Here is a 72089-nt window from a genome sequence, read left to right as displayed (position 1 = left end):
CTATATAGTGTGGCTGAGCGAGGTACACAGAGTGGCAGTAAACAGAATGCTATATAGTGTGGCTGAGCGAGCGGTGTACCACTATTCCCAGCAGACACAGAACAGTGAACAGAATGCTATATAGTGTGGCTGAGCGAGCGGTGTACCACTATTCCCAGCAGACACAGAACAGTGAACAGAATGCTATATAGTGTGGATGAGCGAGCGGTGTACCACTATTCCCAGCAGACACAGAACAGTAAACAGAATGCTATATAGTGTGGCTGAGCGAGCGGTGTACCACTATTCCCAGCAGACACAGAACAGTGAACAGAATGCTATATAGTGTGGCTGAGCGAGCGGTGTACCACTATTCCCAGCAGACACAGAACAGTGAACAGAATGCTATATAGTGTGGCTGAGCGAGCGGTGTACTACTGTTCCCAGCAGACACAGAACAGTACACAGAATGCTATATAGTGTGGCTGAACGAGCGGTGTACTACTGTTCCCAGCAGACACAGAACAGTACACAGAATGCTATATAGTGTGGCTGAACGAGCGGTGTACCACTATTCCAAGCAGACACAGAACAGTGAACAGAATGCTATATAGTGTGGCTGAGCGAGCGGTGTACCACTATTCCCAGCAGACACAGAGTGGCAGTAAACAGAATGCTATATAGTGTGGCTGAGCGAGGTACACAGAGTGGCAGTAAACAGAATGCTATATAGTGTGGCTGTGCAAGCGGTGTACTACTATTCCCAGCAGACACAGAGTGGCAGTAAACAGAATGCTATATAGTGTGGCTGAGCGAGGTACACAGAGTGGCAGTAAACAGAATGCTGAGCGAGCGGTGTACTACTATTCCCAGCAGCGACACACAATGACTGGGGGGGACCCTGGCTAGCGTGGCTGGAGCGCGAACTACCCTGCCTGCCTACCCAAAGCTAAACCCACAGACAAATGGCGGAGATATGACGTGGTTCGGGTATTTATTTACCCGAACCACGTGACAGTTCGGCCAATCAGAGCGCGTTCGGGTCCGAACCACGTGACCCGTTCGGCCAATCACAGCGCTAGCCGAACGTTCGGGGAACGTTCGGCCATGCGCTCTTAGTTCGGCCATATGGCCGAACGGTTTGGCCGAGCACCGTCAGGTGTTCGGCCGAACTCGAACATCACCCGAACAGGGTGATGTTCTGCAGAACCCGAACAGTGGCGAACACTGTTCGCCCAACACTACCCATAATACAGTAATGATATTGGTGTATGGACAGAGCAGTACATACATGGCTTTCCCCATAGAGAGTACCTGTAATGCCAACACTGTTACATTGCTTTACATTACATGTGGCCAATAACAGAAGCTATATCTATAACCGGTGGTGCTGCCCTACTTGGGTTCTGCATCCATAATACAGTAATGATATTGGTGTATGGACAGAGCAGTACATACAAGGCTTTCCCCATAGAGAGTACCTGTAATACCAACACTGTTACATTGCTTTACATTACATGTGTCCAATAACAGAAGCTATATCTATAACCAGTGGTGCTGCCCTACTTGGGTTCTGCATCCATAATACAGTAATGATATTGGTGTATGGACAGCACTACATACAAGGCTTTCCCCATAGAGAGTACCTGTAATACCAACACTGTTACATTGCTTTACATTACATGTGGCCAATAACAGAAGCTATATCTATAACCAGTGGTGCTGCCCTACTTGGGTTCTGCATCCATAATACAGTAATGATATTGGTGTATGGACAGCACTACATACAAGGCTTTCCCCATAGAGAGTACCTGTAATACCAGCACTGTTACATTGCTTTACATTACATGTGGCCAATAACAGAAGCTATATCTATAACCAGTGGTGCTGCCCTACTTGGGTTCTGCATCCATAATACAGTAATGATATTGGTGTATGGACAGCACTACATACAAGGCTTTCCCCATAGAGAGTACCTGTAATACCAGCACTGTTACATTGCTTTACATTACATGTGGCCAATAACAGAAGCTATATCTATAACCAGTGGTGCTGCCCTACTTGGGTTCTGCATCCATAATACAGTAATGATATTGGTGTATGGACAGAGCACTACATACAAGGCTTTCCCCATAGAGAGTACCTGTAATACCAGCACTGTTACATTGCTTTACATTACATGTGGCCAATAACAGAAGCTATATCTATAACCAGTGGTGCTGCCCTACTTGGGTTCTGCATCCATAATACAGTAATGATATTGGTGTATGGACAGAGCAGTACATACAAGGCTTTCCCCATAGAGAGTACCTGTAATGCCAACACTGTTACATTGCTTTACATTACATGTGGCCAATAACAGAAGCTATATCTATAACCAGTGGAGCTGCCCTACTTGGGTTCTGCATCCATAATACAGTAATGATATTGGTGTATGGGCAGCACTACATACAAGGCTTTCCCCATAGAGAGTACCTGTAATGCCAACACTGTTACACTGCTTTACATTACATGTGGCCAATAACAGAAGCTATATCTATAACCAGTGGTGCTGCCCTACTTGGGTTCTGCATCCATAATACAGTAATGATATTGGTGTATGGACAGAGCACTACATACAAGGCTTTCCCCATAGAGAGTACCTGTAATGCCAACACTGTTACATTGCTTTACATTACATGTGGCCAATAACAGAAGCTATATCTATAACCAGTGGTGCTGCCCTACTTGGGTTCTGCATCCATAATACAGTAATGATATTGGTGTATGGACAGAGCACTACATACAAGGCTTTCCCCATAGAGAGTACCTGTAATACCAGCACTGTTACATTGCTTTACATTACATGTGGCCAATAACAGAAGCTATATCTATAACCAGTGGTGCTGCCCTACTTGGATTCTGCACCCATAATACAGTAATGATATTGGTGTATGGACAGCACTACATACAAGGCTTTCCCCATAGAGAGTACCTGTAATGCCAGCACTGTTACATTGCTTTACATTACATGTGGCCAATAACAGAAGCTATATCTATAACCAGTGGTGCTGCCCTACTTGGGTTCTGCATCCATAATACAGTAATGATATTGGTGTATGGACAGAGCAGTACATACAAGGCTTTCCCCATAGAGAGTACCTGTAATGCCAACACTGTTACATTGCCTTACATTACATGTGGCCAATAACAGAAGCTATATCTATAACCAGTGGTGCTGCCCTACTTGGGTTCTGCATCCATAATACAGTAATGATATTGGTGTATGGACAGCACTACATACAAGGCTTTCCCCATAGAGAGTACCTGTAATACCAGCACTGTTACATTGCTTTACATTACATGTGACCAATAACAGAAGCTATATCTATAACCAGTGGTGCTGCCCTACTTGGGTTCTGCATCCATAATACAGTAATGATATTGGTGTATGGACAGAGCAGTACATACAAGGCTTTCCCCATAGAGAGTACCTGTAATGCCAACACTGTTACATTGCTTTACATTACATGTGGCCAATAACAGAAGCTATATCTATAACCAGTGGTGCCGCCCTACTTGGGTTCTGCATCCATAATACAGTAATGATATTGGTGTATGGACAGAGCAGTACATACAAGGCTTTCCCCATAGAGAGTACCTGTAATACCAACACTGTTACATTGCTTTACATTACATGTGGCCAATAACAGAAGCTATATCTATAACCAGTGATGCTGCCCTACTTGGGTTCTGCATCCATAATACAGTAATGATATTGGTGTATGGACAGCACTACATACAAGGCTTTCCCCATAGAGAGTACCTGTAATACCAACACTGTTACATTGCTTTACATTACATGTGGCCAATAACAGAAGCTATATCTATAACCAGTGGTGCTGCCCTACTTGGATTCTGCACCCATAATACAGTAATGATATTGGTGTATGGACAGCACTACATACAAGGCTTTCCCCATAGAGAGTACCTGTAATACCAACACTGTTACATTGCTTTACATTACATGTGGCCAATAACAGAAGCTATATCTATAACCAGTGGTGCTGCCCTACTTGGGTTCTGCACCCATAATACAGTAATGATATTGGTGTATGGACAGAGCAGTACATACAGGCTTTCCCCATAGAGTACCTGTAATACCAGCACTGTTACATTGCTTTACATTACATGTGGCCAATAACAGAAGCTATATCTATAACCAGTGGTGCTGCCCTACTTGGATTCTGCATCCATAATACAGTAATGATATTGGTGTATGGACAGAGCACTACATACAAGGCTTTCCCCATAGAGAGTACCTGTAATGCCAGCACTGTTACATTGCTTTACATTACATGTGGCCAATAACAGAAGCTATATCTATAACCGGTGGTGCTGCCCTACTTGGGTTCTGCATCCATAATACAGTAATGATATTGGTGTATGGACAGAGCACTACATACAAGGCTTTCCCCATAGAGAGTACCTGTAATACCAGCACTGTTACATTGCTTTACATTACATGTGGCCAATAACAGAAGCTATATCTATAACCGGTGGTGCTGCCCTACTTGGGTTCTGCATCCATAATACAGTAATGATATTGGTGTATGGACAGCACTACATACAAGGCTTTCCCCATAGAGAGTACCTGTAATGCCAGCACTGTTACATTGCTTTACATTACATGTGGCCAATAACAGAAGCTATATCTATAACCAGTGGTGCTGCCCTACTTGGGTTCTGCACCCATAATACAGTAATGATATTGGTGTATGGACAGCACTACATACAAGGCTTTCCCCATAGAGAGTACCTGTAATACCAACACTGTTACATTGCTTTACATTACATGTGGCCAATAACAGAAGCTATATCTATAACCAGTGGTGCTGCCCTACTTGGGTTCTGCATCCATAATACAGTAATGATATTGGTGTATGGACAGCACTACATACAAGGCTTTCCCCATAGAGAGTACCTGTAATACCAGCACTGTTACATTGCTTTACATTACATGTGGCCAATAACAGAAGCTATATCTATAACCAGTGGTGCTGCCCTACTTGGGTTCTGCATCCATAATACAGTAATGATATTGGTGTATGGACAGCACTACATACAAGGCTTTCCCATAGAGAGTACCTGTAATACCAACACTGTTACATTGCTTTACATTACATGTGGCCAATAACAGAAGCTATATCTATAACCGGTGGTGCTGCCCTACTTGGGTTCTGCATCCATAATACAGTAATGATTTTGGTGTATGGACAGAGCAGTACATACAAGGCTTTCCCCATAGAGAGAGTACCTGTAATACCAGCACTGTTACATTGCTTTACATTACGTGTGGCCAATAACAGAAGCTATATCTATAACCAGTGGTGCTGCCCTACTTGGATTCTGCATCCATAATACAGTAATGATATTGGTGTATGGACAGAGCAGTACATACAAGGCTTTCCCCATAGAGAGAGTACCTGTAATACCAGCACTGTTACATTGCTTTACATTACGTGTGGCCAATAACAGAAGCTATATCTATAACCAGTGGTGCTGCCCTACTTGGATTCTGCATCCATAATACAGTAATGATATTGGTGTATGGACAGCACTACATACAAGGCTTTCCCCATAGAGAGTACCTGTAATGCCAACACTGTTACATTGCTTTACATTACATGTGGCCAATAACAGAAGCTATATCTATAACCAGTGGTGCTGCCCTACTTGGGTTCTGCATCCATAATACAGTAATGATATTGGTGTATGGACAGAGCACTACATACAAGGCTTTCCCCATAGAGAGTACCTGTAATACCAACACTGTTACATTGCTTTACATTACATGTGGCCAATAACAGAAGCTATATCTATAACCAGTGCTGCTGCCCTACTTGGGTTCTGCATCCATAATACAGTAATGATATTGGTGTATGGACAGCACTACATACAAGGCTTTCCCCATAGAGAGTACCTGTAATGCCAACACTGTTACATTGCTTTACATTACATGTGGCCAATAACAGAAGCTATATCTATAACCAGTGCTGCTGCCCTACTTGGGTTCTGCATCCATAATACAGTAATGATATTGGTGTATGGACAGCACTACATACAAGGCTTTCCCCATAGAGAGTACCTGTAATGCCAACACTGTTACATTGCTTTACATTACATGTGGCCAATAACAGAAGCTATATCTATAACCAGTGATGCTGCCCTACTTGGGTTCTGCATCCATAATACAGTAATGATATTGGTGTATGGACAGCACTACATACAAGGCTTTCCCCATAGAGAGTACCTGTAATACCAGCACTGTTACATTGCTTTACATTACATGTGGCCAATAACAGAAGCTATATCTATAACCAGTGGTGCTGCCCTACTTGGGTTCTGCATCCATAATACAGTAATGATATTGGTGTATGGACAGCACTACATACAAGGCTTTCCCCATAGAGAGTACCTGTAATACCAGCACTGTTACATTGCTTTACATTACATGTGGCCAATAACAGAAGCTATATCTATAACCAGTGGTGCTGCCCTACTTGGATTCTGCATCCATAATACAGTAATGATATTGGTGTATGGACAGAGCAGTACATACAAGGCTTTCCCCATAGAGAGTACCTGTAATACCAACACTGTTACATTGCTTTACATTACATGTGGCCAATAACAGAAGCTATATCTATAACCGGTGGTGCTGCCCTACTTGGATTCTGCATCCATAATACAGTAATGATATTGGTGTATGGACACAGCAGTACACACAAGGCTTTCCCCATAGAGAGTACCTGTAATACCAGCACTGTTACATTGCTTTACATTACATGTGGCCAATAACAGAAGCTATATCTATAACCAGTGGTGCTGCCCTACTTGGGTTCTGCATCCATAATACAGTAATGATATTGGTGTATGGACAGCACTACATACAAGGCTTTCCCCATAGAGAGTACCTGTAATACCAGCACTGTTACATTGCTTTACATTACATGTGTCCAATAACAGAAGCTATATCTATAACCAGTGGTGCTGCCCTACTTGGGTTCTGCATCCATAATACAGTAATGCTATTGGTGTATGGACAGCACTACATACAAGGCTTTCCCCATAGAGAGTACCTGTAATACCAACACTGTTACATTGCTTTACATTACATGTGGCCAATAACAGAAGCTATATCTATAACCAGTGGTGCTGCCCTACTTGGGTTCTGCATCCATAATACAGTAATGATATTGGTGTATGGACAGCACTACATACAAGGCTTTCCCCATAGAGAGTACCTGTAATACCAGCACTGTTACATTGCTTTACATTACATGTGGCCAATAACAGAAGCTATATCTATAACCAGTGGTGCTGCCCTACTTGGATTCTGCATCCATAATACAGTAATGATATTGGTGTATGGACAGCACTACATACAAGGCTTTCCCCATAGAGAGTACCTGTAATACCAGCACTGTTACATTGCTTTACATTACATGTGGCCAATAACAGAAGCTATATCTATAACCAGTGGTGCTGCCCTACTTGGGTTCTGCATCCATAATACAGTAATGATATTGGTGTATGGACACAGCAGTACACACAAGGCTTTCCCCATAGAGAGTACCTGTAATGCCAGCACTGTTACATTGCTTTACATTACATGTGGCCAATAACAGAAGCTATATCTATAACCGGTGGTGCTGCCCTACTTGGGTTCTGCATCCATAATACAGTAATGATATTGGTGTATGGACAGAGCAGTACACACAAGGCTTTCCCCATAGAGAGTACCTGTAATGCCAGCACTGTTACATTGCTTTACATTACATGTGGCCAATAACAGAAGCTATATCTATAACCAGTGGTGCTGCCCTACTTGGATTCTGCATCCATAATACAGTAATGATATTGGTGTATGGACAGAGCAGTACATACAAGGCTTTCCCCATAGAGAGTACCTGTAATGCCAGCACTGTTACATTGCTTTACATTACATGTGGCCAATAACAGAAGCTATATCTATAACCGGTGGTGCTGCCCTACTTGGGTTCTGCACCCATAATACAGTAATGATATTGGTGTATGGACAGAGCAGTACACACAAGGCTTTCCCCATAGAGAGTACCTGTAATACCAGCACTGTTACATTGCTTTACATTACATGTGGCCAATAACAGAAGCTATATCTATAACCAGTGGTGCTGCCCTACTTGGGTTCTGCATCCATAATACAGTAATGATATTGGTGTATGGACAGAGCAGTACATACAAGGCTTTCCCCATAGAGAGTACCTGTAATACCAGCACTGTTACATTGCTTTACATTACATGTGGCCAATAACAGAAGCTATATCTATAACCAGTGGTGCTGCCCTACTTGGGTTCTGCACCCATAATACAGTAATGATATTGGTGTATGGACAGCACTACATACAAGGCTTTCCCCATAGAGAGTACCTGTAATACCAACACTGTTACATTGCTTTACATTACATGTGGCCAATAACAGAAGCTATATCTATAACCGGTGGTGCTGCCCTACTTGGGTTCTGCACCCATAATACAGTAATGATATTGGTGTATGGACAGAGCAGTACATACAAGGCTTTCCCCATAGAGAGTACCTGTAATACCAACACTGTTACATTGCTTTACATTACATGTGGCCAATAACAGAAGCTATATCTATAACCAGTGGTGCTGCCCTACTTGGGTTCTGCACCCATAATACAGTAATGATATTGGTGTATGGACAGCACTACATACAAGGCTTTCCCCATAGAGAGTACCTGTAATACCAACACTGTTACATTGCTTTACATTACATGTGGCCAATAACAGAAGCTATATCTATAACCGGTGGTGCTGCCCTACTTGGGTTCTGCACCCATAATACAGTAATGATATTGGTGTATGGACAGAGCAGTACATACAAGGCTTTCCCCATAGAGAGTACCTGTAATACCAGCACTGTTACATTGCTTTACATTACATGTGGCCAATAACAGAAGCTATATCTATAACCAGTGGTGCCGCCCTACTTGGGTTCTGCATCCATAATACAGTAATGATATTGGTGTATGGACAGAGCAGTACATACAAGGCTTTCCCCATAGAGAGTACCTGTAATGCCAACACTGTTACATTGCTTTACATTACATGTGGCCAATAACAGAAGCTATATCTATACCCAGTGGTGCTGCCCTACTTGGGTTCTGCATCCATAATACAGTAATGATATTGGTGTATGGACAGCACTACATACAAGGCTTTCCCCATAGAGAGTACCTGTAATACCAACACTGTTACATTGCTTTACATTACATGTGGCCAATAACAGAAGCTATATCTATAACCAGTGGTGCTGCCCTACTTGGATTCTGCATCCATAATACAGTAATGATATTGGTGTATGGACAGAGCACTACATACAAGGCTTTCCCCATAGAGAGTACCTGTAATACCAGCACTGTTACATTGCTTTACATTACATGTGGCCAATAACAGAAGCTATATCTATAACCAGTGGTGCTGCCCTACTTGGGTTCTGCACCCATAATACAGTAATGATATTGGTGTATGGACAGCACTACATACAAGGCTTTCCCCATAGAGAGTACCTGTAATGCCAGCACTGTTACATTGCTTTACATTACATGTGGCCAATAACAGAAGCTATATCTATAACCAGTGGTGCTGCCCTACTTGGGTTCTGCATCCATAATACAGTAATGATATTGGTGTATGGACAGAGCACTACATACAAGGCTTTCCCCATAGAGAGTACCTGTAATACCAGCACTGTTACATTGCTTTACATTACATGTGGCCAATAACAGAAGCTATATCTATAACCAGTGGTGCTGCCCTACTTGGATTCTGCACCATAATACAGTAATGATATTGGTGTATGGACAGCACTACATACAAGGCTTTCCCCATAGAGAGTACCTGTAATACCAGCACTGTTACATTGCTTTACATTACATGTGGCCAATAACAGAAGCTATATCTATAACCAGTGGTGCTGCCCTACTTGGGTTCTGCACCCATAATACAGTAATGATATTGGTGTATGGACAGAGCAACTACATACAGGCTTTCCCCATAGAGAGTACCTGTAATACCAGCACTGTTACATTGCTTTACATTACATGTGGCCAATAACAGAAGCTATATCTATAACCAGTGGTGCTGCCCTACTTGGATTCTGCATCCATAATACAGTAATGATATTGGTGTATGGACAGCACTACATACAAGGCTTTCCCCATAGAGAGTACCTGTAATACCAGCACTGTTACATTGCTTTACATTACATGTGGCCAATAACAGAAGCTATATCTATAACCAGTGGTGCTGCCCTACTTGGGTTCTGCATCATAATACAGTAATGATATTGGTGTATGGACAGCACTACATACAAGGCTTTCCCCATAGAGAGTACCTGTAATACCAACACTGTTACATTGCTTTACATTACATGTGGCCAATAACAGAAGCTATATCTATAACCAGTGGTGCTGCCCTACTTGGGTTCTGCATCCATAATACAGTAATGATATTGGTGTATTGGACAGCACTACATACAAGGCTTTCCCCATAGAGAGAGTACCTGTAATACCAACACTGTTACATTGCTTTACATTACATGTGGCCAATAACAGAAGCTATATCTATAACCAGTGGTGCCGGCCCTACTTGGGTTCTGCATCCATAATACAGTAATGATATGGTGTATGGACAGCACTACATACAAGGCTTTCCCCATAGAGAGTACCTGTAATGCCAGCACTGTTTACATTGCTTTACATTACATGTGGCCAATAACAGAAGCTATATCTATAACCGGTGGTGCTGCCCTACTTGGATTCTGCATCCATAATACAGTAATGATATTGGTGTATGGACAGAGCAGTACATACAAGGCTTTCCCCATAGAGAGTACCTGTAATACCAGCACTGTTACATTGCTTTACATTACATGTGGCCAATAACAGAAGCTATATCTATAACCAGTGGTGCTGCCCTACTTGGGTTCTGCATCCATAATACAGTAATGATATTGGTGTATGGACAGAGCAGTACATACAAGGCTTTCCCCATAGAGAGTACCTGTAATACCAACACTGTTACATTGCGTTACATTACATGTGGCCAATAACAGAAGCTATATCTATAACCAGTGGTGCTGCCCTACTTGGGTTCTGCATCCATAATACAGTAATGATATTGGTGTATGGACAGCACTACATACAAGGCTTTCCCCATAGAGAGTACCTGTAATACCAACACTGTTACATTGCATTACATTACATGTGGCCAATAACAGAAGCTATATCTATAACCAGTGGTGCTGCCCTACTTGGGTTCTGCATCCATAATACAGTAATGATATTGGTGTATGGACAGCACTACATACAAGGCTTTCCATAGAGAGTACCTGTAATACCAACACTGTTACATTGCTTTACATTACATGTGGCCAATAACAGAAGCTATATCTATAACCCGGTGGTGCTGCCTACTTCGGGTTCTGCATCCATAATACAGTAATGATATTGGTGTATGGACAGCACTACATACAAGGCTTTCCCCATAGAGAGTACCTGTAATACCAGCACTGTTACATTGCTTTACATTACATAGTGGCCAATAACAGAAAGCTATATCTATAACACAGTGGTGCTGCCCTACTTGGATTCTGCATCCATAATACAGTAATGATATTGGTGTATGGACAGCACTACATACAAGGCTTTCCCCATAGAGAGTACCTGTAATCCAACACTGTTACATTGCTTTACATTACATGTGGCCAATAACAGAAGCTATATCTATAACCAGTGGTGCTGCCCTACTTGGGTTCTGCATCCATAATACAGTAATGATATTGGTGTATGGACAGCACTACATACAAGGCTTTCCCCATAGAGAGTACCTGTAATACCAGCACTGTTACATTGCTTTACATTACATGTGCCCAATAACAGAAGCTATATCTATAACCGGTGGTGCTGCCCTACTTGGGTTCTGCATCCATAATACAGTAATGATATTGGTGTATGGACAGAGCAGTACATACAAGTCTTTCCCCATAGAGAGTACCTGTAATGCCAACACTGTTACATTGCTTTACATTACATGTGGCCAATAACAGAAGCTATATCTATAACCAGTGGTGCTGCCCTACTTGGGTTCTGCATCCATAATACAGTAATGATATTGGTGTATGGACAGCACTACATACAAGGCTTTCCCCATAGAGAGTACCTGTAATACCAGCACTGTTACATTGCTTTACATTACATGTGGCCAATACAGAAGCTATATCTATAACCAGTGGTGCTGCCCTACTTGGGTTCTGCATCCATAATACAGTAATGATATTGGTGTATGGACAGAGCACTACATACAAGGCTTTCCCCATAGAGAGTACCTGTAATGCCAGCACTGTTACATTGCATTACATTACATGTGGCCAATAACAGAAGCTATATCTATAACCAGTGTGCTGCCCTACTTGGATTCTGCATCCATAATACAGTAATGATATTGGTGTATGGACAGCACTACACACAAGGCTTTCCCCATAGAGAGTACCAGTAATACCAGCACTGTTACATTGCTTACATTACATGTGGCCAATAACAGAAGCTATATCTATAACCAGTGGTGCTGCCCTACTTGGGTTCTGCATCCATAATACAGTAATGATATTGGTGTATGGACAGAGCACTACATACAAGGCTTTCCCCATAGAGAGTACCTGTAATACCAGCACTGTTACATTGCTTTACATTACATGTGGCCAATAACAGAAGCTATATCTATAACCAGTGGTGCTGCCCTACTTGGATTCTGCACCCATAATACAGTAATGATATTGGTGTATGGACAGCACTACATACAAGGCTTTCCCCATAGAGAGTACCTGTAATACCAACACTGTTACATTGCGTTACATTACATGTGGCCAATAACAGAAGCTATATCTATAACCAGTGGTGCTGCCCTACTTGGGTTCTGCATCCATAATACAGTAATGATATTGGTGTATGGACAGTGCACTACATACAAGGCTTTCCCCATAGAGAGTACCTGTAATACCAACACTGTTACATTGCTTTACATTACATGTGGCCAATAACAGAAGCTATATCTATAACCGGTGGTGCTGCCCTACTTGGGTTCTGCATCCATAATACAGTAATGATATTGGTGTATGGACAGCACTACATACAAGGCTTTCCCCATAGAGAGTACCTGTAATACCAGCACTGTTACATTGCTTTACATTACATGTGGCCAATAACAGAAGCTATATCTATAACCAGTGGTGCTGCCCTACTTGGGTTCTGCATCCATAATACAGTAATGATATTGGTGTATGGACAGCACTACATACAAGGCTTTCCCCATAGAGAGTACCTGTAATACCAACACTGTTACATTGCGTTACATTACATGTGGCCAATAACAGAAGCTATATCTATAACCAGTGGTGCTGCCCTACTTGGGTTCTGCATCCATAATACAGTAATGATATTGGTGTATGGACAGTGCACTACATACAAGGCTTTCCCCATAGAGAGTACCTGTAATACCAGCACTGTTACATTGCTTTACATTACATGTGGCCAATAACAGAAGCTATATCTATAACCAGTGCTGCCCTACTTGGGTTCTGCATCCATAATACAGTAATGATATTGGTGTATGGACAGCACTACATACAAGGCTTTCCCCATAGAGAGTACCTGTAATACCAACACTGTTACATTGCTTTACATTACATGTGGCCAATAACAGAAGCTATATCTATAACCAGTGGTGCTGCCCTACTTGGGTTCTGCATCCATAATACAGTAATGATATTGGTGTATGGACAGCACTACACACAAGGCTTTCCCCATAGAGAGTACCTGTAATACCAGCACTGTTACATTGCTTTACATTACATGTGGCCAATAACAGAAGCTATATCTATAACCAGTGGTGCTGCCCTACTTGGATTCTGCACCCATAATACAGTAATGATATTGGTGTATGGACAGAGCACTACATACAAGGCTTTCCCCATAGAGAGTACCTGTAATACCAACACTGTTACATTGCTTTACATTACATGTGGCCAATAACAGAAGCTATATCTATAACCAGTGGTGCTGCCCTACTTGGGTTCTGCATCCATAATACAGTAATGATATTGGTGTATGGACAGCACTACACACAAGGCTTTCCCCATAGAGAGTACCTGTAATACCAGCACTGTTACATTGCTTTACATTACATGTGGCCAATAACAGAAGCTTTATCTATAACCAGTGGTGCTGCCCTACTTGGGTTCTGCATCCATAATACAGTAATGATATTGGTGTATGGACAGAGCACTACATACAAGGCTTTCCCCATAGAGAGTACCTGTAATGCCAGCACTGTTACATTGCATTACATTACATGTGGCCAATAACAGAAGCTATATCTATAACCAGTGGTGCTGCCCTACTTGGGTTCTGCATCCATAATACAGTAATGATATTGGTGTATGGACAGCACTACACACAAGGCTTTCCCCATAGAGAGTACCTGTAATACCAGCACTGTTACATTGCTTTACATTACATGTGGCCAATAACAGAAGCTATATCTATAACCAGTGGTGCTGCCCTACTTGGGTTCTGCATCCATAATACAGTAATGATATTGGTGTATGGACAGCAGTACATACAAGGCTTTCCCCATAGAGAGTACCTGTAATACCAGCACTGTTACATTGCTTTACATTACATGTGGCCAATAACAGAAGCTATATCTATAACCAGTGGTGCTGCCCTACTTGGGTTCTGCATCCATAATACAGTAATGATATTGGTGTATGGACAGCACTACATACAAGGCTTTCCCCATAGAGAGTACCTGTAATGCCAGCACTGTTACATTGCTTTACATTACATGTGGCCAATAACAGAAGCTATATCTATAACCAGTGGTGCTGCCCTACTTGGGTTCTGCATCCATAATACAGTAATGATATTGGTGTATGGACAGAGCAGTACATACAAGGCTTTCCCCATAGAGAGTACCTGTAATGCCAACACTGTTACATTGCTTTACATTACATGTGGCCAATAACAGAAGCTATATCTATAACCAGTGGTGCTGCCCTACTTGGGTTCTGCATCCATAATACAGTAATGATATTGGTGTATGGAGAGCAGTACATACAAGGCTTTCCCCATAGAGAGTACCTGTAATACCAGCACTGTTACATTGCTTTACATTACATGTGGCCAATAACAGAAGCTATATCTATAACCAGTGGTGCTGCCCTACTTGGGTTCTGCATCCATAATACAGTAATGATATTGGTGTATGGACAGAGCAGTACACACAAGGCTTTCCCCATAGAGAGTACCTGTAATACCAACACTGTTACATTACATTACATGTGGCCAATAACAGAAGCTATATCTATAACCAGTGGTGCTGCCCTACTTGGGTTCTGCATCCATAATACAGTAATGATATTGGTGTATGGACAGAGCACTACATACAAGGCTTTCCCCATAGAGAGTACCTGTAATGCCAGCACTGTTACATTGCATTACATTACATGTGGCCAATAACAGAAGCTATATCTATAACCAGTGGTGCTGCCCTACTTGGGTTCTGCATCCATAATACAGTAATGATATTGGTGTATGGACAGCACTACACACAAGGCTTTCCCCATAGAGAGTACCTGTAATACCAGCACTGTTACATTGCTTTACATTACATGTGGCCAATAACAGAAGCTATATCTATAACCAGTGGTGCTGCCCTACTTGGGTTCTGCATCCATAATACAGTAATGATATTGGTGTATGGACAGAGCACTACATACAAGGCTTTCCCCATAGAGAGTACCTGTAATGCCAGCACTGTTACATTGCTTTACATTACATGTGGCCAATAACAGAAGCTATATCTATAACCGGTGGTGCTGCCCTACTTGGGTTCTGCATCCATAATACAGTAATGATATTGGTGTATGGACAGCAGTACATACAAGGCTTTCCCCATAGAGAGTACCTGTAATGCCAACACTGTTACATTGCTTTACATTACATGTGGCCAATAACAGAAGCTATATCTATAACCAGTGGTGCTGCCCTACTTGGATTCTGCATCCATAATACAGTAATGATATTGGTGTATGGACAGCACTACATACAAGGCTTTCCCCATAGAGAGTACCTGTAATGCCAACACTGTTACATTGCTTTACATTACATGTGGCCAATAACAGAAGCTATATCTATAACCAGTGGTGCTGCCCTACTTGGGTTCTGCATCCATAATACAGTAATGATATTGGTGTATGGACAGCACTACATACAAGGCTTTCCCCATAGAGAGAGTACCTGTAATACCAGCACTGTTACATTGCTTTACATTACATGTGGCCAATAACAGAAGCTATATCTATAACCAGTGGTGCTGCCCTACTTGGATTCTGCATCCATAATACAGTAATGATATTGGTGTATGGACAGCACTACATACAAGGCTTTCCCCATAGAGAGAGTACCTGTAATACCAGCACTGTTACATTGCTTTACATTACATGTGGCCAATAACAGAAGCTATATCTATAACCAGTGGTGCTGCCCTACTTGGGTTCTGCACCCATAATACAGTAATGATATTGGTGTATGGACAGAGCAGTACATACAAGGCTTTCCCCATAGAGAGTACCTGTAATACCAGCACTGTTACATTACATTACATGTGGCCAATAACAGAAGCTATATCTATAACCAGTGGTGCTGCCCTACTTGGGTTCTGCACCCATAATACAGTAATGATATTGGTGTATGGACAGAGCAGTACATACAAGGCTTTCCCCATAGAGAGTACCTGTAATACCAGCACTGTTACATTGCTTTACATTACATGTGGCCAATAACAGAAGCTATATCTATAACCGGTGGTGCTGCCCTACTTGGATTCTGCATCCATAATACAGTAATGATATTGGTGTATGGACAGCAGTACATACAAGGCTTTCCCCATAGAGAGTACCTGTAATACCAGCACTGTTACATTGCTTTACATTACATGTGGCCAATAACAGAAGCTATATCTATAACCAGTGGTGCTGCCCTACTTGGGTTCTGCATCCATAATACAGTAATGATATTGGTGTATGGACAGAGCACTACATACAAGGCTTTCCCCATAGAGAGTACCTGTAATACCAGCACTGTTACATTGCTTTACATTACATGTGGCCAATAACAGAAGCTATATCTATAACCAGTGGTGCTGCCCTACTTGGGTTCTGCATCCATAATACAGTAATGATATTGGTGTATGGACAGCACTACATACAAGGCTTTCCCCATAGAGAGTACCTGTAATGCCAACACTGTTACATTGCTTTACATTACATGTGGCCAATAACAGAAGCTATATCTATAACCAGTGGTGCTGCCCTACTTGGGTTCTGCATCCATAATACAGTAATGATATTGGTGTATGGACAGCAGTACATACAAGGCTTTCCCCATAGAGAGTACCTGTAATACCAGCACTGTTACATTGCTTTACATTACATGTGGCCAATAACAGAAGCTATATCTATAACCAGTGGTGCTGCCCTACTTGGATTCTGCACCCATAATACAGTAATGATATTGGTGTATGGACAGCACTACATACAAGGCTTTCCCCATAGAGAGTACCTGTAATGCCAGCACTGTTACATTGCTTTACATTACATGTGGCCAATAACAGAAGCTATATCTATAACCAGTGCTGCTGCCCTACTTGGGTTCTGCATCCATAATACAGTAATGATATTGGTGTATGGACAGAGCACTACATACAAGGCTTTCCCCATAGAGAGTACCTGTAATGCCAACACTGTTACATTGCTTTACATTACATGTGACCAATAACAGAAGCTATATCTATAACCAGTGGTGCTGCCCTACTTGGGTTCTGCATCCATAATACAGTAATGATATTGGTGTATGGACAGAGCAGTACATACAAGGCTTTCCCCATAGAGAGAGTACCTGTAATGCCAACACTGTTACATTGCTTTACATTACATGTGGCCAATAACAGAAGCTATATCTATAACCAGTGGTGCTGCCCTACTTGGGTTCTGCACCCATAATACAGTAATGATATTGGTGTATGGACAGCACTACATACAAGGCTTTCCCCATAGAGAGTACCTGTAATACCAGCACTGTTACATTGCTTTACATTACATGTGGCCAATAACAGAAGCTATATCTATAACCAGTGGTGCTGCCCTACTTGGGTTCTGCATCCATAATACAGTAATGATATTGGTGTATGGACAGCACTACATACAAGGCTTTCCCCATAGAGAGTACCTGTAATGCCAACACTGTTACATTGCTTTACATTACATGTGGCCAATAACAGAAGCTATATCTATAACCAGTGGTGCTGCCCTACTTGGGTTCTGCATCCATAATACAGTAATGATATTGGTGTATGGTCAGCACTACATACAAGGCTTTCCCCATAGAGAGTACCTGTAATGCCAGCACTGTTACATTGCTTTACATTACATGTGGGCAATAACAGAAGCTATATCTATAACCAGTGGTGCTGCCCTACTTGGGTTCTGCACCCATAATACAGTAATGATATTGGTGTATGGACAGCACTACATACAAGGCTTTCCCCATAGAGAGTACCTGTAATGCCAGCACTGTTACATTGCTTTACATTACATGTGGGCAATAACAGAAGCTATATCTATAACCAGTGGTGCTGCCCTACTTGGGTTCTGCATCCATAATACAGTAATGATATTGGTGTATGGACACAGCAGTACACACAAGGCTTTCCCCATAGAGAGTACCTGTAATACCAGCACTGTTACATTGCTTTACATTACATGTGGCCAATAACAGAAGCTATATCTATAACCAGTGGTGCTGCCCTACTTGGGTTCTGCATCCATAATACAGTAATGATATTGGTGTATGGACAGAGCACTACATACAAGGCTTTCCCCATAGAGAGTACCTGTAATGCCAACACTGTTACATTGCTTTACATTACATGTGGCCAATAACAGAAGCTATATCTATAACCGGTGGTGCTGCCCTACTTGGGTTCTGCATCCATAATACAGTAATGATATTGGTGTATGGACAGAGCAGTACATACAAGGCTTTCCCCATAGAGAGTACCTGTAATGCCAGCACTGTTACATTGCTTTACATTACATGTGGCCAATAACAGAAGCTATATCTATAACCGGTGGTGCTGCCCTACTTGGGTTCTGCATCCATAATACAGTAATGATATTGGTGTATGGACAGAGCACTACATACAAGGCTTTCCCCATAGAGAGTACCTGTAATACCAGCACTGTTACATTGCTTTACATTACATGTGGCCAATAACAGAAGCTATATCTATAACCGGTGGTGCTGCCCTACTTGGGTTCTGCATCCATAATACAGTAATGATATTGGTGTATGGACAGAGCACTACATACAAGGCTTTCCCCATAGAGAGTACCTGTAATGCCAGCACTGTTACATTGCTTTACATTACATGTGGCCAATAACAGAAGCTATATCTATAACCGGTGGTGCTGCCCTACTTGGGTTCTGCATCCATAATACAGTAATGATATTGGTGTATGGACAGAGCACTACATACAAGGCTTTCCCCATAGAGAGTACCTGTAATACCAGCACTGTTACATTGCTTTACATTACATGTGGCCAATAACAGAAGCTATATCTATAACCGGTGGTGCTGCCCTACTTGGGTTCTGCATCCATAATACAGTAATGATATTGGTGTATGGACAGAGCACTACATACAAGGCTTTCCCCATAGAGAGTACCTGTAATACCAGCACTGTTACATTGCTTTACATTACATGTGGCCAATAACAGAAGCTATATCTATAACCAGTGGTGCTGCCCTACTTGGGTTCTGCATCCATAATACAGTAATGATATTGGTGTATGGACAGAGCAGTACACACAAGGCTTTCCCCATAGAGAGTACCTGTAATGCCAACACTGTTACATTGCTTTACATTACATGTGGCCAATAACAGAAGCTATATCTATAACCAGTGGTGCTGCCCTACTTGGGTTCTGCATCCATAATACAGTAATGATATTGGTGTATGGACAGAGCAGTACATACAAGGCTTTCCCCATAGAGAGTACCTGTAATACCAGCACTGTTACATTGCTTTACATTACATATGGCCAATAACAGAAGCTATATCTATAACCAGTGGTGCTGCCCTACTTGGATTCTGCATCCATAATACAGTAATGATATTGGTGTATGGACAGAGCAGTACATACAAGGCTTTCCCCATAGAGAGTACCTGTAATACCAGCACTGTTACATTGCTTTACATTACATGTGGCCAATAACAGAAGCTATATCTATAACCAGTGGTGCTGCCCTACTTGGGTTCTGCACCCATAATACAGTAATGATATTGGTGTATGGACAGAGCAGTACATACAAGGCTTTCCCCATAGAGAGTACCTGTAATACCAACACTGTTACATTGCTTTACATTACATGTGGCCAATAACAGAAGCTATATCTATAACCGGTGGTGCTGCCCTACTTGGGTTCTGCATCCATAATACAGTAATGATATTGGTGTATGGACAGAGCACTACATACAAGGCTTTCCCCATAGAGAGTACCTGTAATGCCAGCACTGTTACATTGCTTTACATTACATGTGGCCAATAACAGAAGCTATATCTATAACCAGTGGTGCTGCCCTACTTGGGTTCTGCACCCATAATACAGTAATGATATTGGTGTATGGGCAGCACTACATACAAGGCTTTCCCCATAGAGAGTACCTGTAATGCCAGCACTGTTACATTGCTTTACATTACATGTGGCCAATAACAGAAGCTATATCTATAACCAGTGGTGCTGCCCTACTTGGATTCTGCATCCATAATACAGTAATGATATTGGTATATGGACAGCACTACATACAAGGCTTTCCCCATAGAGAGTACCTGTAATACCAACACTGTTACATTGCTTTACATTACATGTGGCCAATAACAGAAGCTATATCTATAACCGGTGGTGCTGCCCTACTTGGGTTCTGCATCCATAATACAGTAATGATATTGGTGTATGGACAGCACTACATACAAGGCTTTCCCCATAGAGAGTACCTGTAATACCAGCACTGTTACATTGCTTTACATTACATGTGGCCAATAACAGAAGCTATATCTATAACCAGTGGTGCTGCCCTACTTGGGTTCTGCATCCATAATACAGTAATGATATTGGTGTATGGACAGAGCAGTACATACAAGGCTTTCCCCATAGAGAGAGTACCTGTAATGCCAACACTGTTACATTGCTTTACATTACATGTGGCCAATAACAGAAGCTATATCTATAACCAGTGGTGCTGCCCTACTTGGATTCTGCATCCATAATACAGTAATGATATTGGTGTATGGACAGCGCAGTACATACAAGGCTTTCCCCATAGAGAGTACCTGTAATGCCAGCACTGTTACATTGCTTTACATTACATGTGGCCAATAACAGAAGCTATATCTATAACCAGTGGTGCTGCCCTACTTGGGTTCTGCATCCATAATACAGTAATGATATTGGTGTATGGACAGAGCAGTACATACAAGGCTTTCCCCATAGAGAGTACCTGTAATACCAGCACTGTTACATTGCTTTACATTACATGTGGCCAATAACAGAAGCTATATCTATAACCAGTGGTGCTGCCCTACTTGGGTTCTGCATCCATAATACAGTAATGATATTGGTGTATGGACAGAGCACTACATACAAGGCTTTCCCCATAGAGAGTACCTGTAATACCAACACTGTTACATTGCTTTACATTACATGTGGCCAATAACAGAAGCTATATCTATAACCAGTGGTGCTGCCCTACTTGGATTCTGCATCCATAATACAGTAATGATATTGGTGTATGGACAGAGCAGTACATACAAGGCTTTCCCCATAGAGAGTACCTGTAATACCAACACTGTTACATTGCGTTACATTACATGTGGCCAATAACAGAAGCTATATCTATAACCAGTGGTGCTGCCCTACTTGGGTTCTGCATCCATAATACAGTAATGATATTGGTGTATGGACAGAGCAGTACATACAAGGCTTTCCCCATAGAGAGTACCTGTAATACCAGCACTGTTACATTGCTTTACATTACATGTGGCCAATAACAGAAGCTATATCTATAACCGGTGGTGCTGCCCTACTTGGATTCTGCATCCATAATACAGTAATGATATTGGTGTATGGACAGAGCAGTACATACATGGCTTTCCCCATAGAGAGTACCTGTAATACCAGCACTGTTACATTGCTTTACATTACATGTGGCCAATAACAGAAGCTATATCTATAACCGGTGGTGCTGCCCTACTTGGGTTCTGCATCCATAATACAGTAATGATATTGGTGTATGGACAGAGCACTACATACAAGGCTTTCCCCATAGAGAGAGTACCTGTAATACCAGCACTGTTACATTGCTTTACATTACATGTGGCCAATAACAGAAGCTATATCTATAACCAGTGGTGCTGCCCTACTTGGATTCTGCATCCATAATACAGTAATGATATTGGTGTATGGACAGAGCTACATACAAGGCTTTCCCCATAGAGTACCTGTAATACCAGCACTGTTACATTGCTTTACATTACATGTGGCCAATAACAGAAGCTATATCTATAACCAGTGGTGCTGCCCTACTTGGGTTCTGCACCCATAATACAGTAATGATATTGGTGTATGGACAGCACTACATACAAGGCTTTCCCCATAGAGAGTACCTGTAATACCAGCACTGTTACATTGCTTTACATTACATGTGGCCAATAACAGAAGCTATATCTATAACCAGTGGTGCTGCCCTACTTGGGTTCTGCATCCATAATACAGTAATGATATTGGTGTATGGACAGCACTACATACAAGGCTTTCCCCATAGAGGAGTACCTGTAATACCAACACTGTTACATTGCTTTACATTACATGTGGCCAATAACAGAAGCTATATCTATAACCAGTGGTGCTGCCCTACTTGGGTTCTGCATCCATAATTAGGGTTGCTCGGAATTGCAAATCCGTGTACCGCGGTAAATTCCGCATACCGCCGCTCCGGAATTCCGTTACCGGGTCATTCCGCGGTATTCCGGATGGTTTCCGCGGTATTCCGGAGGGTTTCCACGGTATTCCGGCTATATTCCGGAATTTTCCGAGTGTATGTTTCCGTATTTTTATTACGGACTTCCGTAAATTACGTTAGCGTTGTTCATTCCGTCTTTTTGCTCATTGAATAAAGTTTTTGTGTATGGTTTACATTTGTGATAACAGCGTGCTTTCGTCAGTTTCCGCCCATTTTTCCGGAATTCCGTTTTTTTTTCCCAATGATACACTGGGGGGCGGATCCCTGGAGGAATTCCGTGGTTTGCTCACTTCCAGGAACTTGTTGTGGAGTCTGGTGAGGCAGAGAGACCTGGAGGAGCAGATTGCACCTGCTATTGAGGTAAGTGAATAATATGTACATATATTTGTTTACATAGATGTTTATTATGTTTAATGATGAATGCAATTATTCCTTTTTTTTAGGTTAGAAAAACAAGTTACCATATTTGTGTGTTTGACACTGACCTGTCAGTCATTTGATTAGGAATAGGATAGCATCATGTTGCATTTGATGGAGATTTGTGGCATGCACTTTCTGTGCATGAAGTTACCTTCGTGGGCATGTAGCGCGGTTTTTATTCCAGACCACATGGTGGAGGAGGGCCAGTGTTAGGAGTTGGACCCAGGAATCTAAATTGGGTTGCAAGGGTTAGTGCTGCTGATGGGCATTATGGGGTTAATGTATGACTTGCATGACTTTGCACGTGTTCAATTTCATTTGTATGCTATTTTGTCGGGTATGCTGAAATGTTGGAACAAAGTGCAGACTGATTAGTCGCAGCTGTGCCCACAAAGTGCAGTCTGATTGGTCGCAGATGTGCCCACAAAGTAAAGTCCGATTGGTCGCAGATGTGTCCATAAAGTGCATTCTGATTGGTCGCAGCTGTGCCCACAAAGTGCAGTCTGATTGGTCGCAGCTGTGCCCACAAAGTGCAGTCTGATTGGTCGCAGCTGTGCCCACAAAGTGCAGTCTGATTGGTCGCAGCTGTGCCCACAAAGTGCAGTCAGATTGGTCGCAGCTGTGCCCACAAAGTGCAGTCTGATTGGTCGCAGCTGTGCCCACAAAGTGCAGTCTGATTGGTCGCAGCTGTGCCCACAAAGTGCAGTCAGATTGGTCGCAGCTGTGCCCACAAAGTGCAGTCAGATTGGTCGCAGCTGTGCCCACAAAGTGCAGTCAGATTGGTCGCAGATGTGTCCATAAAGTGCATTCTGATTGGTCGCAGATGTGTCCACAAAGTGCATTCTGATTGGTCGCAGATGTGGCCACAAAGTGCAGTCTTATTGTTCGCAGCTGTGTCCACAAAGTGCAGTCTGATTGGTCGCAGCTGTGCCCAGAAAGTGCAGTCTGATTGGTCGCAGCTGTGCCCAGAAAGTGCAGTCTGATTGGTCGCAGATGTGTCCACAAAGTGCAGTTTGATTGGTTGCAGATGTGCCACAAAGTGCAGTCTGATTGGTCGCAGATGTGTGCACAAAGTGCAGTCTGATTGGTCACAGCTGTGCCCAGAAAGTGCAGTCTGATTGGTCGCAGATGTGTCCACAAAGTGCAGTTTGATTGGTTGCAGATGTGCCACAAAGTGCAGTCTGATTGGTCGCAGATCTGGCCACAAAGTGCAGTCTTATTGTTCGCAGCTTTGCCCACTAAGTGCAGTCTGATTGTTCGCAGCTGTGTCCACAAAGTGCAGTCTGATTGGTCACAGCTGTGCCCAGAAAGTGCAGTCTGATTGGTCGCAGATGTGTGCACAAAGTGCAGTCTGATTGGTCGCAGCTGTGCCCAGAAAGTGCAGTCTGATTGGTCGCAGCTGTGCCCAGAAAGTGCAGTCTGATTGGTCGCAGATGTGTCCACAAAGTGCAGTTTGATTGGTTGCAGATGTGCCACAAAGTGCAGTCTGATTGGTCGCAGATCTGGCCACAAAGTGCAGTCTTATTGTTCGCAGCTTTGCCCACTAAGTGCAGTCTGATTGTTCGCAGCTGTGTCCACAAAGTGCAGTCTGATTGGTCACAGCTGTGCCCAGAAAGTGCATTCTGATTGGTCGCAGATGTGTCCACAAAGTGCATTCTGATTGGTCGCAGATCTGGCCACAAAGTGCAGTCTTATTGTTCGCAGCTTTGACCACTAAGTGCAGTCTGATTGTTCGCAGCTGTGTCCACAAAGTGCAGTCTGATTGGTCACAGCTGTGCCCAGAAAGTGCAGTCTGATTGGTCGCAGATGTGTCCACAAAGTGCAGTTTGATTGGTTGCAGATGTGCCACAAAGTGCAGTCTGATTGGTCGCAGATGTGTGCACAAAGTGCAGTCTGATTGGTCGCAGCTGTGCCCAGAAAGTGCAGTCTGATTGGTCGCAGCTGTGCCCAGAAAGTGCAGTCTGATTGGTTGCAGAGGTGTCCACAAAGTGCATTCTGATTGGTCGCAGATGTGTCCACAAAGTGCATTCTGATTGGTCGCAGATCTGGCCACAAAGTGCAGTCTTATTGTTCGCAGCTTTGCCCACTAAGTGCAGTCTGATTGTTCGCAGCTGTGTCCACAAAGTGCAGTCTGATTGGTCACAGCTGTGCCCAGAAAGTGCAGTCTGATTGGTCGCAGATGTGTCCACAAAGTGCAGTTTGATTGGTTGCAGATGTGCCACAAAGTGCAGTCTGATTGGTCGCAGATGTGTCCACAAAGTGCAGTCTGATTGGTTGCAGCTTTGCCCACTAAGTGCAGTCTGATTGGTCGCAGCTGTGCCCACTAAGTGCAGTCTGATTGGTCGCAGATGTGGCCACAAATTGCAGTCTTATTGTTCGCAGATGTGTCCACAAAGTGCAGTTTGATTGGTTGCAGATGTGACACAAAGTGCAGTCTGATTGGTCGCAGATGTGTGCACAAAGTGCAGTCTGATTGGTCGCAGCTGTGCCCACAAAGTGCAGTCAGATTGGTCGCAGATGTGTCCATAAAGTGCATTCTGATTGGTCGCAGATGTGTCCACAAAGTGCATTCTGATTGGTCGCAGATGTGGCCACAAAGTGCAGTCTTATTGTTTGCAGCTGTGTCCACAAAGTGCAGTCTGATTGGTCGCAGCTGTGCCCAGAAAGTGCAGTGTGATTGGTCGCAGATGTGCCCAGAAAGTGCAGTCTGATTGGTCGCAGATGTGTCCACAAAGTGCAGTTTGATTGGTTGCAGATGTGCCACAAAGTGCAGTCTGATTGGTCGCAGATGTGTGCACAAAGTGCATTCTGATTGGTCGCAGCTGTGCCCACAAAGTGCAGTCTGATTGGTCGCAGCTGTGCCCACAAAGTGCAGTCTGATTGGTCGCAGCTGTGCCCACAAAGTGCAGTCTGATTGGTCGCAGCTGTGCCCACAAAGTGCAGTCAGATTGGTCGCAGCTGTGCCCACAAAGTGCAGTCTGATTGGTCGCAGCTGTGCCCACAAAGTGCAGTCAGATTGGTCGCAGCTGTGCCCACAAAGTGCAGTCTGATTGGTCGCAGCTGTGCCCACAAAGTGCAGTCAGATTGGTCGCAGCTGTGCCCACAAAGTGCAGTCAGATTGGTCGCAGATGTGTCCATAAAGTGCATTCTGATTGGTCGCAGATGTGTCCACAAAGTGCATTCTGATTGGTCGCAGATGTGGCCACAAAGTGCAGTCTTATTGTTCGCAGCTGTGTCCACAAAGTGCAGTCTGATTGGTCGCAGCTGTGCCCAGAAAGTGCAGTCTGGTCGCAGCTGTGCCCAGAAAGTGCAGTCTGATTGGTCGCAGATGTGTCCACAAAGTGCAGTTTGATTGGTTGCAGATGTGCCACAAAGTGCAGTCTGATTGGTCGCAGATGTGTGCACAAAGTGCAGTCTGATTGGTCACAGCTGTGCCCAGAAAGTGCAGTCTGATTGGTCGCAGATGTGTCCACAAAGTGCAGTTTGATTGGTTGCAGCTGTGTCCACAAAGTGCAGTCTGATTGGTCGCAGCTGTGCCCAGAAAGTGCAGTCTGATTGGTCGCAGATGTGCCCAGAAAGTGCAGTCTGATTGGTCGCAGATGTGTCCACAAAGTGCAGTTTGATTGGTTGCAGATGTGCCACAAAGTGCAGTCTGATTGGTCGCAGATGTGTGCACAAAGTGCATTCTGATTGGTCGCAGCTGTGCCCACAAAGTGCAGTCTGATTGGTCGCAGCTGTGCCCACAAAGTGCAGTCTGATTGGTCGCAGCTGTGCCCACAAAGTGCAGTCTGATTGGTCGCAGCTGTGCCCACAAAGTGCAGTCAGATTGGTCGCAGCTGTGCCCACAAAGTGCAGTCTGATTGGTCGCAGCTGTGCCCACAAAGTGCAGTCTGATTGGTCGCAGCTGTGCCCACAAAGTGCAGTCAGATTGGTCGCAGCTGTGCCCACAAAGTGCAGTCAGATTGGTCGCAGATGTGTCCATAAAGTGCATTCTGATTGGTCGCAGATGTGTCCACAAAGTGCATTCTGATTGGTCGCAGATGTGGCCACAAAGTGCAGTCTTATTGTTCGCAGCTGTGTCCACAAAGTGCAGTCTGATTGGTCGCAGCTGTGCCCAGAAAGTGCAGTCTGGTCGCAGCTGTGCCCAGAAAGTGCAGTCTGATTGGTCGCAGATGTGTCCACAAAGTGCAGTTTGATTGGTTGCAGATGTGCCACAAAGTGCAGTCTGATTGGTCGCAGATGTGTGCACAAAGTGCAGTCTGATTGGTCACAGCTGTGCCCAGAAAGTGCAGTCTGATTGGTCGCAGATGTGTCCACAAAGTGCAGTTTGATTGGTTGCAGCTGTGTCCACAAAGTGCAGTCTGATTGGTCGCAGCTGTGCCCAGAAAGTGCAGTCTGATTGGTCGCAGATGTGCCCAGAAAGTGCAGTCTGATTGGTCGCAGATGTGTCCACAAAGTGCAGTTTGATTGGTTGCAGATGTGCCACAAAGTGCAGTCTGATTGGTCGCAGATGTGTGCACAAAGTGCATTCTGATTGGTCGCAGCTGTGCCCACAAAGTGCAGTCTGATTGGTCGCAGCTGTGCCCACAAAGTGCAGTCTGATTGGTCGCAGCTGTGCCCACAAAGTGCAGTCTGATTGGTCGCAGCTGTGCCCACAAAGTGCAGTCAGATTGGTCGCAGCTGTGCCCACAAAGTGCAGTCTGATTGGTCGCAGATGTGTCCACAAAGTGCAGTTTGATTGGTTGCAGATGTGCCACAAAGTGCAGTCTGATTGGTCGCAGATGTGTCCACAAAGTGCAGTTTGATTGGTTGCAGATGTGCCACAAAGTGCAGTCAGATTGGTCGCAGATGTGTCCACAAAGTGCAGTTTGATTGGTTGCAGATGTGCCACAAAGTGCAGTCAGATTGGTCGCAGCTGTGCCCACAAAGTGCAGTCAGATTGGTCGCAGCTGTGCCCACAAAGTGCAGTCTGATTGGTCGCAGATGTGGCCACAAAGTGCAGTCTGATTGGTCGCAGATGTGGCCACAAAGTGCAGTCTGATTGGTAGCAGCTGTGCCCAGAAAGTGCAGTCTGATTGGTCGCAGCTGTGCCCACAAAGTGCAGTCAGATTGGTCGCAGCTGTGCCCAGAAAGTGCAGTCTGATTGGTCGCAGATGTGTGCACAAAGTGCAGTCAGATTGGTCGCAGCTGTGCCCACAAAGTGCATTCTGATTGGTCACAGCTGTGCCCAGAAAGTGCAGTCAGATTGGTCGCAGATGTGTCCACAAAGTGCAGTTTGATTGGTTGCAGATGTGCCACAAAGTGCAGTCAGATTGGTCGCAGCTGTGCCCACAAAGTGCAGTCAGATTGGTCGCAGCTGTGCCCACAAAGTGCAGTCTGATTGGTCGCAGATGTGGCCACAAAGTGCAGTCTGATTGGTCGCAGATGTGGCCACAAAGTGCAGTCTGATTGGTAGCAGCTGTGCCCAGAAAGTGCAGTCTGATTGGTCGCAGCTGTGCCCACAAAGTGCAGTCAGATTGGTCGCAGCTGTGCCCAGAAAGTGCAGTCTGATTGGTCGCAGATGTGTGCACAAAGTGCAGTCAGATTGGTCGCAGCTGTGCCCACAAAGTGCATTCTGATTGGTCACAGCTGTGCCCAGAAAGTGCAGTCTGATTGGTCGCAGATGTGTCCACAAAGTGCAGTCTGATTGGTCGCAGATGTGCCCTCAAAGTGCAGTCGGATTGGTCGCAGATGTGCCCACTAAGTGCAGTCAGATTGGTCGCAGCTGTGCCCAGAAAGTGCAGTCTGATTGGTCGCAGATGTGTCCACAAAGTGCAGTCTGATTGGTCGCAGCTGTGCCCACAAAGTGCAGTCTGATTGGTCGCAGCTGTGCCCACAAAGTGCAGTCTGATTGGTCGCAGCTGTGCCCACAAAGTGCAGTCTGATTGGTCGCAGCTGTGCCCACAAAGTGCAGTCAGATTGGTCGCAGCTGTGCCCACAAAGTGCAGTCTGATTGGTCGCAGCTGTGCCCACAAAGTGCAGTCAGATTGGTCGCAGCTGTGCCCACAAAGTGCAGTCTGATTGGTCGCAGCTGTGCCCACAAAGTGCAGTCAGATTGGTCGCAGCTGTGCCCACAAAGTGCAGTCAGATTGGTCGCAGATGTGTCCATAAAGTGCATTCTGATTGGTCGCAGATGTGTCCACAAAGTGCATTCTGATTGGTCGCAGATGTGGCCACAAAGTGCAGTCTTATTGTTCGCAGCTGTGTCCACAAAGTGCAGTCTGATTGGTCGCAGCTGTGCCCAGAAAGTGCAGTCTGGTCGCAGCTGTGCCCAGAAAGTGCAGTCTGATTGGTCGCAGATGTGTCCACAAAGTGCAGTTTGATTGGTTGCAGATGTGCCACAAAGTGCAGTCTGATTGGTCGCAGATGTGTGCACAAAGTGCAGTCTGATTGGTCACAGCTGTGCCCAGAAAGTGCAGTCTGATTGGTCGCAGATGTGTCCACAAAGTGCAGTTTGATTGGTTGCAGCTGTGTCCACAAAGTGCAGTCTGATTGGTCGCAGCTGTGCCCAGAAAGTGCAGTCTGATTGGTCGCAGATGTGCCCAGAAAGTGCAGTCTGATTGGTCGCAGATGTGTCCACAAAGTGCAGTTTGATTGGTTGCAGATGTGCCACAAAGTGCAGTCTGATTGGTCGCAGATGTGTGCACAAAGTGCATTCTGATTGGTCGCAGCTGTGCCCACAAAGTGCAGTCTGATTGGTCGCAGCTGTGCCCACAAAGTGCAGTCTGATTGGTCGCAGCTGTGCCCACAAAGTGCAGTCTGATTGGTCGCAGCTGTGCCCACAAAGTGCAGTCAGATTGGTCGCAGCTGTGCCCACAAAGTGCAGTCTGATTGGTCGCAGCTGTGCCCACAAAGTGCAGTCTGATTGGTCGCAGCTGTGCCCACAAAGTGCAGTCAGATTGGTCGCAGCTGTGCCCACAAAGTGCAGTCAGATTGGTCGCAGATGTGTCCATAAAGTGCATTCTGATTGGTCGCAGATGTGTCCACAAAGTGCATTCTGATTGGTCGCAGATGTGGCCACAAAGTGCAGTCTTATTGTTCGCAGCTGTGTCCACAAAGTGCAGTCTGATTGGTCGCAGCTGTGCCCAGAAAGTGCAGTCTGGTCGCAGCTGTGCCCAGAAAGTGCAGTCTGATTGGTCGCAGATGTGTCCACAAAGTGCAGTTTGATTGGTTGCAGATGTGCCACAAAGTGCAGTCTGATTGGTCGCAGATGTGTGCACAAAGTGCAGTCTGATTGGTCACAGCTGTGCCCAGAAAGTGCAGTCTGATTGGTCGCAGATGTGTCCACAAAGTGCAGTTTGATTGGTTGCAGCTGTGTCCACAAAGTGCAGTCTGATTGGTCGCAGCTGTGCCCAGAAAGTGCAGTCTGATTGGTCGCAGATGTGCCCAGAAAGTGCAGTCTGATTGGTCGCAGATGTGTCCACAAAGTGCAGTTTGATTGGTTGCAGATGTGCCACAAAGTGCAGTCTGATTGGTCGCAGATGTGTGCACAAAGTGCATTCTGATTGGTCGCAGCTGTGCCCACAAAGTGCAGTCTGATTGGTCGCAGCTGTGCCCACAAAGTGCAGTCTGATTGGTCGCAGCTGTGCCCACAAAGTGCAGTCTGATTGGTCGCAGCTGTGCCCACAAAGTGCAGTCAGATTGGTCGCAGCTGTGCCCACAAAGTGCAGTCTGATTGGTCGCAGATGTGTCCACAAAGTGCAGTTTGATTGGTTGCAGATGTGCCACAAAGTGCAGTCTGATTGGTCGCAGATGTGTCCACAAAGTGCAGTTTGATTGGTTGCAGATGTGCCACAAAGTGCAGTCAGATTGGTCGCAGATGTGTCCACAAAGTGCAGTTTGATTGGTTGCAGATGTGCCACAAAGTGCAGTCAGATTGGTCGCAGCTGTGCCCACAAAGTGCAGTCAGATTGGTCGCAGCTGTGCCCACAAAGTGCAGTCTGATTGGTCGCAGATGTGGCCACAAAGTGCAGTCTGATTGGTCGCAGATGTGGCCACAAAGTGCAGTCTGATTGGTAGCAGCTGTGCCCAGAAAGTGCAGTCTGATTGGTCGCAGCTGTGCCCACAAAGTGCAGTCAGATTGGTCGCAGCTGTGCCCAGAAAGTGCAGTCTGATTGGTCGCAGATGTGTGCACAAAGTGCAGTCAGATTGGTCGCAGCTGTGCCCACAAAGTGCATTCTGATTGGTCACAGCTGTGCCCAGAAAGTGCAGTCAGATTGGTCGCAGATGTGTCCACAAAGTGCAGTTTGATTGGTTGCAGATGTGCCACAAAGTGCAGTCAGATTGGTCGCAGCTGTGCCCACAAAGTGCAGTCAGATTGGTCGCAGCTGTGCCCACAAAGTGCAGTCTGATTGGTCGCAGATGTGGCCACAAAGTGCAGTCTGATTGGTCGCAGATGTGGCCACAAAGTGCAGTCTGATTGGTAGCAGCTGTGCCCAGAAAGTGCAGTCTGATTGGTCGCAGCTGTGCCCACAAAGTGCAGTCAGATTGGTCGCAGCTGTGCCCAGAAAGTGCAGTCTGATTGGTCGCAGATGTGTGCACAAAGTGCAGTCAGATTGGTCGCAGCTGTGCCCACAAAGTGCATTCTGATTGGTCACAGCTGTGCCCAGAAAGTGCAGTCTGATTGGTCGCAGATGTGTCCACAAAGTGCAGTCTGATTGGTCGCAGATGTGCCCTCAAAGTGCAGTCGGATTGGTCGCAGATGTGCCCACTAAGTGCAGTCAGATTGGTCGCAGCTGTGCCCAGAAAGTGCAGTCTGATTGGTCGCAGATGTGTCCACAAAGTGCAGTCTGATTGGTCGCAGCTGTGCCCACAAAGTGCAGTCTGATTGGTCGCAGCTGTGCCCACAAAGTGCAGTCTGATTGGTCGCAGCTGTGCCCACAAAGTGCAGTCTGATTGGTAGCAGATTTGCCCTAGATTGTCCACGCTCCTCCTATGCAGCGTGGACAATCCAGAACGCCGCACGCTGCCAGCTCCAGATGACACCAACGCTCTCTCCGTGTTCCCAGAGGCGGAAGCAGCGCTGTCTTCCGCCAAAATGGTAATTTTCTTATTGATTACTGCTCCCTAGCAAGTACATCAGGAATTTCTAGCACTTCAGAAGTATATGAAAGTATTAGATATCCACTTCCGTATTACTATTAATCAGATGATTTGTAACTAGATAGCCATTTACACAATAGTCATTGTACAGAGTATAGAACGCTATGTCGCTGTGTTTGCCTCAAAACAGCAAACTCATTGCAATTATACATGTTTTGATCATAAATAATTTCTCGTATGTGAAAAAATATATTTGATATTTTGCAATGTTATTATTCATAGAGTTGTACGAACATGGCAGATGCTGCTGAAGCCGGTGGGAGTGGTGGTGGTGATGGTGATGGTGGGAGGAGCAGGACGTCAGCCTCTGCTGCCTCCGCTGCACGCCTGCGGAAGCGGGAAAAGAATTTGATTATTAAAGTAAGTTTATTTATTTTTTTCTTCACTGTATTAATCCATGACTTTCAATTTATTTTGCTTGACTGTGTAATGCATGCTGCATCTGTAGCTACTTTAATAGTACCATGAAGCTTTGCAATTGAAGGGCTTAATGTTCAGACTACACAACTGTACGCCCCATACACACACTCAAGTCAACACTCAACAGCGGTCTGTAAAGGCCGCCGGGCGGATTGCTCAGAACCTCAGAAAGAGCCTTATCAGTCAGCCGACAGCCTGTAGACACGTCGGACTGTCCACGGAAAATCTGACCAGCGGGAGGTGACTACAGACCCGTCGTTGCCTCCCGTGTAGCGTTTGTACTGGCCTTTAGGCTCTCATAACTTTGATTTCGATTAACTTACCGAAAATCTCCTTCTATTGTTCAAGGAGTTGATAAGACTGCTGATGATAAGTCAATTGAACATTAAATTGACTTTTCATCAGTCTTATCATATGTTAGTACAATAGCAAGCGATGTAGGTATTGTAAAGGTTACTTTTAGCAGATCATTAATTTTGTTGTTGGTTTTTTTTTTTTCAGACAATGTTACGAGGGGCCTACGATAAGAGGAAGAGGGAGGAGAAGAGGGCTATCCTGGACCAGCTACAGCGGGACCTTGAGACCCGATACCACCGCACATGGTCGGTCAAGAAGATCCAGACCATGTGGAGCGACTTCAAGTCGAAGACACCATGTGCGGTGAGGAGAATTAAAGACCAGCTTCGGGAATGTAAGTAAATAATGTGTTTTTCATATATGTAGCGTGATGTGTACGTGTTTTCAACCTTGGAAATCCTTACGATTTTCATGTCTAACAAATTGTCTCTCCTATTGGGTATGTAACTCACAATTTTAAAAACAATCTCACATTCTTTTTTAGTGGATCGGTCTCAGGCACGCAGGCGGGCCCGTTCCGCCTCTGCTCCTCCCTCTTCCCGCAATATTGTGGACCCCACTCAGGAGGATCCTGCTGCTGCCTCCCCCCCTGCTGATGATGAGGCTGGACCCAGCACCAGCCAAAGGCCCCGTAGCAGCCGGCAGCGTGGGCGAAGGCGCTGCCGGCAGCGTGGGCGAAGGCGCTCCCGGAGCCGATCTGTGGCATGTAAGTATTTTTTTAACAAAGTTGCAACATTAATCAGATGACAGTGCTACGTCTCTTAGGAGATTAGTACTTAATGTTTTTTTTGTACAGAATAGAATTTTTTTTTTTTTTTTACAGTCCCAAAAAAAAAAAAAAAAAGGTGAATGATACCATGTCTTCTTTTTATCTTAGCCTCTATCTCTGTGCGATTGCGCAGACGCCAGCCACGGCAACTTTCCTCCGGCAGGCCAGAAAGTGGTGCCATTGAAACAGCTGAGTGTAAGTAAAATTTATTGTTGTAGAACAAAATACATTAATAAGTGTTTGATGCAGCTTATTGATTTGGAGCCATTGTGTAGTGTATGTATCGTATTGTACTCTAGGGTCTATTCAGGGGGAAGCCAAGTATACTAGTTGTAGATGTTTTGGATGTGGGCGGAAGAATGAGTGCTAGGAGGAAAACAATACAGACCGAAGTAAAAATAATTTTCTTCATCATAATTTTTTATTACATTTCAAATACAGAGTTCCATAGTAATGAAAACAGCTGACTGCATAATATTCATCATACATTCAAATACACTTGCAAACTATTCTATGAATAACACCCCTGGTCTGTCTTATTCCCATGAAGAACAGAGGGAGGTAATACATGAAGCACTCCTATGCGCTTAGTCCAGCATGGGAGTTTTAACTTGACCCATACTAGGTAACCCCCAGGGCTCGGACATCAATGTACTGTATCAATTCAGTGGCCCGAAGGTTAGCCCTTGATACAGGGTTACAGGGATCCTGTTTCAGTGCTAGAGTGTCTACATAATGCTCGTCGCTGTAGTGAGTATAAAGTACAACACCTGTGGGAAGGACGGACGAGGTCTGAGTAGTCTACCATAAGTAACACTACCTACTTAACTTATAGTGTATAGTATACCAGGAGCTATATTGGAAGTGAGATTCTAGTTAGTGTATTCCAACCAGGTACTAGGAAGGGTGAAGATCTTATGGTCCACTGAGGATCTTAGTCTAATTTTATATTCCATATTCAGGTTGCTGTTTACTAGGGAGATTAGTTGGGTAATAGATAGGTAGTCGGCCGATTTCCAATTGCTAGTTATCTGGGAGAGTGCCGACAGAATGATATGCATAACCTGGGGCTGCAAATTTAGTGGGATCTCCTCTAGCCCTACTAAGAGTAAAGCTAATTTAGCTGATAGACGTACGTACCGTCTTTCCCCGAATATAAGACACTGTCTTATATTCTTTTTGGGGAGGAAATGTGTGCTAGGGCTTATTTTCGGGGGTGGGAGGGGCTAGACGCTGTGTGTATGGGGAGGTGCGTGGTCTCTTACCGCACCTCCCTTGTGGCTGCGTCCCCCTCCGTTCCTGATAATTCCTCTGGTGGCGGCGGCATAGTAATCCATCTGTGAGGGCGCCCTGTGACCCTCACGCAGTACGCTATGCCGGCTCTGCGCTGGCGCCCTCTTCCTGTCATCATGTGCGCCCGGCAGATGCGTCCCAGGCGCACACTGATTAATCAATGTGCGCCTGGGACGCATCTGCCGGGCGCACATGATGACAGGAAGAGGGCGCCAGCGCAGAGCCGGCCTAGCGTACTGCGTGAGGGTCACAGGGCGCCCTCACAGATGGATTACTATGCCGCCGCCACCGGAGGAATTACCAGGAACGGAGGGGGACGCAGCCACAAGGGAGGTGCGGTAAGAGACCACGCACCTCCCCATACACACAGCGCCCCGCCCCCAGCTAGGCCTTATTTTCGGGGTAGGCCTTATATTTCAAGCATGCTTGAAATATAAGGGAGGCCTTACTTTCGGGGTAGGTCTTACTTTAGGGGAAAGACGGTAAGTAGGGAAGGAAAAAGCTATTAATTAAGGGCTGGTTCAGACGGACGTTTGCAGAGCGTTTACAGCCAGCGTTCAGGGCTTGGTGCTAAACGCTCCCATTCAAGTGAATGGGAGCGTTTGTACCAAGCTTTCAAGCACGTTTACACAAACGCGGCGTTTGGGTCCCGATTTTCCCTGGCGTTCAAGGAGCCCCTGGAAGCTACATGTAGCTTCCAGGGGAGGTTAACCGCGACGGCTAATGTCCCCCTAGGGGAAGAAAAAACGCAACCGCATCCAAACGCACACGAACGCTGCTGAAAGCGACGCCAACGAACGCAACGCCTCCAAACGTCCATCTGAACCAGCCCTAAGAGTTCCACATGGTCCCAAAACTGAGCAATATTAGGGCACTCCCATAGCATGTGGAGTAGAGTCCCCACTGAGTTCTTACAATGCCAGCAGTTGGGGGAGTTATCCTCTGAGAACGAGGCCATTCTTCTGGGGGTCAGATACCACCTGAAAATAACTTTACGTGAAAGTTCACAGTGGGAGTTGTTCTTTGAGAGTTTTAGGCTTTTAGAAGTGGTCCTGAGCACATGCTGGTCAGTTATGTTAGATTGTAGGTCATTGGACCAGGCTAAAGCATATCTTTTCAGTGAGGCATCACTCACTTCTAGTATCGACGTATACCAAGTGGAGATACCTCCGGCCAAAATGTGTGTGTGGGGGGGGGGGGGCCTTTATTGTTAATGGCTGTTAGGATTAGGATATGACTATTGAGCTGGGGTATATTAATTGTGTTATTTTTGATCAGGCTATATATCCTATGGTAGGTAAAGAGTTGGTTGAATGGTAATTGGAATTCTTTATGTAATTCCTCAAATGTTTTAAGCTGAGAGCCTTGTGACAGTTGGTTTAGTGAGGTGATTTTAACTTTATCCCATGCGGATAGGTTCAAATGGGGGCTGAGGATTTTAAGGGCATTTAAAGAGATGGTAGGACTATGAGTCAGGGACGACTTAGGCGGGAATTTGATAAAGTGTTCCCATGCCAGCAAGAGAGCCTGGATAGTTGTGTATTGGGAAGATGGTCTCTTTGCTCCCAGGAGCATAGCTTCTGACAGAAGTAAAAACTTAAAGGACCACTATCTTGAACAAAGTTGGCAGTTAAAATGGGACAGATGACAGGTTTTGGGCCAGTCCATGTTTTTAAGGGCGATTCTCAGGGATTTCTTTGTTTGCAACAGCATTTCCTGAACATTTGCAAAATGTCACTGACATAATACAGTGGACTGTTCAAGTGATTAGTGTGGCCGGCTGATTTCTTGCTAATTTTTCAGTTAATCAGATGTTCAGGAAATGCAGTTGAAAACAAAGCAAACCCTTGAAATACCCTATGAGGAGATGGATTGTCCCAAAATCTGTCGGTTATGTCAGATTTTCAATGCCTACTGTTTTTTGCGCTTGTGGTCCTTTAAGGCATACAGTAAAAAATGGCGCGGAGGAAATAATGGCGCACCGTTATGCCGATTATAAAACGCTATTTACCGTTTTAATGTAAATACATTAAAACGGTAAATAGCGTTTTATAAAACAGCAGAATGGTGCGCCATTGAAAAATGCAGGGAACTAGCAGAGGGGGTCGGGCTGGCAGCGGGGGTCGGGCTGGAGAGGCAGCGGGCAGTGGGCTGGCAGCGGTGTCAGGGTGGAGAGGCAGCGGGCTGGCAGCGGGGGTCGGGCTGAAGAGGCAGCGGGGTGGAGGGAGGATTACGCAGCATGTGTATATTGTGTATACATTACCTTGTCCCGGCCGGCGATCGCTCCTTCACTTCATAGCTTGCACGAGTTCTGCATCCAGCCAATCACCATGCGGCTTCAGTTTCCGCATGGTGATTGGCTGGATGCAGAACTCGTGCAAGCTATGAAGTGAAGGAGCGATCGCCGGCCGGGACAAGGTAATGTATACACAATATACACATGCTGCGTAATCCTCCCTCCACCCCGCTGCCTCTTCAGCCCGACCCCCGCTGCCAGCCCGCTGCCTCTCCACCCTGACACCGCTGCCAGCCCACTGCCCGCTGCCTCTCCAGCCCGACCCCCTACTGCCCGCTGCCTCTCCAGCCCGACCCCGCTGCCAGCCCGCTGCCTCTCCAGCACGATCCCTGCTAAAAAAAATGAACATATAAAACGTTAAATATCGTTGTAATGCAGCGCCATTCTGACACTATTGGCGCTGTGCGCCATTTTTGCCTGTCCCCCCTTTAAGAACTACATCCCGATGTTGAAGGGATTGGAATCGTTGCAAAGCAAGAGCACTAACACACCAACCACCACTACATCACCCTGCCTCCAAATTAGAACACTTCTTCCGGCCAGTGATTATGTCCATAGTAAAACTAGTGTATCATCTGTTAATATAATGTAAGGACATGCTTTAATTTCACAACTTCAAAGGAAGCTTCATTCAAATTTGGCCATAAATAAATGTACATAATGGGGCAACATATCACTTGAAGAAATGTTGACAAGCTGCAGTACTATGCATGTGTGGAATGGTAGTATAAAGGTATTTCACATCCATTGTAGCCACAACAAGTTCTAATACATTTTTGATTTTTTTGGGTGGATTGCAAGGCACTACTTTTGGCAGTCATATTTCATTACTCTTTCTTTACTTTAGGTAAAACCAGGAGTTTTGTTTTTGAATCTGGATGATACCATTCATTGTCAAACTTAGACATGATTAAACAGTGAGCTTTCGGATTTTAAAATGCCTTCGGCGGACTGGTTCCTGACTAAAAATGAAAACCACACTTTATGTACACTGACATACAGAGTTGAATAATTTTTCGGCAAACATTAATGTATTTTTACATGTCTTAACTGTTACTCAGAACACTTTTCCTGGCCTCTGGGCTAAATTGATAAGTTAAACAGTTCCCTTCATGTAACGTAAAGTACACTCTGGTGATGATGATGGGTAACTATTGGAAATTCCAAGTTGAAATACTAACTGGGCTAGTAGTCACATGCCACATTAATTTTAAACTAAAGAGCATTCTGGCATTTCAAACCAGCATATGCAAGTACAAAATAATGCATAGTGACAGTAAACAGTAAACACCATCAAACGCAAGCATATAACAGAAAAATTGAATTGAAAAATTAAAAATAAAATAAAAAGAATATTGTAATATTGAAAAGCCATTGTACCAGCAAGAGAAGTTGTAAACAAGAGTCCTGGTTTTAACCATGTTGTACAGATATGATCCAATGTATGTACTTTGTCTCTTTTTTAAATCTCATTTCTGACTTTAAGCCACCCATTAATACAGTGAATGTCAATGTTTGTAAGCCGTGTTTTCAGTGTTGGTCAGGGAAAAGTACAAGGAAGCCTTTTTATAATTAGAAAAATCTCATGTTATTTTTCTCAAAATCAGCCAATAAATGCTATCATCCTGTTTCAAAACTCCTTGTTTTTATGGCTAATACGGTACCACACTGTACTGTTTTTACTTTTATCAAACGTTATTGTACAATGTCCATGTATAGTGTAATTTTGTAATTTTGTACATCTTGTTTTTTACAGCTTCTGAAGTAACCGCCCGTGTTGCTGCCCTTGAGCAACAAGTACAGCAGCAGCGGGTGGAATATGAAGCGCGCCTCCAGCAGCTACAAGCTGCTTTTCAGCAGCAGATAGAGCAACTGCAACAACAGCTGGAGGCACAGATTGAGGACCAACGGCAGAGGATTCTGGCCTGCAGGGAGGAGGGAGAACGGCTCCATGAGTATTTTGCCCAGGTTGCCGGTAAAAGGAGGATGTAAGGCGGGTCCTCCTGGAGTCCTCCGGAGTCAGATTAGATGGACAGCGTGTGTGAACAGCATTTTTCAGATCTTGCCACTGATTCTACATTGGATTTAGATCTGGACTTTGGATGGGCCTTTCTAATACATAGTTATGTTTTGTTTGAAACCATTCCATTGTTGCCCTGCCTTTATGTTTAGGGTCATTGTCCTGCTGAAAGGTGAACCTCCGCCCCAGTCTCAAGTCTTTTGCAGAGTCCAAGAGGTTTTCTTCCAAGTTTGCCCTGTATTTGGCACCATCCATCTTCCCATCAACTCTGACCAGCTTCTCTGTCCCTGCTGAAGAGATGCACCCCCAGAGCATGATGCTGCCACCACCATATTTGACAGTGGGGATGGTGTGGTCAGAGTGATGTGCAGTGTTAGTTTTCTGCCACACATAGCGTTTTGCATTTTGGACCAAAAGTTCCATTTTGGTCTCCTCTGACCAGAGCACCTTGTTCCACATGTTTACCGTGTCCCCCAACATGGCTTGTGTCAAACTGCAAACTGGACTTCTTATGCTTTTCTGTTAACAATGGCTTTCTTCTTGCCACTCTACCATAAAGGCCAACTTTGTGCAGTGCATGACTAATAGTTGTCCTATGGACAGAGTCTCCCACCTGAGCTGTAGATCTCTGCAGCTCATCCAGAGTCACCATGGGCCTCTTGACTGCATTTCTGATCAGCGCTCTCCTTGTTTGGCCTGTGAGTTTAGGTGGACGGCCTTGTCTTAGTAGGTTTACAGTTGTGCCATACTCCTTCCATTTCTGAATGATTGCTTGAACAGTGCTCTGTGGGATGTTCAAGGCTTTGGAAATGTTTTTGTAGCCTAAACCAGCTTTACGTTTTTCTATAACTTGATCCCTGACCTGTCTTGTGTGTTCTTTTTACTTCACAGTGCTGTTGATCCAAATATTCTCTTAAGACAACCTCTGAGGCCCTCACAGAGCAGCTGTATTTGTACTGAGATTACATTACAGACAGGTGCACTCTAATCTCTTACCCACCCTGTTTTAAAAGAGCAGGCAAATGGTTGATTTTATGTTGGCAGCCAACCTTTTGTTGAGGTGACAGGGGGCCAGATTTATCAAGAGCGTTTTAAACAAAATATTAGTATTATTTTTAAAAATCCTTGCAGAACTGTCTCAGACAGCCGAAAAAAATCAATAGATAATGAAGATTCCTTCTTAAACTGTAAGGAATAGAAGGAGATAGGAAGGTCTCTCAGGCAGTGCAATGTGTGCGGAAAATTGCTGTGGCTAAGGCTACCAACACACCTGCTGTCAGCAAACTCTGACTGAGAGGGGAGGAGCCCTTCACAAATCACATCTAGCCTACACTATCTGTAGAACTGCTAATGAGCACTTTTCTGCAACATTAAAGGAATGGATTTGCACATTTCTTAAATGTTCAGTTTATTGATTTTTATTATTTAAATGAATCACATATCAGTTACTTCATATGGAGAGCATATCTTTCTCCATAGACCTTGTGTTAAAAAAAATTGTTGCTATCACTTATTTTTGCTTTGGCAGCGAGTTGAGCTGGCTCATTAGCATACTGTACGACGACGGGCTTCAGCCTGCTTATAGCAGACACTCCAGCTGATTTATTATAACGCTGACTCACACACTACAGACAGCTGCTGTTCTGAGTTCTCTGTAACAAGTTAATTGAATAGATAAAGCAGTCGGCTAATTATGTACTTATGAAAAAGCATGTTTGTTTATTTACTTATCTAGTTACAGAGAACCGCAGCTCTCTGTAGTGAGTGAGTTAGCGTTATCAGCTTGAGTGTCTGCTATCAGAGAAGTCCGTCCGGCGCATGACACAGCCCAGCTCTCTGTGGTGTATGAGACAGCCTTATAAATCAGCTGGAGTGTCTGCTAGCCTATAAGCAGGCTGAAGCCTGTCGTCGCATACTATGCTAATGAGCCATCGGCCAAAGCAAAACTAAGTGATAGCATCTACTTTTTTTAACACAAGGGCGTCAATTCACCAGAGAGGATTTACTAAGAGAAAAAAGGTAGGTAGATTATCTCATGAGGTATTTTAACACTCTGGAGTCAATTCACCAGTGTGAGAGGACAGAGAGAAAAGTGTTCGATAGCAGGGGATAATGGAGAGATATGCATGAGGAAAGTGTGAGAAAGCAGAGAGTTAGGTAATAATCGGTATTAATGATTTACATGGGTTACTTCTCCGCTCTGTAAGCATGAAAGTGAAGCATTGTGGGTAGGAGGCAGAGTGTAACCACTACATGACCAGAGTATTCCCGCCTTATACTGCCGGATCACATCATTAATCATATCATTCACGAGTGATTCTGAACGTCTTAACTACCTCTTGTCTCAGTAAAATTATCACGAACTGTTCTCACACGAAAAATACGAGGGGCGATTAAACAGACCCTCCTCCTGCGCCTTCGTATCCTCATAATAGAAGCAAGCTCTAAGGCCTAGTGCACACCAGAGCGGTTCGGCTGCGTTTTTTGCGATCCGCTTGCGGCTGCGGATACGCGTGGGAGGCGTTTTGCATAAACGCATACTCCCGGGCTGCTGCAGATTTAGGATTGCGGATGCGTTTCTGACTCAATGTTAAGTATAGGAAAAACGCAAACCGCTCTGAAAACCTGCACTTCACAGCGGTTTGTCAGGCGGTTTTTGTTACAGTAGCTGTTCAGTAACAGCTTTACTGTAACAATACAGAAAATCTACTACACCAAAAAGGCTCCACAGAACTGCAAAATGCTAGCTGAAACGCTACAGAAAAACAAGAAAAAGCGTTTCAAAATCTGCTAGCATTTTGCGAATATACTAGCAGTTTTTGGTGTGCATCAGGCCTAACAGAGTAAGCTCTAAAGGCTCCATCTTCCACAGCAGCAGCTGCTGTGTGAAAACCACGAAATCTCCAGGTTAATTCAGGGGGTTAAGAGATGTAAAAATTCCGAATGACCACACACCGTTTCTTCCCTGGTGAAATGTGATTTGGGGAAAAACTAACTACTAACTATCACTTATTTATCTCATACTTATCTCACATTTATCTCTTGCATTTCTCTCGATCGATAATTTCCCCGATACTTCTGGATAATTGCTACTTGGAGATATCACAGGAGGTTAATTACCTCCCAAGAGATATTTAGGTTGTTAACCTCTGGTGAATTGACGCCAAGGTCGATGGAGAAAGATAAGCTCTCCATATAAAATAACAGATATGTGATTAATGTAAATAGTAATTATCAATAAACTGCCCCTTCAAATAGAGACACTGAAGCGAAAAAAAATTATGCTATTATGATTTGTATGTGTAGTACAGCTAAGAAATAAAACGTTAAGATCAGATACATCAGTCTAATTGTTTCCAGTACAAGAAGTGTTAATAAACTCCAGTTGTTATCTCTATGCAAAGAAGCCATTAATCTCTACGGCTTTCAGAGTCGTGGAATGGGCTGTTTTATGACTTTTATTATCTGAAATGTTATTGAACTATTTAATATTTCTCTGCCAGAGGCGAGGTCAGTAGTTCACAGACTGCTCGGAAAGAAGAATTCTGAATGCTGAGTGATGTGTAATCTGAACATAGTGTATAATGATCCAATGTTATAAATACAACTATATACCTAAAAAAAAGGGAATATTTTCTTTTCTGCAAATCTTCTAGTAATTATTCATAGTACACTACAAATTCATTATATCATATATTTTTTTTTCTCTTCAGAGTCTTTTTAACTGTAGTGTAGCTCTAGAAATCCACGCTAAACTGTCGCTATTACATAGGCTTTGCGAATTTTCTTACTATCATGCAGAACTATTCTTCAACTGGCTAGAACAGTTTTAGAAGAATAAACTGTCGGTAATGCTTTGAGAAATCTGGCCCAGGGACTATGTTACACAGTGCCAACTGTCCTGTGTCCTGGTCACCCCTCCCAGTTGATAGGCAATGCACTGTTATGTTGATGGAGTAGTAGACATCAGAAGTTTCCTGTCTCGTCCAACTACAATTCTCGCAAACTCTTTCTGTTGTAAGAAAGGAAAGTTTTATGTTTTCCTGTGTTTCTTGTTTTGTACCTTTTTTAAAAAAAATTGACAAAACTTATTGCAAATTGCAATAAAAGTTTTTAAAAAAACCTGGTCTTTGTTGTATTGTATGTATTGCACAATGCATATCTAACTGGCTGGTGATGACAACCATTAGGCTCTTGCCTGCCTGGCATTACTTTTTTGTCTGTTGTAGGCACCACAACGTCCGGTAGTTGAATTGTCACAGGCTCAGCAGCAGAAGTACGTCTCATAAGGTTTGACACAAAAGGTAATTGGCAGCAGAGTACACACAGGTCCTCGCACACTAGAGACCTTGGTTGAGGGATATCATGTCCGGTAGTTGACTGGTCGCAGCATCAGAAGCAAAGTAAGTATCACAAGGTTAGACACAACAGGTAATTGGCAGCAGAGTAGACACAGGTCCTCACACACTCAAGACCTTGGTTGAAGGATATCATGTCCGGTAGTTGACGGGTCGCAGCATCAGAAGCAAAGTAAGTATCATAATATTTGACACAACAGGTAATTGGCAGCAGAGTAGACAGGCCCTTGCCCCTTAGGGACCTGTGTTGAAGGATATAACGTCCGGCAGTTGAATTGACACAGCAGTAGTACTAGTAGTAAGTATCATTAGGTTTATAAGTCTTGAGACAGCAGGTAACGGCAGCAAAGTACACAGGCCCTTGCCCCTTAGGGACCTGTGTAGAAGGATATAAAGTCCAGGAAATGGACTTGTCACAGCAGTAGTAAGTATCATTAGGTTTTAGAGTCTTGAGACAGCAGGTAACGGCAGCAGAGTAGACAGGCCCTTGCCCCTTAGGGACCTGTGTTGAAGGATATAACGTCCGGCAGTTGAATTGACACAGCAGTAGTAGTAGTAGTAAGTATCATTAGGTTTATGAGTCTTGAGACAGCAGGTAACGGCAGCAAAGTACACAGGCCCTTGCCCCTTAGGGACCTGTGTAGAAGGATATAAAGTCCAGGAAATGGACTTGTCACAGCAGTAGTAAGTATCATTAGGTTTTAGAGTCTTGAGACAGCAGGTAACGGCAGCAGAGTAGACAGGCCCTTGCCCCTTAGGGACCTGTGTTGAAGGATATAACGTCCGGCAGTTGAATTGACACAGCAGTAGTAGTAGTAGTAAGTATCATTAGGTTTATGAGTCTTGAGACAGCAGGTAACGGCAGCAAAGTACACAGGCCCTTGCCCCTTAGGGACCTGTGTAGAAGGATATAAAGTCCAGGAAATGGACTTGTCACAGCAGTAGTAAGTATCATTAGGTTTTAGAGTCTTGAGACAGCAGGTAACGGCAGCAGAGTAGACAGGCCCTTGCCCCTTAGAGACATGGTTTGAAGGATATAACGTCCAGGAAATGGACTTGTCACAGCAGTAGTAAGTATCATTAGGTCTTAGAGTATTGAAACAGCAGGTAACGGCAGCAGAGTAGACAGGCCCTTGCCCCTTAGGGACCTGTGTTGAAGGATATAAAGTCCAGGAAATGGACTTGTCACAGCAGTAGTAAGTATCATTAGGTTTTAGAGTCTTGAGACAGCAGGTAACGGCAGCAGAGTAGACAGGCCCTTGCCCCTTAGGGACATGGTTTGAAGGATATAACGTCCAGGAAATGGACTTGTCACAGCAGTAGTAAGTATCATTAGGTCTTAGAGTCTTGAGACAGCAGGTAACGGCAGCAGAGTAGACAGGCCCTTGCCCCTTAGGGACATGGTTTGAAGGATATAACGTCCAGGAAATGGACTTGTCACAGCAGTAGTAAGTATCATTAGGTTTTAGAGTCTTGAGACAGCAGGTAACGGCAGCAGAGTAGACAGGCCCTTGCCCCTTAGGGACCTGTGTTGAAGGATATAACGTCCGGCAGTTGAATTGACACAGCAGTAGTAGTAGTAGTAAGTATCATTAGGTTTATGAGTCTTGAGACAGCAGGTAACGGCAGCAAAGTACACAGGCCCTTGCCCCTTAGGGACCTGTGTAGAAGGATATAAAGTCCAGGAAATGGACTTGTCACAGCAGTAGTAAGTATCATTAGGTTTTAGAGTCTTGAGACAGCAGGTAACGGCAGCAGAGTAGACAGGCCCTTGCCCCTTAGGGACATGGTTTGAAGGATATAACGTCCAGGAAATGGACTTGTCACAGCAGTAGTAAGTATCATTAGGTCTTAGAGTCTTGAGACAGCAGGTAACGGCAGCAGAGTAGACAGGCCCTTGCCCCTTAGGGACATGGTTTGAAGGATATAACGTCCAGGAAATGGACTTGTCACAGCAGTAGTAAGTATCATTAGGTCTTAGAGTCTTGAGACAGCAGGTAACGGCAGCAGAGTAGACAGGCCCTTGCCCCTTAGGGACCTGTGTTGAAGGATATAACGTCCAGGAAATGGACTTGTCACAGCAGTAGTAAGTATCATTAGGTTTTAGAGTCTTGAGACAGCAGGTAACGGCAGCAGAGTAGACAGGCCCTTGCCCCTTAGGGACATGGTTTGAAGGATATAACGTCCAGGACATGGACTTGTCACAGCAGTAGTAAGTATCATTAGGTCTTAGAGTATTGAAACAGCAGGTAACGGCAGCAGAGTAGACAGGCCCTTGCCCCTTAGGGACCTGTGTTGAAGGATATAAAGTCCAGGAAATGGACTTGTCACAGCAGTAGTAAGTATCATTAGGTTTTAGAGTCTTGAGACAGCAGGTAACGGCAGCAGAGTAGACAGGCCCTTGCCCCTTAGGGACATGGTTTGAAGGATATAACGTCCAGGAAATGGACTTGTCACAGCAGTAGTAAGTATCATTAGGTCTTAGAGTCTTGAGACAGCAGGTAACGGCAGCAGAGTAGACAGGCCCTTGCCCCTTAGGGACATGGTTTGAAGGATATAACGTCCAGGAAATGGACTTGTCACAGCAGTAGTAAGTATCATTAGGTTTTAGAGTCTTGAGACAGCAGGTAACGGCAGCAGAGTAGACAGGCCCTTGCCCCTTAGGGACATGGTTTGAAGGATATAACGTCCAGGAAATGGACTTGTCACAGCAGTAGTAAGTATCATTAGGTCTTAGAGTCTTGAGACAGCAGGTAACGGCAGCAGAGTAGACAGGCCCTTGCCCCTTAGGGACATGGTTTGAAGGATATAACGTCCAGGAAATGGACTTGTCACAGCAGTAGTAAGTATCATTAGGTTTTAGAGTCTTGAGACAGCAGGTAACGGCAGCAGAGTAGACAGGCCCTTGCCCCTTAGGGACCTGTGTTGAAGGATATAACGTCCGGCAGTTGAATTGACACAGCAGTAGTAGTAGTAGTAAGTATCATTAGGTTTATGAGTCTTGAGACAGCAGGTAACGGCAGCAAAGTACACAGGCCCTTGCCCCTTAGGGACCTGTGTAGAAGGATATAAAGTCCAGGAAATGGACTTGTCACAGCAGTAGTAAGTATCATTAGGTTTTAGAGTCTTGAGACAGCAGGTAACGGCAGCAGAGTAGACAGGCCCTTGCCCCTTAGGGACATGGTTTGAAGGATATAACGTCCAGGAAATGGACTTGTCACAGCAGTAGTAAGTATCATTAGGTCTTAGAGTCTTGAGACAGCAGGTAACGGCAGCAGAGTAGACAGGCCCTTGCCCCTTAGGGACATGGTTTGAAGGATATAACGTCCAGGAAATGGACTTGTCACAGCAGTAGTAAGTATCATTAGGTCTTAGAGTCTTGAGACAGCAGGTAACGGCAGCAGAGTAGACAGGCCCTTGCCCCTTAGGGACCTGTGTTGAAGGATATAACGTCCAGGAAATGGACTTGTCACAGCAGTAGTAAGTATCATTAGGTTTTAGAGTCTTGAGACAGCAGGTAACGGCAGCAGAGTAGACAGGCCCTTGCCCCTTAGGGACATGGTTTGAAGGATATAACGTCCAGGACATGGACTTGTCACAGCAGTAGTAAGTATCATTAGGTCTTAGAGTATTGAAACAGCAGGTAACGGCAGCAGAGTAGACAGGCCCTTGCCCCTTAGGGACCTGTGTTGAAGGATATAAAGTCCAGGAAATGGACTTGTCACAGCAGTAGTAAGTATCATTAGGTTTTAGAGTCTTGAGACAGCAGGTAACGGCAGCAGAGTAGACAGGCCCTTGCCCCTTAGGGACATGGTTTGAAGGATATAACGTCCAGGAAATGGACTTGTCACAGCAGTAGTAAGTATCATTAGGTCTTAGAGTCTTGAGACAGCAGGTAACGGCAGCAGAGTAGACAGGCCCTTGCCCCTTAGGGACATGGTTTGAAGGATATAACGTCCAGGAAATGGACTTGTCACAGCAGTAGTAAGTATCATTAGGTTTTAGAGTCTTGAGACAGCAGGTAACGGCAGCAGAGTAGACAGGCCCTTGCCCCTTAGGGACCTGTGTTGAAGGATATAACGTCCGGCAGTTGAATTGACACAGCAGTAGTAGTAGTAGTAAGTATCATTAGGTTTATGAGTCTTGAGACAGCAGGTAACGGCAGCAAAGTACACAGGCCCTTGCCCCTTAGGGACCTGTGTAGAAGGATATAAAGTCCAGGAAATGGACTTGTCACAGCAGTAGTAAGTATCATTAGGTTTTAGAGTCTTGAGACAGCAGGTAACGGCAGCAGAGTAGACAGGCCCTTGCCCCTTAGAGACATGGTTTGAAGGATATAACGTCCAGGAAATGGACTTGTCACAGCAGTAGTAAGTATCATTAGGTCTTAGAGTCTTGAGACAGCAGGTAACGGCAGCAGAGTAGACAGGCCCTTGCCCCTTAGAGACATGGTTTGAAGGATATAACGTCCAGGAAATGGACTTGTCACAGCAGTAGTAAGTATCATTAGGTTTTAGAGTCTTGAGACAGCAGGTAACGGCAGCAGAGTAGACAGGCCCTTGCCCCTTAGGGACCTGTGTTGAAGGATATAACGTCCGGCAGTTGAATTGACACAGCAGTAGTAGTAGTAGTAAGTATCATTAGGTTTATGAGTCTTGAGACAGCAGGTAACGGCAGCAGAGTAGACAGGCCCTTGCCCCTTAGGGACATGGTTTGAAGGATATAACGTCCAGGAAATGGACTTGTCACAGCAGTAGTAAGTATCATTAGGTCTTAGAGTCTTGAGACAGCAGGTAACGGCAGCAGAGTAGACAGGCCCTTGCCCCTTAGAGACATGGTTTGAAGGATATAACGTCCAGGAAATGGACTTGTCACAGCAGTAGTAAGTATCATTAGGTCTTAGAGTCTTGAGACAGCAGGTAACGGCAGCAGAGTAGACAGGCCCTTGCCCCTTAGAGACATGGTTTGAAGGATATAACGTCCAGGAAATGGACTTGTCACAGCAGTAGTAAGTATCATTAGGTTTTAGAGTCTTGAGACAGCAGGTAACGGCAGCAGAGTAGACAGGCCCTTGCCCCTTAGGGACCTGTGTTGAAGGATATAACGTCCGGCAGTTGAATTGACACAGCAGTAGTAGTAGTAGTAAGTATCATTAGGTTTATGAGTCTTGAGACAGCAGGTAACGGCAGCAAAGTACACAGGCCCTTGCCCCTTAGGGACCTGTGTAGAAGGATATAAAGTCCAGGAAATGGACTTGTCACAGCAGTAGTAAGTATCATTAGGTTTTAGAGTCTTGAGACAGCAGGTAACGGCAGCAGAGTAGACAGGCCCTTGCCCCTTAGAGACATGGTTTGAAGGATATAACGTCCAGGAAATGGACTTGTCACAGCAGTAGTAAGTATCATTAGGTCTTAGAGTCTTGAGACAGCAGGTAACGGCAGCAGAGTAGACAGGCCCTTGCCCCTTAGGGACATGGTTTGAAGGATATAACGTCCAGGAAATGGACTTGTCACAGCAGTAGTAAGTATCATTAGGTCTTAGAGTCTTGAGACAGCAGGTAACGGCAGCAGAGTAGACAGGCCCTTGCCCCTTAGAGACATGGTTTGAAGGATATAACGTCCAGGAAATGGACTTGTCACAGCAGTAGTAAGTATCATTAGGTCTTAGAGTCTTGAGACAGCAGGTAACGGCAGCAGAGTAGACAGGCCCTTGCCCCTTAGAGACATGGTTTGAAGGATATAACGTCCAGGAAATGGACTTGTCACAGCAGTAGTAAGTATCATTAGGTTTTAGAGTCTTGAGACAGCAGGTAACGGCAGCAGAGTAGACAGGCCCTTGCCCCTTAGGGACCTGTGTTGAAGGATATAACGTCCGGCAGTTGAATTGACACAGCAGTAGTAGTAGTAGTAAGTATCATTAGGTTTATGAGTCTTGAGACAGCAGGTAACGGCAGCAAAGTACACAGGCCCTTGCCCCTTAGGGACCTGTGTAGAAGGATATAAAGTCCAGGAAATGGACTTGTCACAGCAGTAGTAAGTATCATTAGGTTTTAGAGTCTTGAGACAGCAGGTAACGGCAGCAGAGTAGACAGGCCCTTGCCCCTTAGAGACATGGTTTGAAGGATATAACGTCCAGGAAATGGACTTGTCACAGCAGTAGTAAGTATCATTAGGTCTTAGAGTCTTGAGACAGCAGGTAACGGCAGCAGAGTAGACAGGCCCTTGCCCCTTAGGGACATGGTTTGAAGGATATAACGTCCAGGAAATGGACTTGTCACAGCAGTAGTAAGTATCATTAGGTCTTAGAGTATTGAAACAGCAGGTAACGGCAGCAGAGTAGACAGGCCCTTGCCCCTTAGGGACATGGTTTGAAGGATATAACGTCCAGGAAATGGACTTGTCACAGCAGTAGTAAGTATCATTAGGTTTTAGAGTCTTGAGACAGCAGGTAACGGCAGCAGAGTAGACAGGCCCTTGCCCTTTAGAGACATGGTTTGAAGGATATAACGTCCAGGAAATGGACTTGTCACAGCAGTAGTAAGTATCATTAGGTCTTAGAGTCTTGAGACAGCAGGTAACGGCAGCAGAGTAGACAGGCCCTTGCCCTTTAGAGACATGGTTTGAAGGATATAACGTCCAGGAAATGGACTTGTCACAGCAGTAGTAAGTATCATTAGGTTTTAGAGTCTTGAGACAGCAGGTAACGGCAGCAGAGTAGACAGGCCCTTGCCCCTTAGGGACCTGTGTTGAAGGATATAAAGTCCAGGAAATGGACTTGTCACAGCAGTAGTAAGTATCATTAGGTTTTATAGTCTTGAGACAGCAGGTAACGGCAGCAGAGTAGACAGGCCCTTGCCCCTTAGGGACCTGTGTTGAAGGATATAACGTCCGGCAGTTGAATTGACACAGCAGTAGTAGTAGTAGTAAGTATCATTAGGTTTATGAGTCTTGAGACAGCAGGTAACGGCAGCAGAGTACACAGGCCCTTGCCCCTTAGGGACCTGTGTTGAAGGATATAACGTCCGGCAGTAGACTTGTCACAGCAGTAGTAGTAAGTATCATATTAGGTTTGAGACTGCAGGTTTTTGATGTAAAATTCACGGGGGAAAAAATCAGATACAATATTCGCCAAGTTTGTAAGGGATAATTTTCATTTTCTTCAACAATTTTATTTTATTTGGTCTCCTTAAGGATCAATAAGAGGGGCATTAAAATCATCATTAATCCAGGATTCGTTCATTTTGATGAATGTGAGTCTGTCCACATTTTCTGCAGACAGACGTGTCCGGTAGTCAGTGACCACGCCACCTGCCGCACTAAACACTCTCTCAGATAGAACACTTGAGGCGGGGCATGCAAGTACCTCCAGCGCATACTGAGCAAGTTCTGGCCAGGTGTCAATTTTTTTGGTCCAGTACTCCATGGGGTCATTACTCTCTATGTTATCAGGAGCACTAGCCGACCCTAAATAGTCACTCACCATACGGTCCAGCCGCTGGCGGTGACTACTATTGCTGCTGGTGCTGCTGCATGGAGCATTGGAAGACTCTGGCTGATAAAAGTCATAAAACATACTCAGCAAATTTTGTGGTTTTTTGGTACTGCTGGGACCACCACAAGTTTGCTGAGTACTTTGCAGAGGAGTGAAAACTGTGGCCCGGGGTGAAGGTGCGGGAAAAGCATCTTCAACCCAGCGAGCAAGGGCTTCATGGATCTTTCGCATCATGTTGTCTGCCTGGGATGGGGGAAGGAACTGCCTTAATTTCCCTTTACAGCGGGGATCTAAAATGGTGGCCACCCACATGTCCAGCCTCACTTTCAATTTCTTTATCCGGGGGTCACTCTTGAAGCACTGGATCATGTGAGCAGCCATAGGAAAGAGGTGCCTGCCAGAAATCTCCTCTTCCGGCCTGTTATCACAGCTGTCACCATCCTGCTCCAGCAGCTCATCAATCTCTTCCCACCCCCGTACAATTGCCTCTTCCTCCTCCTCCTCCTCAACCTCTGCCTCTCCTACGTCCTCTTCCTGGGCATCAGCATGATCAGACACTCCCAAATTTGCCTGTGCACTCTGATCTCCACGTCCAAGCAAGTTAAACAACATTTTGTCAAGCATGAAGATAAGGGGGAGTACTTGTGAGATGCTACAGTTCTCCATGCTGACCAACTTTGTGGCTTGCTCGAAAGGCTGCAAAACTTGGCAAACCTGACCAATTTGCTCCCACTGGTCCCCAGTAATGTAGTCCAGTGACAAATTTGAGGAAGCTGTCTCAGAAAGATAGATTCTGACTGCCATTCGCTGCTCCCACAACCTCTGCAACATGTAGAGGGTGGAGTTCCACCGCGTTGGGCAATCACTTATGAGTCTGTGCTGCGGAAGATTATGACGGCGCTGCAACAACTTCAAAGAAGCGGAGGCGGTTGCTGAGCGCCGGATGTGAGCTGACACCTTTCGTGCTGTTGAAACAGCGTCCTTTAACCCTTCATATGTTCCTAAGAACTTACTAACTATAAGATTGAAGACGTGGGCCAAACAGGGAAGATGGGTGTAGCCACCTAGACGCATAGCAGACAGCATATTAGACCCATTGTCAGAGACGACAATTCCTGTAAGAAGTTTCCGTGGGGCCAACCACTGGCGGATCTGATCTTCAAAGGCACTAAGGATTTCAGATCCTGTTTGCCTCTTCTCTTCCATCGATACCAGCTTCAGCATTGCTTGGCATCGATGGTGCTGCATGCCAGTATACGAGCGAAACTGCTTGATGGGAGGCTCATCAACTACCTGGCCTGCCACAGAACAGGTGGCAGAGGGGAGTGGAGCGGGCCTCCCCTTGACCCCACGAGGTGGCACCACAAGCTGTTGAGATACTGGACAAGATCTTCCACCATCCCCAGCACGATGTAGAGTGACCCAATGGGCTGTATAAGTTATATACTTCCCCTGCCCATGCCTGCTGCTCCAGGCATCTGTAGTAAAATGGACCTTTCCACCCACCGCATGGTCCATTGACCGGGCTACACACGCCACCATTTGCTGGTGTAGGGCAGGTATCGCTTTCCTGGCAAAATAATGTCGGCTGGGGATCCTCCATTGTGGCGCCACACTGCTCATAAGTTTGCGGAAGGGGGCACTGTCCACAAAATTGTAGGGTAGCAGCTGTTGGGCCAACATTTTTGCCAGGAGCCCATTATTTTTTACAACAAATTTGTCATTTGCAGGGAGCATACGCTTCCTCTGCAACATTTCAGGAACCGAAGGCTGGCGCTGAAAACCTAATGAGGTGGATTGGTGCACTATTCCAGCCTGGCCTGCAGAGAGAATCGGACAGGATTGGGAAGGTGCAGGCTGAATAGGGACAGGCCGAAGGCTGGAAGGAGGAAGGGGTGGGCCTGCTGTTGCTGCTGTTCCAGCCACACTCTTCCCAGAATTCTGTACCCACTGAAATGCACTGTGGTGATGGACGCGCAGATGGCTTCTCATGCCAGAAGTGCCAAAGCCGCTGCCCTTTTGGCCTCTGCTTACCGCTTTGCGGCATATGGTACAGACCACCTTGCAAACGTCCTCTGCATGGTCTGTAAAGAAATGCCATGCTGGGGATGACCTTTCTGCACTCCTACTGGTTTTTTTGGTTGTTTTTTTACCAGCATTGGAATTGGCAGCAACAGGAATTACAGCTGGAAGTTGCTGGCCAACTGGATGATCACTTTGACCATGGTGATTGTGCCTACTGCTGCTGACACCTAGGCCACGAGATGCCGTCCATGTAGGAACATTAGCCTCACAATCATCTACTTCAACCACAGAATTATCATCTTGTTCCTCCACCTGCACACTGTGCAAATCAGTGGTTGTATTAAGAAGTTGAGTAGTACCACTGGTGTCACAAGCTTGTGGAGCTTTTCTGCAGGACAAAAAAATGGGGGCCATTTCTGTCAAAACATCACCCACTATTTCTTGAGAGCTTGGACCCAAGGTCTCTGACAATACCTCATCAAAATCTTTTTGCAAATCCCTCTCCTCATCCTGAAATGTTAAATTTAGCTCTGGAGAAGAGCACTGGGAGGAGGCAATCACATCACAATCAGCAACTGCCGCCAGGGTTTTCGCAGCCTCACGAGGAACATGAGAACTGGTGCTGCTGTGACTGTCAAGACTACCTAACAATTCCTCAGACTGGGTACAGGGCTCCTTTTCAAAATAGTTCAGGACAGTATTGGCTCGTTCCTCATTAATAGTTATCCTGCGACCAAACACAGGGAACAAATTGCGTACCAAAGGGGATCTATTCCTGCTGCCACCTTCTGCCTGATCACGTGCTTTGCGTGATCCACCATCGCTCCACTGTCTTTTTGGAGTGAAAGGTGCATCCTGCTGCTTTCGATCCATTGCCTTTGGACTCAGTAGATAAAATAAAAATTTTATATATATATATATAAAAATATAAATATATGTATATATATATATATATATATACACACACACACTCTCTCTGTCACACCACAGTAAGCTAACTATCCCTGACCCTCGCACACTACAGCAAGTACACTCTCTATCACACTACACCTGACTCTCTCTCTCTATATATATATCACTCTAAGCTAAACCTGACTCTCTCTCTATATATCACACTAACCTAAGCCTGAATCTCTATCACACTAACCTAAGCCTACCTCTCTGATTCTCCTCACAGCAAATATTACACACTACACTACAATCTAGCTCTCACACTCAATCTACAATCTGTCACAAATACCCAGCTAACTCACTAATCCTCACTCTAGTCTAAGCTCACTCACACACAGTCTTTAAAAAGACTATTGGTTTATTATTTATACAGTAAAGTATATATCTCAAACTCAGTCAGTAACAAAATATGGGTCTGTCTCTCTCCTCTGCTCCACAAGACTGAAACCCACAAAATGGAGGACAGCCTCTCCTCTATTTTATACAAGATGGGTGGGATAAGTTGTGATAGGTCGCTAGGAAATGGTTGCTAACGTATGATTGGTCTATCTTTTTAAAGCAGCCCTATTTGTTCAGCAATTTCGCGGATTTCCGCGGAATTCCGAATTCCGGCAGTTGCCTGATTGGTTCATTCATTCCGAATGCAATGATTGGCTTAAAAATACCGTTCTGCCGGAATCGCGGAAATTCCGCGGAATTCCGTTTCCGTTAACGGAAAATTCCGCGTTCCGCGTTCCGATGCGGAAACGTAATTTCCGGCCGGAATTGCGGAAATTACAATTCCGCGATATCCGAGCGAGCAACCCTATCCATAATACAGTAATGATATTGGTGTATGGACAGAGCACTACATACAAGGCTTTCCCCATAGAGAGTACCTGTAATACCAGCACTGTTACATTGCTTTACATTACATGTGGCCAATAACAGAAGCTATATCTATAACCAGTGGTGCTGCCCTACTTGGGTTCTGCATCCATAATACAGTAATGATATTGGTGTATGGACAGCACTACATACAAGGCTTTCCCCATAGAGAGTACCTGTAATACCAACACTGTTACATTGCTTTACATTACATGTGGCCAATAACAGAAGCTATATCTATAACCAGTGGTGCTGCCCTACTTGGATTCTGCATCCATAATACAGTAATAATATTGGTGTATGGACAGAGCAGTACATACAAGGCTTTCCCATAGAGAGTACCTGTAATGCCAACACTGTTACATTGCTTTACAAATGATGATCTTATTGAGCGTATGAGCAGAGGCTTAAGAGGGAAATCGTATATCTGCCACGTCTAATGCACTCAGGCAAGAAAACGTACGTGTGTGTGTGTGTGTGTGTGTGTGTGTGTGTGTGTGTGTGTGTGTGTGTGTGTGTGTGTGTGTGTGTGTGTGTGTGTGTGTGTGTGTGTGTGTGTGTGTGTGTGTGTGTGTGTGTGTGTGTGTGTGTGTGTGTGTGTGTGTGTGTGTGTGTGTGTGTGTGTGTGTGTGTGTGTGTGTGTGTGTGTGTGTGTGTGTGTGTGTGTGTGTGTGTGTGTGTGTGTGTGTGTGTGTGTGTGTGTGTGTGTGTGTGTGTGTGTGTGTGTGTGTGTGTGTGTGTGTGTGTGTGTGTGTGTGTGTGTGTGTGTGTGTGTGTGTGTGTGTGTGTGTGTGTGTGTGTGTGTGTGTGTGTGTGTGTGTGTGTGTGTGTGTGTGTGTGTGTGTGTGTGTGTGTGTGTGTGTGTGTGTGTGTGTGTGTGTGTGTGTGTGTGTGTGTGTGTGTGTGTGTGTGTGTGTGTGTGTGTGTGTGTGTGTGTGTGTGTGTGTGTGTGTGTGTGTGTGTGTGTGTGTGTGTGTGTGTGTGTGTGTGTGTGTGTGTGTGTGTGTGTGTGTGTGTGTGTGTGTGTGTGTGTGTGTGTGTGTGTGTGTGTGTGTGTGTGTGTGTGTGTGTGTGTGTGTGTGTGTGTGTGTGTGTGTGTGTGTGTGTGTGTGTGTTAATTTCCGGATGTTTTAACCACCAAAAAACTAACAAATGACCCGAGAAGTCAAATAACTCTGAATGCTATGTGGGAAGATGCAAAGGCACTAACAGCAAAAACATTTCATGTTTTTCCATCTAAAATGAACCGTCTCTTCCCTGACAGCTCAGCCCCGACATTTGCAGACTGTTCTAGATAGAGTGAAAATAAGTTGGCGTCCCCATATATTGGCCTGCATCATGCTAGTTATAATCAGGGCCGGTTTAAGCAACAATCTGGCCCCAGGGCAAAATAAACCTGGGGGCCCCCCCAACAGATACCCCGGAACAAAAATCGGCATTAGGGGACCTTTTTTTGCAGCTGGTATAGTCAGGGTGTGAAGTCCCAATCGGTCGGAGCTCCACATTCTGGCTATCCCAGCCTGCATGGGGGACAAGGGGTTAAAATGTGGGGTCTCCCCTCCTGAAACTTTTTTTTTTTTTTTTTTAAATTCCCACACTCAACATAAAAAAAAAATTGGGAAAATATGCCATGGATCTTCATACAGCCATATTGCGGCTGTATAGCGATCCCTGGCCAAAGCGCTGCGGCTGCGTATGGACCACCTGGAAACCCCGTCAGGAAATTTATTGCCCTTTCGTTTGATGCATGTAAAATTACACTACCGTTAGGTTTGCTACTAAAAGTGACATTTACCGCATTTAAAAGTATACTTTTTTCCTTTTAAAACTTTAAAAATCGATTTTCTCAAAAACTATAAGGCCGATTTGAATTTTTTTTTCCTCTTGTAGCCACTGGGGGCCCCTACAAGGCCCTGGGGCAGCTGCCTCCTTTGCCTTAATGGTAGCGCCGGCCCTGGTTATAATGTACTACCAGTGAATGCACATCCCTTTTACAAATCTGATGAAGTGCAGAGGTCAGTGGAAGCCTGCAGTGGAGGCACTTTGCAGTTCTAAGCTAGAAGAACCAGCAAGCAGAAATGGAGCATTGGAAAGGTTGGGATTTACTCCAACTCCAGCTCTATTAAGAGCACTTGAGGATGAACATTATATTGGGACCTCTACAGCACTCCTCACTGTGAAACATGGCGGTCAGCATACAACCGTTTCTCCATCAGCAGAGCTGGATTGTCCAGTGCACTCAGATGATGAGGCATCCACATCAATCCTGCAGGAGATGAGTCCTCCCTTTACAGGCCACTGGAATGTTATTGAAATGCAATTACTGAGAAATGTGTCAGCAATGCCTAATACAACGCAGATGCAAATGTAGAATCCATTTACCAGACAAATGAGAACTGTGCATGCCAGACATCCCCGACCATGGGCTGCTTGTAAAAACAGAGAGATTGAGGAGAACTCAAACAGATACTGTCCACCTGAGATCAATAAACTGGAAAATTGTGTACATGCCTATGGTCACTTTCCTTTCCAGCTGCAGTCATGGCAGACTAATAGGTAAATGTCCCTATAACCCCATGATATATCCACTCCCTGCCTGACCTCTGCAGTCTTAGTAGCATTTTGCTCACAAATCTTAGGCAGGTTGTATCCTTTTTAATCTGCAGGGATGTTACCAATATAGAGCTATGTACTAATGCTCCTGTTTGTGTCGGAGTGGCCATTTTGCTTTACTAATTTACAGGAATAGTTGTAGGTTGTTTTTTGTCAATGCAAACCTTCATTTTCAATGGTTACTGAATGATTGTATTATTCAATATTTCCTGGTTCTCCTGTTATGTGCAAAAACTTTTATAAAAATAAATTACAAATCGAAAGACAATTTTTCTTTATATGTTTTAAGACCTGATTACCACACATGAAATGTATTCCAATGGCATCACAAATTGTTTTCTGCATTTCAGATTCAGACATCAGCTTAGCTTACTATGGAGCGTTACGGAAATCACAAATCAGGTGCGTACAACACAATTTCCACATGTTTGTCAACCCGCATCAGCAGCACATCTAATGCAGGTCAATGCATCTTCACATGCTCTATTCCTGCAACACAAAATCCTACATGTATGACGCGTTTGGGGGACATGGTTGATGGAAACAGAAAAATCACAATTGTTACATGAAAATTGCATCCAGCTTTGAAGTTACCTAGATACATTGTCATGGAAATTAACTTTATTGATAAACTTCTATCCATCAGAAAATTATTCTGCCACAAAATGCCACAAGCAAAAGAAAAAATGGAACCCCCAAAAATGGAAAAAATTCTGCGTACCAGAAAAAATGCAGCCAGGAATCTAGCACATTTTATCCCTACATCCTTCAGGATGGCCCATAATTGAGAGTACCCTGGCCCCTCCCTGCAAATGAAACACAGGCTTAGCATTAGATTAATTGAAGTGGTATAAAAGGACAGGTGCTCCCTCCCATTATCAGTTTTCACTGTGTTTCCTCACTTGCAGGTTTCGCAGGCTTCTATGGGACCAGGGGCCATGTGATGGAGTCGTTGTGGCCTCTGCGTTCTGCGCCCTCCCTACCGACCATGAACCCTGTGTGTGCTGTAGGCATGGTGTCGCCTGCAGACTGACCTGGATTTCGGCGGCGGCTGGTGACCTGGGTCTGAGGCACTGCGGGTGGCTGGGGCTGTCTGCAGGCCTCGCACGTGAGCTGAGGCGGAGTTCCGTTTCGGGTGGGGAACTACTTTCCCCTCCGGCTGCCCATGGGCTCAATGCGGGCGGAAGATGGGGCCTCACGCCATGCGGAGGTCGAGACCGGATGCTTGGTTGGCGTCCGGATCCTCGCCGCACTGACCACGCCCCTCTGACATACTTCCGCTTTCGGGTGGGTCGGCGAATGGCAGGAATTCCGTGGTCTGCGTGCAGACCCAGGAAGAACACCGACAGCGGCGGTCGGGCGGCACAGGGGTACTCAATGGGGGAATAGTAATCCCCGTAAAAGGCCCTGTATAGTGGCAGGCTAAGGTTAATGGAAATACTACTATCAAAGATGGCGCTGTAAGTCCCCTAGACTCAAGGGGTGGAGCCTCCAGTCTCCTTTTAAGGAGTCTGAATCAGATGGAAGGCGGCTTCCAAGCAGTATGGATCAGTCCGTTGCTGCTGCTGGAGAGCCTACAAAGAAGGCGGATATATCCAGCCATCTGTCAGCAGGACAGGTATTGTATGGAATTTTGAAAGCATGTTTCTCCTGCTTAAATTAGATGACTAGTGAGGTTAGTTATTTTTTGTGTTTCTCCAGCAGGCTAAAGATAATGGAAAAACCTCTTAAACATAAAAACAAATCAAAAAGATGCAATACCTGTAATATAAAACTGCCTGACACTTGGTTAAAATCCCTATGTCAAAAATGCTTAGATGAGTCTGAGCAGCAAGAGTCTTCTAAAGTTGTTAAAAAATGTTTTTAGCTGCATTTACTACAGAAATGCAAACTACCTTTCAAGCATTAAGGGCGGCTATGTCAGAGAACCAAGTGGTGTCCACTTCCCTTTCCTCTGGTAAAGCTGTACCAGTGTCTGATCCACAGCAGGACGGTTCCTTCATAGAGGAGCTAGAGGATATGGAAGAGGACCCCTCTGATATAGAGTCCAGGGAATTACCTGTCCCAACAAGGGGTTCTAGGTACTTGTTTAGTGCAGACGAGACGGCGGAGCTTCTAAAAGCGATTTATGACTCAGAACAGATTTCTGTTACAGCACAAGAGACTTCGGTACAAGACGAAATTTATAAGGGACTACAGACTCAGGTAGGCAGAGTCTTTCCTATACATAAAGCCCTCGATTCTATCATTGATGACCAGTGGGAGGCACCTGAGAGGAGACTGGCTATCCCCAAATCTTTCAAAAGGAGATTCCCCTTTAAAGAGGAGGAGATTCAGAGGTGGGCAAAGTGTCCAAAATTGGACGCCTCCTTATCCCAGTACTCGAAGGATGCCGACTTATCCTTCGAGGACACGGGAGCGCTCAAGAACCCAATGGACAAAAAAGTGGAGGTTCTGTCAAAACGTTCTTGGGAGGCAATTTCGTTTCTTTGTAGGCCCACCATTTCATCAGTCTGTCTCCAGGAGTCTGATTACATGGATTGATGAATTACAGAATCAGTTAGTCTCAGGTACTCCTCATTTGGAAATTGTGGAGTCTCTTCCGGTGATAGCAAGGTCACTAGCTTTTTTAGCTGATGCTCTGGTGGAGTCGCTGAGAGCTGCAGCTAAAGCCCTGGGTTTAATTAATGCAATTAGAAGAGCTACCTGTTTAAAAACCTGGGAGGGTGATCTAACCTCTAAAGCCCGTCTCTGTGCCATGAAGTTTCAGGGAAGTCTTGTTTGGAAAAGATTTAGACGAAGTACTGACCCGTTCAACAGATAGGAGGAAAAAGTTCCCTGATAAACGTAAGAGAGGTCAATTCAGGAAATATTTTCGGGGGAGAGGGGGAGCAGTTTTCCGTGGTAGAACCCCAGACCCCAAAAGAAACTGGTCTTATTCCCGCGGCAGGGGTAGGGGAGCCTCTATTTCCCAGAGACCCACAACCCCAGGAAGTAAAGACCCCAAATTACGCCCTAAAGGTGGGAGGGAGACTGCTGTTCTTCCTAGATCAGTGGAGAACAGTATCCCAAAATCAATTTGAACATTATAAAAAGTGGGTTACAGACTGGAATTAAAGGAACCCCCCACCCCCAGAAAAGTTTTACGTAACCAGTCTGCCAAAAGATCAAATAAAGGCAAAGGCCTTAAAAGAAGCAGTGACTTCCCTCATGGAACAGGGAGTAATTTCACCGGTGCTGCTGAGTCAACAGGGAAAAGGGTTTTATTCCCATGTATTCGTAGTCAAAAAACCGTCGGGCAGATTCAGAATGATAATCAATCTAAGGGGGTTAAATGTGTTCCTCAGAGAGAAAAAAAAAATCAAAATAGAAAGTTTCGTACGGAGTAAATGCTTTCCAAACGCCGGGAACTTTTATGTGCACCCTGGACCTCCGGGATGCATATCTGCACATCCCGATACTAGTGACTCACCAGAAATTTACGGTTCGCCATAAAGATTGGAAGGACAATTTGTCATTACCAATTTTGCGCTCTCCCTTTCGGTCTCGCGGCCTCTCCAAGAATTTACCAAAAATCATGGCGGAAGTCATAGCTTTTCTTCATTTAAGAAATGTAAAAATCATCCCCTATCTGGACGACTTTTTAATATTGGGAAAGAATACAGAGGAAGTAGAGAAGGATCTACACCTCTGCATTCAAACCTTAAGATGCCTGGGCTGGCTGGTAAATTACGAGAAGTCGGATTTATCACCGGCTCAGACAAAGGTTTTTCTAGGCTACCTTATAGATTCAGTAGCGCAAAGAATATTCTTACCCGAGGAAAAAAAATCAGGAAGGTTACCGGAAAAACTCGGGACCTCTTTGTATAACAAAGGGTAACACTGAGGCAAGTGTTATCTCTAATAGGCTCAATGACGTCATGTATCCCGGCAGTACAGTGGGCTCAAGCTCACTCCAGAGTACTTCAGCAGTGGTTCCTAAGAAATTGGGACAAAGACCACAAAACCCTAAATCAGATCAGAGTGTTAGATCCCATTACAAAAGAATCTCTGGGGTGGTGGTTAGACGTAAACAACATCATTCAGGGACGCCAATGGGTCCAGAACCCAACGGTACGGGTTACGACAGATGCCAGCACTTGGGGCTGGGGTGCCCACTGCCAGGGACATCAGAGTCAGGAAAGCTGGAGTCCGGACAAAAAGAAAAAGGACGTCCAACTTCAGAGAACTAGCGATCAGGGAAGCACTAAAAGACCGAGACATTTCTGACAGATCAAGAGGTATTGGTTTTGTCAGACAATATAGTCGCAGTAAGTTACATAAACAAACAGGGAGGGACAAGGATACCAGATCTCCTTGCTCTTTCTCTACAGATCTCAACCTGGGGGGAACTACATGTCAGGTCCCTTGCAGCAACCTACATAAAAGGAACGCAGAATTGGTTGGCAGACGGTCTGAGCAGAAATTACATCCGAGAATCGGAATGGGAGCTCTGCTCAGAAGTATTCGACCAGATAATACAAAAGTGGGGACTTCCGAACAAAGATCTGTTTGCGACGCCAGAGAACACCAAGCTTCCAGACTATTGTTCCCTAACAGCGTCATCCTCACAGGAAAGTCGAGATGCGCTGACCATTCCCTGGGGCGAAGGGTTAGTATATGCCTTCCCTCCGTTCAATCTCCTATCCAGGGTAGTGGGGAAAATAACACAGGAAAGAACCACGGTTATTCTCATCACCCCTGGGTGGCTCAAAAGAGCATGGTTTCCATCGGTCAAAAGTCTGGCAATTCAGCACCCTTGGAAATTACCTATCAGGCAGGACCTTCTTGCTCAAGGGGGTCAGTATCATCCTCATTTGCACAGACTGCAACTAACAGCTTGGATCCTGAGAAACAAGTTCTAAGAGAAAAGGGTTTCTCAGAAAAAGTAATTACAACGCTAGTATCAAAGAGGAAAGTAGTAACTAGGAAAATTTAATTTTAAGGTTTGGAAAACTATGTGGTTGGAAGGCTAAGAATGGGCTGATCCTGAAAAGTAATGACTTACCGTTAATCCTGGACTTTTTACAGGATGGAGTTGATTTGAACTTGTCGGTGAGTACAATTAAGGTGCAGATTGCAGCCCTATCGGTCTTTCTAGACAGACAGTTAGCGAAGAATCGCCATGTAATAGCCTTTGTCAAGGCAATATCAAAAAACAAACCGGTAAAAATACAAACGTTCCCCCGCCTGGGATCTCTCCTTGGTACTACAACAACTAATAAAGACACCTTTTGAACCCTTGCAGGAATCTTCTGAAAGTTTTAGGACTCTTAAGATAGCTTTTCTCATAGCGATCACGTCAGCGAGGAGGGTGAGCGACTTGCATGCTATTTCTATAAAAGATCCTTACATGACTGTGTTAGAGGACAAGATCATATTTAGGCCAGACCCCACATATGTACCTAAAGTAAATTCAAGCTTTCACAGAAAGCAAGACATAATCATTCCATCCTTCTGTAATAACCCCAAAAATGACAAAAAAAGGGATTTGCATTTACTGGATGTAAGGAGAGCAGTTCTTATCTACCTTAATAGGATGAAAGAATGGAGGAAAGATAATAATTTATTGGTTACATTTAAGGGTCAAAGGAGAGGGCATGCAGCAACCAAGAATACGGTTTCTCGTTGGATTAGACAAACTATGTACCAAGCTTATGTCATGGCAAACCAACCAGTCCCCACTCTACTGGCAGCTCACTCTACCAGATCAGTGTCCACCTCATGGGCAGAGAAGGCCGGAGCGTCGGTAGATCAGATCTGTAAGACAGCGACCTGGTCTACTCCGACAACTTTCGTCAAGCATTACAGAATAGACGTTCTCTCAAGTCAAGATATGACGTTTGGGAGGAAGGTCCTGCAGTCTGTTATCCCACCCTAGAAACGAGGTAAAACTTCTCTGGGGTCTCATCTATGGGCCATCCTGGAGGATGTAGGGATAAAATACTCGTGGCCCTTCTACTTCCCTCCCTATCTCACGTGGGGTTCTTTTTCTGGGGTTTCTTTTCTTTTCTAAACTAATTTGTCACGGAGTGGTATTTTCGGGCGAATCACTGGGTGTGCTCTGTTAAAAAACTGATAATGGGAGGGAGCACCTGTCCTTTATACCCCTTCAATTAATCTTATGCTAAGCCTGTGTTTCATTTGCAGGGAGGGGCCAGGGTACTCTCATCTATGGGCCATCCTGGAGGCCTCATAGAAATACCGTCTACCGGTAAGTCTAACGAGTATTTTTTTGTCACAAAGTGTCATTTTCCGCTAACTTGTGACAAAAAATATATTCTATGAACTCACCATGCCTCTCAGTGAATACTTTGGGATGTCTTCTTTCCAAAATGGGGTCATTTGGGGGGTATTTATACTATCCTGGAATTTTAGCCCCTCATGAAACATGACAGGTGTTCAGAAAAGTCAGAGATGCTTCAAACTGGGAAAATTCACTTTTGGCACCATAGTGTGTAAATTTTTACCCAAACCAATAAATATACACTGAATGTTTTTGTTTTTTTTAATCAAAGACATGTAGCAGAATAAATTTGGACAAAAATGTATACAGAATTTTTACTCTATTTGAAAAATGTCAGCACAGAAAGTAAAAAAAAAAAAAATCATTGTTTGATGAATATAATAAAAACTAAAACTCGCAGCAGCAATCAAATAACACCAAAAGAAAGCTGTATTAGTGACAAGAAAAGGAGGTAAAATTCCTTTAGGTTGTAGGTTGTATGACCGAGCAATAAAACGTGAAAGCTGCAGTGGTCTGAATGGAGAAAAAGGCTCTGGTCCTTAAGGGGCGAAAAGACTGTGGTCCTCAAGTGGTTAATACAGTTCTCAAACCTTTTTGGGGTGAGGGTGCCGTGATGACTATAAAACATTTTCAAGGCACCCCTAGGCAAAAACTACTGAAATACTGGTCTGACCTTTTTATTAGGCCCCTCCCCCCTCCAAGTAGCTAGCAATGCTTATTAGGCATCATCCCCTCCAAGAAGTCCATGACCCTCCCCCTTATTAGGCCCCTCCCCCCTCCAAGTAGCTAGCAATGCTTATTAGGCATCATCCCCTCCAAGAAGTCCATGACCCCCCCCCCTTATCAGGCCCCTCCCCCTCCAAGTAGCTAGCAATGCTTATTAGGCATCATCCCCTCCAAGAAGTCCATGACCCCCCCCCTTATTAGGCCCCTCCCCCGCCTCCAAGTAGCTAGCAATGCTTATTAGGCATCATCCCCCTCCAAGAAGTCCATGACCCCCCCCCCTTATCAGGCCCCTCCCCCTCCAAGTAGCTAGCAATGCTTATTAGGCATCATCCCCTCCAAGAAGTCCATGACCCTCCCCCTTATTAGGCCCCTCCCCCCTCCAAGTAGCTAGCAATGCTTATTAGGCATCATCCCCTCCAAGAAGTCCATGACCCTCCCCCTTATTAGGCCCCTCCCCCCTCCAAGTAGCTAGCAATGCTTATTAGGCATCATCCCCCTCCAAGAAGTCCATGACCCCCCCCCCTTATTAGGCCCCTCCCCCCCTCCAAGTAGCTAGCAATGCTTATTAGGCATCATCCCCCTCCAAGAAGTCCATGACCCTCCCCCTTATTAGGCCCCTCCCCCCCTCCAAGTAGCTAGCAATGCTTATTAGGCATCATCCCCCTCCAAGAAGTCCATGACCCCCCTTATTAGGCCCCTCCCCCCTCCAAGTAGCTAGCAATGCTTATTAGGCATCATCCCCCTCCAAGAAGTCCATGACCCTCCCCCTTATTAGGCCCCTCCCCCCTCCAAGTAGCTAGCAATGCTTATTAGGCATCATCCCCTCCAAGAAGTCCATGACCCTCCCCCTTATTAGGCCCCTCCCCCCTCCAAGTAGCTAGCAATGCTTATTAGGCATCATCCCCTCCAAGAAGTCCATGACCCTCCCCCTTATTAGGCCCCTCCCCCTCCAAGTAGCTAGCAATGCTTATTAGGCATCATCCCCTCCAAGAAGTCCATGACCCTCCCCCTTATTAGGCCCCTCCCCCCTCCAAGTAGCTAGCAATGCTTATTAGGCATCATCCCCTCCAAGAAGTCCATGACCCTCCCCCTTATTAGGCCCCTCCCCCCTCCAAGTAGCTAGCAATGCTTATTAGGCATCATCCCCTCCAAGAAGTCCATGACCCTCCCCCTTATTAGGCCCCTCCCCCCTCCAAGTAGCTAGCAATGCTTATTAGGCATCATCCCCCTCCAAGAAGTCCATGACCCTCCCCCTTATTAGGCCCCTCCCCCCTCCAAGTAGCTAGCAATGCTTATTAGGCATCATCCCCTCCAAGAAGTCCATGACCCCCCCCCCTTATTAGGCCCCTCCCCCCTCCAAGTAGCTAGCAATGCTTATTAGGCATCATCCCCTCCAAGAAGTCCATGACCCTCCCCCTTATTAGGCCCCTCCCCCCCTCCAAGTAGCTAGCAATGCTTATTAGGCATCATCCCCCTCCAAGAAGTCCATGACCCTCCCCCTTATTAGGCCCCTCCCCCCTCCAAGTAGCTAGCAATGCTTATTAGGCATCATCCCCCTCCAAGAAGTCCATGACCCTCCCCCTTATTAGGCCCCTCCCCCCTCCAAGTAGCTAGCAATGCTTATTAGGCATCATCCCCCTCCAAGAAGTCCATGACCCCCCCCCTTATTAGGCCCCTCCCCCCTCCAAGTAGCTAGCAATGCTTATTAGGCATCATCCCCCTCCAAGAAGTCCATGACCCCCCCCCCTTATTAGGCCCCTCCCCCCTCCAAGTAGCTAGCAATGCTTATTAGGCATCATCCCCCTCCAAGAAGTCCATGACCCTCCCCCTTATTAGGCCCCTCCCCCCTCCAAGTAGCTAGCAATGCTTATTAGGCATCATCCCCCTCCAAGAAGTCCATGACCCCCCCCTTATTAGGCCCCTCCCCCCCTCCAAGTAGCTAGCAATGCTTATTAGGCATCATCCCCCTCCAAGAAGTCCATGACCCTCCCCCTTATTAGGCCCCTCCCCCCCTCCAAGTAGCTAGCAATGCTTATTAGGCATCATCCCCCTCCAAGAAGTCCATGACCCCCCTTATTAGGCCCCTCCCCCCTCCAAGTAGCTAGCAATGCTTATTAGGCATCATCCCCCTCCAAGAAGTCCATGACCCTCCCCCTTATTAGGCCCCTCCCCCCTCCAAGTAGCTAGCAATGCTTATTAGGCATCATCCCCTCCAAGAAGTCCATGACCCTCCCCCTTATTAGGCCCCTCCCCCCTCCAAGTAGCTAGCAATGCTTATTAGGCATCATCCCCCTCCAAGAAGTCCATGACCCTCCCCCTTATTAGGCCCCTCCCCCTCCAAGTAGCTAGCAATGCTTATTAGGCATCATCCCCCTCCAAGAAGTCCATGACCCCCCCCCCTTATTAGGCCCCTCCCCCCTCCAAGTAGCTAGCAATGCTTATTAGGCATCATCCCCCTCCAAGTAGTCGGTCCCCCCCCCCTTATTAGGCCCCTCCCCCCCTCCAAGTAGCTAGCAATGCTTATTAGGCATCATCCCCCTCCAAGTAGTCGGTCCCCCCCCTTATTAGGCCCCTCCCCCCCTCCAAGTAGCTAGCAATGCTTATTAGGCATCATCCCCCTCCAAGAAGTCCATGACCCCCCCCCCTTATTAGGCCCCTCCCCCCCTCCAAGTAGCTAGCAATGCTTATTAGGCATCATCCCCCTCCAAGTAGTCGGTCCCCCCCCCCATTGTATATCAATGAGCAGCTGCATTACCTGATGGCAATGCACAAAGGATGGGTGGTGAATACTGAGGCGGCCCTGGGAGGGGGCACTAGGGTACCACAGCACCCAGTTTGAGAATCCCTGCTTTATCATATACAGAGTTCTGCAAACCTTTACCTCTAGTTACCTTACTGGTAAGTCTAACTTGGATTTTCACATCTGTAAACAGTAATCCTTTTATCTTTATATTTTCAGTGTCCAGTCCCAGAGAGGCTGCCCTGGACTCAAAACTTATACTCCAGGCAGCAAAGCTAGGGCATGAAGTAGCCGACCGGCTGCTGGCACAGAAACCAGCAGCCACAGCATCATTCCCTGAGGACTTGGTAAGCTAACCAGCTGCTGGCACAAGGACCAGCAGCCACAGCATCATTTCCTGAGGACTTCGTAAGCCAACCAGCTGCTGGCACAAGGACCAGCAGCCACAGCATCATTTCCTGAGGACTTGGTAAGCTAACCGGCTGCTGGCACAAGGAACAGCAACCAGCAGCCACATCATCATTTCCTGAGGACTTGGTAAGCTAACCGGCTGCTGGCACAAGGAACAGCAGCCACAGCATCATTTCCTGAGGACTTGGTAAGCCAACCAGCTGCTGGCACAGAAACCAGCAGCCACAGCATCATTTCCTGAGGACTTGGTAAGCTAACCGGCTGCTGGCACAAGGAACAGCAGCCACAGCATCATTTCCTGAGGACTTGGTAAGCCAACCAGCTGCTGGCACAGAAACCAGCAGCCACATCATCATTTCCTGAGGACTTCGTAAGCCAACCGGCTGCTGGCACAAGGACCAGCAGCCACAGCATCATTTCCTGAGGACTTAGTAAGCCAACCGGCTGCTGGCACAGAAACCAGCAGCCACAGCATCATTTCCTGAGGACTTGGTAAGCTAACCGGCTGCTGGCACAAGGACCAGCATCCACAGCATCATTTCCTGAGGACTTGGTAAGCCAGGAAGGGCACTAGGGTACCACAGCACCCAGTTTGAGAATCCCTGCTTTATTATATACAGAGTTCTGCAAACCTTTACCTCTAGTTACCTTACTGGTAAGTCTAACTTGGATTTTCACATCTGTAAACAGTAATCCTTTTATCTTTATATTTTCAGTGTCCAGTCCCAGAGAGGCTGCCCTGGACTCAAAACTTATACTCCAGGCAGCAAAGCTAGGGCATGAAGTAGCCGACCGGCTGCTGGCACAGAAACCAGCAGCCACAGCATCATTCCCTGAGGACTTGGTAAGCTAACCGGCTGCTGGCACAAGGACCAGCAGCCACAGCATCATTTCCTGAGGACTTCGTAAGCCAACCAGCTGCTGGCACAAGGACCAGCAGCCACAGCATCATTTCCTGAGGACTTGGTAAGCTAACCGGCTGCTGGCACAAGGAACAGCAACCAGCAGCCACATCATCATTTCCTGAGGACTTGGTAAGCTAACCGGCTGCTGGCACAAGGACCAGCAGCCACAGCATCATTTCCTGAGGACTTGGTAAGCCAACCGGCTGCTGGCACAGAAACCAGCAGCCACAGCATCATTTCCTGAGGACTTGGTAAGCTAACCGGCTGCTGGCACAAGGACCAGCAGCCACACCATCATTTCCTGAGGACTTGGTAAGCCAGGAAGGGCACTAGGGTACCACAGCACCCAGTTTGAGAATCCCTGCTTTATTATATACAGAGTTCTGCAAACCTTTACCTCTAGTTACCTTACTGGTAAGTCTAACTTGGATTTTCACATCTGTAAACAGTAATCCTTTTATCTTTATATTTTCAGTGTCCAGTCCCAGAGAGGCTGCCCTGGACTCAAAACTTATACTCCAGGCAGCAAAGCTAGGGCATGAAGTAGCCGACCGGCTGCTGGCACAGAAACCAGCAGCCACACCATCATTTCCTGAGGACTTGGTAAGCTAACCGGCTGCTGGCACAAGGACCAGCAGCCACAGCATCATTTCCTGAGGACTTGGTAAGCCAACCAGCTGCTGGCACAAGGACCAACAGCCACAGCATCATTTCCTGAGGACTTGGTAAGCCAACCGGCTGCTGGCACAAGGACCAGCAGCCACAGCATCATTTCCTGAGGACTTGGTAAGCCAGGAAGGGCACTAGGGTACCACAACACCCAGTTTGAGAATCCCTGCTTTATCATATACAGAGTTCTGCAAACCTTTACCTCTAGTTACCTTACTGGTAAGTCTAACTTGGATTTTCACATCTGTAAACAGTAATCCTTTTATCTTTATATTTTCAGTGTCCAGTCCCAGAGAGGCTGCCCTGGACTCAAAACTTATACTCCAGGCAGCAAAGCTAGGGCATGAAGTAGCCGACCGGCTGCTGGCACAGAAACCAGCAGCCACACCATCATTTCCTGAGGACTTGGTAAGCTAACCGGCTGCTGGCACAAGGACCAGCAGCCACAGCATCATTTCCTGAGGACTTGGTAAGCCAACCGGCTGCTGGCACAGAAACCAGCAGCCACAGCATCATTTCCTGAGGACTTGGTAAGCTAACCGGCTGCTGGCACAAGGACCAGCAGCCACAGCATCATTTCCTGAGGACTTGGTAAGCCAACCAGCTGCTGGCACAGAAACCAGCAGCCACAGCATCATTTCCTGAGGACTTGGTAAGCTAACCGGCTGCTGGCACAAGGACCAGCAGCCACAGCATCATTTCCTGAGGACTTGGTAAGCCAACCAGCTGCTGGCACAAGGACCAACAGCCACAGCATCATTTCCTGAGGACTTGGTAAGCCAACCGGCTGCTGGCACAAGGACCAGCAGCCACAGCATCATTTCCTGAGGACTTGGTAAGCCAGGAAGGGCACTAGGGTACCACAGCACCCAGTTTGAGAATCCCTGCTTTATCATATACAGAGTTCTGCAAACCTTTACCTCTAGTTACCTTACTGGTAAGTCTAACTTGGATTTTCACATCTGTAAACAGTAATCCTTTTATCTTTATATTTTCAGTGTCCAGTCCCAGAGAGGCTGCCCTGGACTCAAAACTTATACTCCAGGCAGCAAAGCTAGGGCATGAAGTAGCCGACCGGCTGCTGGCACAGAAACCAGCAGCCACACCATCATTTCCTGAGGACTTGGTAAGCTAACCGGCTGCTGGCACAAGGACCAGCAGCCACAGCATCATTTCCTGAGGACTTGGTAAGCCAACCGGCTGCTGGCACAGAAACCAGCAGCCACAGCATCATTTCCTGAGGACTTGGTAAGCTAACCGGCTGCTGGCACAAGGACCAGCAGCCACAGCATCATTTCCTGAGGACTTGGTAAGCCAACCGGCTGCTGGCACAGAAACCAGCAGCCACAGCATCATTTCCTGAGGACTTGGTAAGCCAGGAAGGGCACTAGGGTACCACAGCACCCAGTTTGAGAATCCCTGCTTTATTATATACAGAGTTCTGCAAACCTTTACCTCTAGTTACCTTACTGGTAAGTCTAACTTGGATTTTCACATCTGTAAACAGTAATCCTTTTATCTTTATATTTTCAGTGTCCAGTCCCAGAGAGGCTGCCCTGGACTCAAAACTTATACTCCAGGCAGCAAAGCTAGGGCATGAAGTAGCCGACCGGCTGCTGGCACAGAAACCAGCAGCCACAGCATCATTCCCTGAGGACTTGGTAAGCTAACCGGCTGCTGGCACAAGGACCAGCAGCCACAGCATCATTTCCTGAGGACTTCGTAAGCCAACCAGCTGCTGGCACAAGGACCAGCAGCCACAGCATCATTTCCTGAGGACTTGGTAAGCTAACCGGCTGCTGGCACAAGGAACAGCAACCAGCAGCCACATCATCATTTCCTGAGGACTTGGTAAGCTAACCGGCTGCTGGCACAAGGAACAGCAGCCACACCATCATTTCCTGAGGACTTGGTAAGCTAACCGGCTGCTGGCACAAGGACCAGCAGCCACAGCATCATTTCCTGAGGACTTGGTAAGCCAACCGGCTGCTGGCACAGAAACCAGCAGCCACAGCATCATTTCCTGAGGACTTGGTAAGCCAGGAAGGGCACTAGGGTACCACAGCACCCAGTTTGAGAATCCCTGCTTTATTATATACAGAGTTCT

This window comes from Hyperolius riggenbachi, chromosome 10 (assembly GCF_040937935.1).
Source record: "Hyperolius riggenbachi isolate aHypRig1 chromosome 10, aHypRig1.pri, whole genome shotgun sequence".
NCBI classification, from domain to species: domain Eukaryota; kingdom Metazoa; phylum Chordata; class Amphibia; order Anura; family Hyperoliidae; genus Hyperolius; species Hyperolius riggenbachi.
The sequence above is the reverse complement of the archived record's forward strand: the minus strand, read 5'-3'. Positions refer to the sequence as shown.